The following is a 72,089-nucleotide window of genomic DNA, read 5'->3' as shown; positions in this document are numbered from 1 at the left end:
GCGAGAGATAGTGACAGTAAAAAGAGACAAAAGCAGTAGGAAGGAAGGAATGAGATACTAGCAGTAAGATAGAGCAGGAGGGAAACTGAAAGTGAGAGGAGACTGTAGTAGTAGGACAGAAGGAAGGAGACTGTGGTAGTGACACAGGAGACAGAGACATACAAAGAGAGAATGACAAAGAGTTGGGCTGAATGAGTGAATGAGAAAGGACAACTGAAAGTGGATGGTTATGAGCGACTTACTGCGATGACTAGTGGATATGGGTGAGTTACAGTTAGGGGAGTTTGTGGGAATTTGAGGTGAGTTGGACGTTAAAAAAAAGCGCGAATGTATTCGCATGGTGAAATATTTAAGAAAATTTTTAAAGATGCTGAGTAAGCATCTTTCAAATAAATAGGAAGATATTCGCACGTTTTGCGCTCAGACAGGAGCGTTTTTCCGTTGGCTATATTTGATAGCATTATATGTTTCCGCATACGTCGACACTGCTGCTAAACAGGACGCCTATTACAAGGCAATGTATTCCCGTAGTGTCGCTAGCGCTTCAGCCTGCGTCCAGTGAATTACTGGAGACGGAGCGAGCAGGAGGGCTGGCCGTGGCATCGAGTCGGAGCGGACCGTGGCGAACGCGCGCCTTTGGTCACGGGCGACCATGGCCACGGGTCGCCGCCGACGTCGCCTCCAGGGCTCCAGAGCTTCGGCGCCGTTGCGGTCGGAGTGGGCCGTGTGCACTCTGGTCGCCCGCCTGTTCAAAGGGAAAACGGGGAACGACTGTAGAAATTTCCTCACTGGCCGCGTCTCGTATCGTTGCAGCCGAGTGAAGAGAATCCTGGCTCTCGTTGCTGGAAATAGTGACAATGTGGGAGATCGATGCTCTGTCAGTATCGTATTGATAGTGGTACATGCACAAGCAGGACCGTATTGTCTCTTTGTTCTTCCGTGTGATTACTGAAATAAAAATAAGACGCATCCCGGCTCCTGCATTCGGCCCACTCCTCTCGAACATTATCAAAGGGATCCCAGAACTAGCGGTCACCAAAAGGTTCACTACAAATCCTGTATCACTCCACAAGACACTGCGGAACAGTATGGGAGTCACGACTGATTGGCGGCCACATCTCCACTCGTGAGCGTCGACAAACAGACGAAAATTCGTTAGAGCAGTAAGTTTCCAACCTGTTACCTCCGGTTTGAAAACTCCTGGACTAATATACGTTAACGACGTGAGGCAGAGTGACGGGAATTATTTCCTACGTTACTGAAATTGCTTCCCTTGCGTTAATGTTCATTTTTCATTCGGCTGTAGGATAATAACCCAATATATTACACTCCTCTACCTTCTTCCCTCCTTCTCATCTCTGTCTCTCCTTCCCCCATCCACGTCTCTCTCTCTCTCTCTCTCTCTCTCTCTCTCTCTCACTCTCACACACACACACACACACACACACACACACACACACATACACACACACACACATACCTCAAATTTTGTTTGCTTGACAGATTAAAAATGAAGTTTCTGTTAGGAGACGGTAACACCACACAGAGACTAACTTCAAACAAACAGGTATGTCTTAATACGTGCCACTCTTGTCGAATTCATCAAACCAATCGCGAGAAGTAATAGCTATGTCATTGTAATGATTTGGTTTCGTAACTTTTGATTTGATTTTCTCTGATGAACAGACTATATTGACTCGCCAGGTATCAAAAGCTCAACCTCCACTAAATATCAAGCCATATTCATTATGAATCGCCGGGCCGGAGTGGCTGTGCGGTTCTAGGCGCTACAGTCTGGAGCCGACCGACCGCTACGGTCACAGGTTCGAATCCTGCCTCGGGCATGGATGTGTGTGATGTCCTTAGGTTAGTTGGGTTTAATTAGTTCTAAGTTCTAGGGGACTGATGACCTCAGAAGTTAAGTCGCATAGTGCTCAGAGCCATTTTTTTTTTTTCATTATGAATCACACGGGTCTGCTAGGACTCACTGATGAGGCCATTATCATGTACCATTATGTAATTTATTCGGTTCAAAACCAAATAGTTGCCGCAAATTGATGTACGAACTCGGGTATTTAACCATCTCTTGACTCTATGAAACTGATTCCCGTTGAATTATATAACCCTCATATAAAGTCTTTATTGTCTTCCTGGACGTATTACTTCGAGAAACAACCAGACATTGTGCTTTTGTTTTACTGTTTGCGTACTTAATGCATTTTCACTTTTATTTTAGCGGGGAGAGATTTAGGAGTACCCTTTTAAACATATCTTATTTTAGATTGTTTCATAATGGTCTTTTTCCACATAAATTTACTATAATTCATTTTATCTGTACGATTTTTTCAGTTGATTCATATTTTAAACCCATGTCTCGCCGTCTCCTGCGTCATAACGCTTTTTAAGAGATTCTTTGTTTTAAGTCTTTTCACTAAAAGCATAACGTCTGTCTTTCTTCACATTTATTAAGACCCAACTTCTGAGTCCCATTTATCCGTTGAATAAATGGCATTTCGAAGAGCTGCGACTAAGTAACATTTGATTATGTCCTAAATGTTTTTATTTAGTTCCGTCTGTGGACGACGCCTTTCGGTAAATAATTCCAGATCTCACGTGTGCTCTGCTACGTTGTATCGTCGTGAACGCCTATACTGATTTCGTTAACGTTTCAGAATTGTATAATGTTATGGTTTGTGACTTTCTTATTATTTAGATACTAGCGGAAGTACACTGAATTTTTAGCGACTTTGTATTCAGCCTTTTGCGCATGGTTTCAGATATGCAGACGATTATCTAACTGTTCTGTTGCACAGACTTGCGACAACAACAAAACAACCAAATTATTCTAATAGCGCATAGCACTCTTTTTTTTTAATCGTTTTTTTGGTAGAATTTTTTACGCAGATTTTCATAATACTAAGGAACCATAGCTTTTAGCACTTTTTACCATATCTTACCGCAAGAACCGTGCATTTTCACCTCTCTGTTAGTTTCCGTTCACAACATATCACTTGCGCAAGACTTTTTACAGTATATGGTTTCATCAGTACTCTGATAGTTAAGCAGGAATATCGTAAGTTCTTATCGCTTTCTTGTAATGTTAGTTTCTCTGAGACAAAATCTCCGTAATCCTAAATTAATGTAGGTATTATTATTATTAATGTATATATTATACTTACCTTACTTGTAAAGCGATAACAGAAAATTGATTTGCAAAAGCTTTTGGTTCGGAAATGAGCTAGAATTATTATTACCGGTTGTATAAATAGTATAACCTCTAATTTATATGAAATACCTACAAAAATATTACTCTCTGTCACAAATTGCAAGCAAAAAGAAATAAAATAAAATGAAACTGAATTCATACGTAAAGTGCCGATGCATGTAGAGTAAAGAAGAAATCAATTGTATCGCTCATGAGCGGAGTATCCTTACCGTTTTCTCCAATGATTCAGTAAGAATAGAAGAAGCGAGAGGGAGACTAGGGTTTGGCGGCCGGTCGACATCGAGCTCGTTACAACACAATTTCAGTCTACGAAGGAACAGAGAAAGAAATCGGTCGTGCCCTTTCAAGGGAACCATCCCGGCATTTGCCTGGAGTGATAAGGGGGAATCACGGAAAACCTAAATCTGGAAGGGCGGGTGCGTCGTCCTCCCAAATGCGAATCCAGCACACCACCCAATGCGCCACCTCGCTCGCTGATGTAAGAATAGAAGCCTGGTTCGTTAGTTCTGCGTGGGGCCAGAACCTCACACGCTCAGTGCGACGTACACTCACTGAAGAGCAGCGCAGAGCGACACGCCGGCCGAGCAACGAGCCACGGCTGTTCCGCCACTCAGCCCGTGGTTCGCGCTGCGGTCGGGCGAGCGCAAAACACCCTGCACGGCGGCGCCGGCATAGTTAGTACCGGCCAGAGAGCAGTGCCAGCCAGCCAGCGTGCTCCCGCCGTCTCCCTCGCTCATTCCTACACGCTGACGACACTGACTCACGTGGCTTTCGGTGTACGAGGAATGATGATCCACAAGAAACTGGCACCTGCGTTATTCCCATCTGTATTACACAGGGTAATGCCTTGATGACGATACAGATTTACGGGGATGATGGAGAAGGGCAAATGTATCAACTTGAGATGATGAAACCTGACCAGTAAACGATCGAATCGGAAGCTATAAACGAAAATCTTCCTGTCACCTCTGACAGTGAATCTCTTCTGCTGCAAGCTCTTTGCTTTCCATATTTTCGGAAGGGTTGGTATGGACCAAAGCAAGAAAAAATTATCTAGTAAGCATGGGCCCTAAAATGCGTACCTCAAGAGCTATGAGTACTTCTTCAGTAGAAGAGATATGTTTCACAGCAATGAAGGTGAAGAGTGCTCATAGCTTTCAAGGTATGCACTTGACGGCCCATGCTTACTGCATTCTTTTCTCGTTTTGGTCGATGCTACCTCCCCCCAAAATATGGGAACCAAAGAGCTCGCAGTAGAAGAGGTGCACTGTCGGAAGTACCGGAATATTTTCCTTTATCACTTTCAGCGCAGTCGTTATGGACCAGGACCTCTTATCATAAAATGATTCATTCATCCTTCTCCACCATCTCTGGAAGCTTGTAATATCATCATGGAATTACCCTCTACAGATTTCATTCTCATCTGCTATACCTACTGACTTTTTCTTCTGCAGCCTCAAACAGAACGATCCGTGTCGTTGATAATTTAAATGAATTCTCCGTCCTTAGAATCCGGCAATATTTTTGTTACAACATATTTAACATTACATCATTAAATCATTTTCCATTACTGGGTCTGTAACTTTTTCCATATCTAAACAGCTGACGAGCCCTGTTCAGGCGGTTCAGTAAGTCCCAGGACTCAATTTCTGCACGAGAAATAATTTGCGCCATTACTCGAACAAATATGGTATTCGTGCAATGCTGTCCGAAGTTTGCTGTGCGAAAAGTATTTTTTTCTTAGTTATTAGAAGGCTAACAACCTTCGAGTTTCCCCACCATGTACATTAGATTTTAGTCAGCTTTTCGAACATCCGGATGTACATTTCGTTTCACTTCCATAAACCATTTTCGCGTCGACTCTTTCCCAAACGTATCAAGACGCAACTGTCTTTCCATTTCTTATGATTGTAGTATCAGTCAGTTCCAAACTCTATGAGGAATATCAGAGAAGGACAAAAAAGAAAATAACCGTGGCTTCTATCTTACTTCACTTCCTCAACTGAGGCGGTTTATATTGAGTTCTTACATGAAAAGTAGGATCTATCATGTCTGTAGAGCTGCTTTCAACTATGGAAAATCCATTTCCTTGTGCAACAGCTGATAATGACCAGTTTCGCAAACAATGAAGCTCTGTTTCAGCGACTACTCATTAGCCATCGCCACGTAAAATACTTTTGGATTCTAATGAAACCAGTGCGGACCTCGAGCACTTTTAATGGACTGTACTCCACCTGCTATCAAGTTGTGGAGCCACATTGAAAAGCAGATCCTTTCATTCGCAAGTTTTCCATTTCAAAATCAGTACAGGATGCGTTGCGTTATTGTGCGTGCCACCTACCTTCGTTACGGCATAACACATGATGAATACCGATACCTCTTAAGCGATCTAGACGGTATTATTCGTGCGATGAAAATAAGCCTCACAACCCGACTAAAGATTTGAGTTGCTAGTACATGCCTCTGACGTTCCGCAGCTAAACGGGACCAGGTAGAGACTTTTCACCATTACCTTCTTCTTGCTGATATTTGGCCAGCAAGGTACGTTTGAAAGCATTTCTGGAGTTTAGGTTATGGCAGATTGGAATTTTAGACTGAGCAGTGGCATGTTTTCAACAAGCATAATTGTATGGTTGTACGTTGCCTTCTCGAAGAAACCTTTCTCCACAGATGAATAATTTTCTGCGTAGCTTTTCCACGCAGTACTTGGATGATTTAGTTGTCAGACCGGGATCTGAGAAGAGCAGTCATATTTGGATTCAAGTCCTGGTCGAACAAACAGATTTACTGTCAGGAAATGTCATTACAACGTACACTCAGCTGTTGAGCGAAAATTTCCTTTGTGATATGTTTATAATTTTCCCCGGTATTATATTTTCGCTGATGTACGGAACTAAGAAGGTCCTACGTGGTAGCCAGGTGGCCTTTCCGGCAATATAAAGTACGTACTGTGCGTCAGTGTAGACGTTTTCAGCGATTGTGTGGAAGAAACATTATTTCAGATTTACGAAACACTAGCTGCACGCGTGGAAATCTATAGAGGGGGAACGTTATTTTCCGAGAATTAGAGGAAAAAAGAGTAAAGCGCATTTAAAGACGAAGGTCACGGTATAACCGCAAATCTGTATCACTGGGTATTTCTGCGTCGTCTAGAAACCGCAGCTGTCTGGATCGGTGACCTTGAAAAGTTCACCTACGACGTTGGCAGGAAATACTTGCACCTAAGGACGGCAATCTAGTACAGTTAGATAGCGTCCCGTGATTTAACGCCATCATTCCACTCTTTTTACGTGTAATGCTTCAGTCAGAGTCTCATTTGTATTTCTGCCGTTGTATTTCTTTGATTAAGTTGCCATCAGAAACATTACCAACCTAATGACTACAGCTGAACACGCTGGATCACGTTCTGTTACAATTTAGTATGTCTTTCTGGCGAAGGAGACGAATGTAAGAAATGAGTAGGGGGAAATACACTCCTGGAAATTGAAATAAGAACACCGTGAATTCATTGTCCCAGGAAGGGGAAACTTTATTGACACATTGCTGGGGTCAGATACATCACATGATCACACTGACAGAACCACAGGCACATACACACAGGCAACAGAGCATGCACAATGTCGGTACTAGTACAGTGTATATCCACCTTTCGCAGCAATGCAGGCTGCTATTCTCCCATGGAGACGATCGTAGAGATGCTGGATGTAGTCCTGTGGAACGGCTTGCCATGCCATTTCCACCTGGCGCCTCAGTTGGACCAGCGTTCGTGCTGGACGTGCAGACCGCGTGAGACGACGCTTCATCCAGTCCCAAACATGCTCAATGGGGGACAGATCCGGAGATCTTGCTGGCCAGGGTAGTTGACTTACACCTTCTAGAGCACGTTGGGTGGCACGGGATACATGCGGACGTGCATTGTCCTGTTGGAACAGCAAGTTCCCTTGCCGGTCTAGGAATGGTAGAACGATGGGTTCGATGACGGTTTGGATGTACCGTGCACTATTCAGTGTCCCCTCGACGATCACCAGTGGTGTACGGCCAGTGTAGGAGATCGCTCCCCACACCATGATGCCAGGTGTTGGCCCTGTGTGCCTCGGTCGTATGCAGTCCTGATTGTGGCGCTCACCTGCACGGCGCCAAACACGCATACGACCATCATTGGCACCAAGGCAGAAGCGACTCTCATCGCTGAAGACGACACGTCTCCATTCGTCCCTCCATTCACGCCTGTCGCGACACCACTGGAGGCGGGCTGCACGATGTTGGGGCGTGAGCGGAAGACGGCCTAACGGTGTGCGGGACCGTAGCCCAGCTTCATGGAGACGGTTGCGAATGGTCCTCGCCGATACCCCAGGAGCAACAGTGTCCCTAATTTGCTCGGAAGTGGCGGTGCGGTCCCCTACGGCACTGCGTAGGATCCTACGGTCTTGGCGTGCATCCGTGCGTCGCTGCGGTCCGGTCCCAGGTCGACGGGCACGTGCACCTTCCGCCGACCACTGGCGACAACATCGATGTACTGTGGAGACCTCACGCCCCACGTGTTGAGCAATTCGGCGGTACGTCCACCCGGCCTCCCGCATGCCCACTATACGCCCTCGCTCAAAGTCCGTCAACTGCACATACGGTTCACGTCCACGCTGTCGCGGCATGCTACCAGTGTTAAAGACTGTGATGGAGCTCCGTATGCCACGGCAAACTGGCTGACACTGACGGCGGCGGTGCACAAATGCTGCGCAGCTAGCGCCATTCGACGGCCAACACCGCGGTTCCTGCTGTGTCCACTGTGCCGTGCGTGTGATCATTGCTTGTACAGCCCTCTCGCAGTGTCCGGAGCAAGTATGGTGGGTCTGACACACCGGTGTCAATGTGTTCTTTTTTCCATTTCCAGGAGTGTATATTAAACAAGTAATGAGTAGGCCATTGAGCACAGTCATTGTGGGAAAAGGATATTTCGTGGGAATAAATGATCCTGGATCAGAGATTTTCCTGTTAGTTGGGAAGCAGTTAATCTTTAGGCCAATGCATCATACTGAATTATACGAAACTCTCGAGGGTAAAAATTTAAAGCCTTAAACATTCCTTTCGAGCCTACAAAAGGCTTCATTAACCATTTTAAAAATGGTTAATTTGATGAAGGTCCTCTTCAGAAAAATTTCGTCGCTAATGACGAATATTACAGAAACTGTCGATGTCTTAGAAGTTTTCTAGGACTGAGAGTCTTCTACGTAATATAGATTTCATGACATAATGACTATAAGACAAAAATCGATAAAAAAAAGCCGATTTTGTTTACCCTTAACCCGTTACTTTTTTAAGTCACGAAAATGTAGTATTAGATGTAACAGTTGATTACATTGCAAAATTAAGCTAGAATTTCTTGTATACACGAAACGCTGGGAAACAGATTGTAGGGCGTTAAGATAAAGTCCAGAGCTGGGCTTTCATAGATTTTATTTGTGCTTCATATTAGATCCGCCATGAATAATACTTCCATCATTGACATGTAAGAGCTATACCATTACAATGCGCTTGTGATCGAGAGTACAAGCGTGCATATATAAAAAAAAGACCTGTCTTCGTGAGTTTATACGTCTTGCGTAGCATATCAATACAGTGACACCAAAGAAGAAATGGCAGCAATTTATTTTCGTTATTGTTTTGCCGGAGTTTCGGGACTTGACCGTAACATTTTGACAGTGTGTTATTTTTAACAGTGAAACTATAATCAGAAAGTGGTGGCTACTCGTGACTCGGTTGAAAATACATACGTAAATGAACATCGGCTTTGTGCAAAGGAATCGCGCCAGCATTCTCTTTGATTGGTTTAGGACACCATAGCAAGACATAACATTTCTTGGCCATACGAGGTTAGAATAGTTGATGAGTTTGACCCCAGAGTGTAAGACTAACGCTTCGCCTCACTCTGTCCACGCGAATAGCTTTCTGGATGCGTGCAGAAAATAAATGTTCGTCCTGTAGCCGTGAAATACAGATTATTACAATAGGTACGCATTACGTTTTCACGTTGGTGTCATTCAAGTCGAGAAACAAAGATGTGGTACGGTTGAAATGTGTAACATTTTAAATGGCCCGTAATAATGCGCGTCCATCCTGTACGTTAATGAAGGTAACGTGATGGAACGTCATAGGCATTAGCAAAAACTTTCCACATATTTCGTACTGTTCGGAGTGAAGCGTGTATAGAAGGTACTACATTTTTCCTGGAGAGTGCAGCGGCCACAAATGAGTTTACCTGTCTGACCCACACTCGGCGGAAATTTATTGCCTTAGTTGACTGAGGCCGTAGCTAAATCTGGAGGTAAGACCTTTCTTTTTCAATATTTTTTCTGCGTCAGTCAGAATGAAGATAACTTTGTCACGAAGGATTTCACTTTCCCGCTTTCCGCAGTTGTGCTACACATTACTCGCGCTATAATGATTCCGGGAAGTGAGTTTGTTGCTTCTCGCGGCGAATTATGACCACTTTTTCTCCAGTCGGTTGTCCTTTGGTCGAGCGAGTCATCACGGCGGGAGGGAATGGCTGCGGCGAACCGCTCTTTCTTGGGACCAATTAGCGTTCATTTATGAGACGGCCGCCGCGGCTGCCGGGTTTCCTGCCGTAATGGCGCGCGCGGCCAGCTCTCACCGCCTCGCTGTCAGTCGAGGGCAGCGTGGAAGGAGTCCGGGCAAGCTCGATGACGAATTTCCAAACGTCTCAGATTACGCGTCGAGAAACAATATTTCTGGCCCCGTAATACACCACCAGTCAGAAGCCCGAGTGAGCCGCCTTTTGCAGCGCAGACGGTTGCGCGGCGTGCTGGAATAGAGTCAGTGAGGTTCTGGAACGTACCGACAGGGGTGTGGGGGCCAAAAGGCGACTCCAGTGCCGTGGAAGGCTGCCATGGGTTTCTCGGCTGAGGACCCAAAGATCGAACAGTCCGACAGAGGTGGTCCCACGGACTCTCGATTGGGTTTTAATCCAGGGAGTTTGGTAGCAAGGGGTGTACGGTAAACTCATTCTGGTGCTCTTCCAACCACGCACGTACACTGCGATTTATGTGACACGTTACATTGTCCTGCTGGTAGATGCCACCGTCAGAGGAAAAACAAATTGCATGTAGCGGTAGTCACGGTATCCAAGGGTAAATGCATACTTGTATTGATCCGTTGTGCCTTCCAGAATGGTGAGATGAGACAAGGAATGGCCGCCGGCCTGCACCCTTCCGACGATCGTCGCAGGGCGTCTGCTTTCAGACTCTTCAGGCCGCATACTCCAGAGGCCATCTGCCCGAAAGCCCATAAAACGTGATTTATCTGCAGAGGCCTGACAATCAGTGGCCGTTCAGTTGGTGACTGCCTCGCGAATTCCACGCCTGCTGCACAGGCCCACACGCAACAACGTTTGCTGAACGGGCCTTGAGAAGGCACTGTTGATAGCCACTCGGTTCATCTGGGCAATCGGTTGCTCTTTTTGACCGAACACGTCTCCACAGCTGTTGATCACCCCTGTCATGTATGGCTCGTGGTGCACCACAGTTGCTTCGGCACCGGTTTCCGGGAGCGCCATCTTGCCATGCACGGCGAACTCGAACTGTTTACAACCTTAGCCGCTTCAGAAAAGTTTCCGTCTTTGAGCCGAAACCCAATAATCGTGCTATCCAGCACGTCAGATAAATAGCTCCGTTTCCTCGTTACGACAACGGCTGTCCCCTGGCACGCTTTATGTAGCCTCCTCTGCAAGTGCTGTGACCTGCACGTTGATGTCGAACGTAGCAGGTGGTCACATTATTGCCTACCGTGTAGGGGGTGGTCCATGTTAACGTCGTTACCCCCACCAGTAATATTAACGCCATCACTAAACTGTCACCCATTACCGTCAGCAAGATCATTTTATTGAGCAAGATCGCGTTAGGTTAGCATTCGCCAGGCGTCCGTACACGGAGGTATTTTGATGCAGAACGGAATGGTGTGCTACCTTGGTTTCAGAATACACATCCGAATTCTGGCTCCCTACCAACGTAGGGGACTCCAATTCTCCGGATACCTCATAAGAACACACTAAATAAGATGCAGAATTAGAGGGTTGTAGATGTTCAGCGTTCATGCTGTCATGATGTAGATTTACTACAGTTTGGGCTCCTGTCATTCAGTACCACAGTCTTCCGATTTCGTAACAAACCAAACAAAGTCATTCAGATGAAAAGAGTGGAAGCTGCCTGTTTACTGCTCGCTGTATATGTCCTTCACAAGTTAAACTACTGCAGACACCTTTTCCACCACTGATGCCACCATCGGTAGCATTATTGTAACAACAACAACCATTATCGTGAGAGATGACGCACTGGTTGAAACAATGGGTTCGACTGTCACAATCTGGACTATATGAGTTTTTAGTTTGATAAATCCAGGGAAATCTCTTTCAAAAAGCCAGGGCTTTTACCTCTCGCTATGTTTGCCTCAGGTGCAGAAAGGCATTAATGGAGCAAGTTGCCAAGTTATTTCATCTATACTATGTGAAAATTTACATAGGAGTCCGGGGTATGGTTTTCTAATGTATAATAGTAGTAGCATGGTATTCTGTTTTATGGCAGGTCTTGTCACGGGCTAAACCTATTCCACTTTTGTCTGTCCGTAGCCAGTCTTCTCATAATGGACGATCAAAAAGTTTTCTTTTGAGGGCGTTACTACAACGTATATGCAACGCTGGGCGGCTCCGATGTGGGTATATAAGTACCGACTTGTAGGCAAAGGTTAGCGTGACATTCGTGTTTTTCCGGCGTGCGTGCGGTAAATGCGACGAATGTGCTGTTATTCTTTCCTTGGCTCTCGAAAGGAAACACACCGGTAGACATCCATCGGAGAATGAAGTATGTATTTGGGCAGCACGTTTGGCGAAAACCACGTTGTGAAATGGTACGCCCAGTTTGATGATGGTCGCGATTTGACACAAGACGCACGTCCCCATATCGCAAATGTGGTAACGCAGAAGTTACGTCGACTCAAGAGGGAGACAGTGGAGCACCCGTCTTCCAGTTCTGTTCACTTCCCATGCGATTATCACGTCTTCGGTCCCTTAAGAAAGGGACGGCACCCAGATGAAGAGCGTCCGGTACATTACACACTCCACCCAGGACTGTAAATCCACTGGGCCTTTTACGCTCCACCGTATCAAATGTGGACCTTAAGCACTATGATCCGGTCCACTGCTGTCAGAGCAACATAAAGTGTCAATGGCAGGGGTCCAGCCAGTGAGCACCTGTACCATCTACAATAATTTCCTCACTGTAGAATAGTCAATAGTGCTGTTCCAAATGTGTATCTCTGTTCACTGGACGTCATAAACCGTGATTATCAGCACTGCACCATCATTTGACGTTCTAAACTTGGTGCTAGGTTGTGTGAATGCATAAGTCGCGATACGTTTTGGTACTCACCGATTCCGGGAAACAAACAACGCTTAAGTGTGTGGCTGACGTATTCTGGCGTGGGAGATGACGACGGGAGGCCCTTGATACGTCCGTGTGCTCTCGTTTCTCACCGATGAACGGCAGAAGAACAAATCACCCAAACTAGGGCATCCGTTTCTTCGCTTACAGCACCTGCTGGCGACCTGAACAGAATCTACCAGCTCATCACTCACGAATTGTGCCAGAACAGTTTGAGAAACACCCGAGGGATACTTATGTATCCCTTCAGGTCACCTGACCTCCATCCTTTAGAGCTCATCTGGGACGCGTTCGATTGAGATATGCGCTCCTTGGACACAGCTTCGGCAAACTATGTCAGTTATGGGGTTATGGGCAGCGGTTCGGTGATCATGGATCAGGATGGCTTCTCAACGATTTTAGTGTTTCTTGCAGTTCGCACTACGGCACTTCACCCCTGTATGGGAGCGAGAAACGACCACGTAGATGTCTCATATTTCTGACGAATGAAAAGGCACACCATGCCCAAAACGAGATGGGAGTCGAGCCTACGTTCATCAACTTAGAGGTAATGACGCTGCCACTAGATAACCGAGGCGGATGCCATTCAAACCCATAAATTGTTTCCCTTATAAGGAGTGTGGCTCTTTCCCACATTTTTTTCAAAACTAAACTAGAATTCTGTGTACAGAAACTTCCGTCTGGTCAGGCCATTGAATCCTTCAACTGTGTTACTAGAACTCTCCAAGTAGATCAGTATAGTCCCACTATTAAAATTTCGTTGCCCCTGTCTATACGTTTTCGTAGAACTTAATATCTGTGCATTATATCAAAAGGCAATTTGATCTTGGTTCGGTGTCACGGAATGTATGTGTCTAGAAGTGATGTTGCAGCGATGACGCGCAGCTGCAGGCCGCGACTGGTTCTCCGGTGGTGGCCTTGGATGCACTTTATGAGTCCCGTCCAGAAGGCTGCACTGACTAACGGCGCAGTCTAACGGCGTAGTCTCGGATGGTCTCTTCTAAACGCCGGGATTAGAGCTTCTGTGCCGTAATCTTAGACGGTGGCCAGTAGGACGCGACGTTTAGTGCAACAGGAAATCACGTAACTCCCTTAGAAAACGGCTTTCCCAAGATTGCTACCTGAAATACGCGTCCACGATAATGACAAGGATGAGACTGAGTCAATAATTAAATCACTGAAGGCTAAGCACTCTCGTGGATACGATGAGGTATCTAGGAAACCATAAATCACTGTGGTCCATGTGTTAGCCCAGTTCTTAGCCACATTTGTAATTTTTTTCTCTAGGAAAGGTCGCTCTATAAAAAAGGAGAAAGAGATAATGTGGACAGTTTTACCAATTCCTGTGCCATCGGAGTCAGCTAAAGTTATTAAAAAATCTGTATATATAAGGGTAAGTAATCATTTCATTTTAATTATTTGCTGTCAAACGTACAGTTTGGTTTTAGAAGTGGTTTAACAATTGAAAATCACTATACTCGCTTTTTTCTGTGAGGCACAGGACGTATGAAAAAAAAAAAGACTGCAGACGCTCGGTATCTTCTTTGATTTAATTAGGGCATTTGCAGAAGTTCGGACCATTGTTGAATAAGAGAAGCAGATCACAGTTGGGCAGGAGTAGATCGTTGTCTACAGTAATGAAACCGGCTAGGACGTGGAGTCTGACTGGGGCAGTGTGAAGCAGGAGGTGTCTCAGGGGTCAGTGCTGGGACCACCATGGCAGCTGTCGACTGCCTGTACGTGAGCGTTACTAGGGACCATCTGCCACCCCTCACGCTTTATGTCCTCCTCAACAGTGATGACATGTTGCAGCGGGATAACTGTCCGTGTCACGAGGCCAGAATCGTGCTGCAGTGCTTTGAGGAGCGTTATAGTGAACTCATGCTGCTGTCTTGGCCGTCAAATTCAGCTTATCTGAATCCGATGAAACTCGTAACCACATAGGTACAAGTCTGGCTAAAGGTAGGAGCAAAAGATTAATCCTACAGGATACAAATGTAGCAATATGAGAACATTCTACGCAGTAAGGGGAGAGAGGGTGATGAAATGTAGGTTCTGTCTCAGAAAAATAGAAGTAGCTAATCCCTTGCATAATGTAAACGTCTGTGTGATTAATAGCAGTATAATAATAAAACACCAGCAGAGTGAGGAAGAGGAATAAGTGAACTTATAGTGCAGCAGTTGTTCCAGAATGAAATGAAACTATTGTTGCCACTCACATTTAAAAAAACTGAGTGATGATCAAATACGTCTCTTCACATACGATGAAATGTGGGGATATTGGTTCGATTAACTACAGACTCGTGATTTTGCAACTGCACATGAGGTCTACGAAGCCAAGAGACACGAACTTAAATTTGTTTCTCTCCATGTTTTATATTCGCCGTATTTATCAATCTATCTGCCTTTTTGCTGGTTTTTCATCGGCGTGTCGTTCTGTTACATAACACCACATCCTGTGAATCAGAAAGATACGATTCATGCTGTCCGAGATATGTGGCGTCCGCATGAAGATGTACTGTTTCTCTTCGTGAGGCTATCTGTATCCAGTATAATACTACATTTTCAAACAACTTGATAGATCTAAGGATAGAAAGTTTTCTGTGGTCAAGTTACCTTCTATTTGGAATGTGGGTGCACTCAACGACTGTGATATGGCTCTCAAATGACAGAGCACAGCAATCAGTCGTCTTTTTATTTTTTATATGTCGACTAATGCCTAGCCATTATCAGTGCACTATTTCATGGAATGAATGCATGTCCCAGTACGTCAATAGAGAAGAGTAGTCTTGAACGAACTGTGGCAGAAGCCCGAACAACAGGAGACTGACGTACTGGGACATGCATTGATTCCACGAAATAATGCATTGATAATGGCTAAGCATTAGTGGAAATCTAAAACACAAAAGGACGACTGATTGCTGTGCTCTGTCATTTGAAAGCTTTCTGTGGTGTTTGGAAACTCACAAGAGGCATTTGGAAGAGTGCGACGGAATCTGTAACTTGAGTTGATGGCCGCCATTCTGAGCAGTTACTGTCTGCTGTGAAGCTTCATATTGCTATCTGAGGTCTGCGTACGCTAAATCAGTAGAATATATAGGTCTCGCATCCAGAATATTTCACTGAAATACAGACCTATATACGACAACTTCTTAACGGTCGTTGCTGGAGGTCGCCGGAGAGTAACGACTACCGGCAACGGGACAGCGATTTACACTGATAAATAAATGCTCTCTCCAGTGTAAATATACGTGCATAAATCTGAATAATAAGTGCAAGGTAGAATATTTTAGCCTTATTGGTTCCACTCCGTTTTGGCTGTCTGATGCAGCAATCGGTTATGAATATTTTGAATGAAAACAGTCTGGGTTGCAAAACTGTTTTTTGCAGCGGAGACTGCTTTCATCTAAAATATTTTAGCCTTGATCTACTGTGAAAAAAAACAAACGAACCGAACCATTTAAAAAACATTGAATTTAAGTTCCTCATCATATCGGTGAGAAATGTCCTGCGTCTGTAGAAAACAGGACGTGACACTAAAAATATGAAAAAACCATTAATGAAATGGTGAATGTAACTTGTCGAAATCAGTAGTGGCAAGATTCACGTAGTCAGTGGCGAAAGAATTCGATCCACATTCAGGCTAGACACAGGCGAGAGAGCATTCTTCAGGAAGTCCAGATTTCAACATCTGAAACAAACGTAAAGCAATATATCGCAATTTTGCAGTATCGATGGTGTGTTGTTGACATTAGATGAAATGTTCCTAGTTGTAATACCTGTGGAGAAACAACTGCTCCCAGTATTTTTCTAGTTAAGTGCTGTTTGCTAGATCTCTGCTTTTCTTTTTATTTATTTTTTTTTTTTAGTTTTCGCCAATAGTCACTCTGATTGTTAGAGAATTGTTAAAAGTTAAACGGCAGCTGAGGGGATTTCTATAAGAGAAACACTTATTGGTCACAATTTGGTTTCTGAGGTCAGTGGATGTTGTGAAACCTAGTCTGTATTCTGGGAAAATGGTAACAACTTACTCAGGAGATCGCTTGCAAAACTTTCGTGCTGCCATCCTAGAATATCGCTCAAGTGTTGTGATACGCACCAAACACAACTAACCAGGTATATTGAACGTATACAAAGAAAGCTGACACGAACGGACACAGGGGTGTTTGCTCCTTATATGAACGTCACAGAGATGTTGAAGAATCTGAACTGCCAAAGGCTTGAATACACACGCAAACTATCGCGCGAAGGCCTCTTGCAAAGTTTCAAGAGTAATTTTTGAGGAACCTGGGCATAAGCTACAGCCCTTGTCTGTTCCGCACGAGCAGTGAAGACAAGCTTAGACTTATTACAGCGCGAACAGAGGATTTTAAGCAATGATTGAGCCTGCGCTCCTTAGGTGAGGCGAACAGAAAGAAGTCTTAATAACCGGTACAGTGAGAAGTGCCCCCTACAAATATACCCGACAGTGTTCCACGAGTTTCGAGACTGCGCCGGAAGACACCGACATCTCGCTACGATATTTCGGCTGACAGCCGTCTCCATCTGAAGATGGCTGAATGGTTGTAAGCCGAAACATCGCGCAAGATGTGACGTCATCCTGTGACACTTGGGAAATCTCACCGATTACTCACTGCCAGGGGAAAACTTCACGATTCACGCCACAGAGTACGTCTGCGGATGGAGATGTGGTCTCTCGGACTGTTTTTCTGCCGAGGAGATGTGTAGCGGCGTGGCCGGTAGCGCGGCAGGTGCCGCGATCAGGGAGTCGCTGGAGTGTGAGAGCAGGCGGTGTTCTCGCGGAGATGAGCACGTCTCGGTGTAAACGCAACAAGAGCCACTATAAAACAAGGGAACGGGACCCCGGGCCGGCGAGAGCGGCATTCCAGCGCGATCCATCAGGGGGCGACGCGGCCGCTGCCCGGGCCGGGATGCCGGACACGGGCTCGCCTCCAGTGTGCTCGGCGCGGCCGTCTGTATTCAGGACATGACAATGTAGAAGTGTTACTCGGGAAGTGCCGATGCATCCATCACAACATCTGTAATAGCGCCGGCAACAGTGAAGGATGCGCCAGAAGTCGCTAAATCGTGCGGGAGTTCTTTGTTGGACGCCGGCGGCCGAGTCAGATGGGAAAAGTCCTTCGGCTTTGTTTGGACAGACGTGGGAAGCCGATGTCGGTGTCTCCTAGGTCGAATCCCTCCTCACTTTGCACTGTCTTGAGGACTGTCGATATTAAACGCAATTTGCGATGACAGGACGCAACACATTCAAATCATTTTTTTCTACATTCCTAGTAGATCTTCTTAACATCGTTTAGTTATTAAGTATTAGTTATCACTTTGTTTTGGGGATGAGAAGGGGAGAGTACACATCTGTAGTCTTCGTAATTCCCACGCTATAGAACCGTAGCATGCATCTAGAGCAACCAAATTAAAATGCCGCAGCCCATTGGGAATATGGAGACAGACTGCACACTTTCGTTTTGGCTCCTCTACCGTCGTGATATGGTGGCGTGACGAAGGGACTTCAGTGACTAACAAAGGGTGCGGACGTGTACCTTTAAATAGACTAAAATTATTGACGTAACTTTATTTTTTCGAGGTGATAATTAAATATTTCCGACTACCCCGCTAACGTAAAACCATCAAACGCTAATAAGAAAGAAATAGGGAGGGTCAGACAAACGTGTGATACACAGCTGCATTTGCTGCGGCATCACAATCTTGTAGAACATTTTTAATGACTTCATATTCGCCATCGAGTGTACTATTTATTAACAGTGTCCACTTTGCAATTCCGACTTTAGCTCTTTTTCAGCACTACAACCACTTGATAATTACTTTAGGTCTGAATTGCAATATTGGATGCTGTAGACTAACAAATAATACAGTCGGTGGCGAATGCGAAGTCATTTACAAACGCCTGAGAGTTGGTTTGATTGTCATTATTAAGAACAGCCCAACTAGAGTTACCTGTACGCCCTTGTCTTCTTCCTTCGTCAGATCAGATACTTGCAGCCATGTACACAGTGAGCTACGGTTCAAGGTGGGATCCTGACCACGTAATTATACAGTTTTCCCATTCACAAACAGCTTCGTTGCTGAAAGTGATTCTCAGTAAAAGCCACAAACTACCCTATAACTAACTGCTGACGAAACTCCTCTACTTTCGTACTTAATGGCGACATTTATCGACCGAAAAAAGCTCTGTGCGGTAAATGACCTAAAAACTTAACAAGAGAAATGATTCTCGTATTTCACACGTCTATGCAGGTAATACTTACGATTTTCACGAGTAACATGAAGTATATATTTCAAAACTGTTACTGGTGTTACTATTTGCAACGATGGCCCTTCTTTCATATTCACATATTTCCCTCTTAGCAAAGTATTTTCTGATACTAATTTGGCTTGGTCTTCCGTTGGTCTCATCCAATTCACGTTCTCTTTCAACACTTCACCTACAGATTCACCATTTATTTTTCGTATTTTAAAAATTTTGGCGTGTGGAAGTGATAGTTCGTTAATATTCACGATCTCGGTTTTCTTTGAAGAACCCTTACCTCTGAGCAATTTACTATCTATAGAACATACTCTATTGTGTGTCTGATTTTTGACAATATTTCTTGATCCGTCAGATTTTTATGGTTCAGCTAACCTCCCAGACACTAATGTTTCAACTTCCCAAAGGCAATTCCATCGATTTGTGGTTTGCTATTATCCTTATTGCTTCTGATGACTCTGACATATTCGATATTTTTTCCTCGTCTGCCTCCGGACCATCATCTTTGGCTTTCTCTAGTTGTGCTCTCGACTTTTGCTCGAACTCTTCTGTGTTCTGCTCTTTACGTCCGCGCCATAGCCTAGGCCCGTTCAGACTCCCGTAGCCAAGTCTACCTTCACGCTCGTTGTAGGACTAGACTAATCAAGGTTGAGGGATGGAAGGAAGACTGTCAGCTTGTCAAATTACTAATTTTGCTTTGAATTCTTGACAATTCACCGTTTACTCTAATCTTGCATCTTTATTTCTCCATCTACACTTTTGACAGCCACTCGGTTACACTAGGATTTTGAGCATACACCATGTCTTGAGAAACTGCTTGTTTTATAACGCTTTTCAATACCTTTCTGAAATATTTTACTGTCTGATAATGCCCGAGAGCACTAATATTACTGAACATTTCCCTCTGACTGTGTTTAGAAGATATGAAAACCATTATAACGCAAAATTTCAGTTTGTGGTTTGAGACGAAGGCCAGGAGACATTATGGCACAAAAGTATGTCAACTACCAGTTAAGCCCAACTCTTATTGACAATTCATCGATCAACAGAAAGAAAAACAACAGCGGAAAGTACTTTATAAAGGAACTTCCCGTGGCCACGAATCGAACGCTTCCTTACTCTCCTTGACAAAATCTTCGTTCCAAGTTAACTGTTCCGTGTTCCACTGATTAAGCGCTCTTTTCATGGGTGGTTTGTTGCTTACAGACGTACTATTAAGTCTTGAAACCGTAACGCTATGCTTGGATGAGCTTTTCCTCGGGCTGTCAGATAAAAAGCCACTAAAACAAATAATTCGGCCTTCTTTCTTCGTGGTTCACGTGAAACCTCGCTGAAGCGTTCTACACGTGTTGCCTGCACGGACACGGGCGCACGTATCTCGAAATTCTGGGATATTTCTGAGCCCAAGTCGGTCCGTCCCATGTAGCGCACGATCGCCTGATCTGTAGATACTGGCGGGGCGTTTTCCCCGAAGGCCGAGTTTTATAGCTGTCGGTAAAGTTCACGAGCTCTGGCGGAGCATTGTTTTCGTGGTGTCCTTGCACGCTTCAGTGCTGTGCCGCTGTACGTCGTAGAATTCTTTGGTCTGTCCCTCTCCGAAGGAATACCAGAAACCAGTCCAGAAAAATCTGCTGGAAGAAGTTCCAGCAATGGATGTACTTCCATAGCGATCGCCAACACTGTCAAAGTTTGCCGACTTCTACATTAGTGTCACTAGGTCATGCTCATCTTGCGACAAACGTACAACGTTTCTAGTGTAATACACGTGGTCTGACTATAGTTTGCCGCATTTCAACAACGACAGAGACTTGAGATCTTCGAAGGTCTAATAAATGCGAAATATGTATAATATAGAAAGAAGGAATGTGAAATTGTGAGATTTAGGCGGCTGTATTTCGGTATTAGTTTTAAATTAAGCATATCTTCCACCGAATTCTTTCAAATTGTAGTGTAGTTAAAGAAGTGCTACACTTATTTTGTCTTACTTAGCTATGAACGTCCATTACATTTTGTTTACATTCATAGCAGTAGTGTGGACTCTACCTCAGGAAAGTAATTAATAAGATAATATAAAAAAATCATCGAAACTGACATACAGCACGAAACAGAACTAAAAATTTGCTCCATAATAACTATTATTTTCCAACTACCCTCGTCTAACACAAGTATAACGATACCTGCAACATATCCTCTCCAAAAGATTCAAATAGGGTACACTCGTGGAAGAAATTCACGTTTTTCGTATTTCCACAAAACCCGTGTAATAATGTTCACCTTACATTCCATAATTTCTTTAGAATCATTTTTGATCATTATATTATTGAGTAAGACATAAATGTATGATTAGGTAAGTACAACTTTCACCAATCGTTGTTAGAAAACCACTTCGAAAAAGTTCTAAACTCATCGGCGACGCACATCTCTCTGACCGAGATTGCGGACGCACAGTAGAGCTCTTGTTGAACCGGAAGTTGCTGGGACACATTCTGATTTATAAAATTCTCGACATCAGAGTTTTCTGTTGATCGAAAAACTATCACCTTCACCCCCAGCCGCGCAGACCGCCACACCTGCGCACTTCAGTGCACTTTCGGGTACATCGACGTTCGACTTCCCGAGTTACTGAGTCTGGAGCAGGTCTCAAAAAGTGCTTAACAACTGAATTTTCAGACAGTTATCTCCCGGGTTAAAAAGCGATTGGGATTTGACTCTGCAACGAGTACTCTCGCAGTTTCTGTCCTTTACTTTGCTAATTACGAGTCCTTATTTAGTGATGGTAATCTTTCGTTATTAGTAATTACTTTCTAAGTTTCGCAATGTTTTGTGAGTGAAAATCCCTTGAAGCATCGGATGGCATAGAATCTATAGCCTGGTTAGTCTAGGACCTATCCCAAGACCCAACGTACACGTCGGGATATCCCTCGCCTGCTAATTGTTGCAGACGAAAAGGTTGTCCCAATCTTGGTAGTGGACAGAGCGCATCGCTCGCCACTATGCCTCAACGTTTTGAGTTTTACGGCCATGTTCTAACGCGTCACGTTCTATTATCATTTACCGTCCGTAATTATATGGTGGAGAATACTTCGTGTACCAGTGTCAGTCACCCCTCCCCAAGTTATGTATTCTACTTGCGAATGCAGCACAGACAGAATGCCTGTAAAAGCTCGCATACTTTCCTCCTTTTCCTTCACGGTCGCTTCTGGAAAGGTAATACGTCGCTAGGCTTTTAGAATTTTTGTAGTGAACTCCTGCGTGATGCACATTGCCTCTCGTGTGGTGTCTGCCGCTGGAGTCGGACGAGCACCGCTGTATCGCTCTCAAGCTTGCCAGCTCATCCCTCGTCAGGAAACACGCTGCTCTTCTCTGATGTTCTGTTAGCTTCATTGATCCTACGTAATAAGCGGCCAAGGCGATTGCGCAAGACTCAATCAATACACGTGAGGGCCGGCTCAGCCACTGCACCCCACTGTCCCCGACTCCCTCCGCACAGTCTTTTTGTTACCTGGAGGTTCATTCCGCTGATTTTATGCGGTTTCGTACAACTACCTCATGCAATGATCAACCGTTTTTGTCCGTCTGTACGTTAGGTCCACGTAGTTGTTCCTTTGCGATAGCACTTCACGGGCACATAATGACATTCAACTTGAGATGATTTGGAAGGATTGAAATGTCCCAGATTTATATATACCTCAGATGACATCCAGTACTAGTCCGCCTTCACAGTGACTCACCTCTCCTGACAGACCCACACTGCTGTCACAGCTTCCATGCCGACAACACACTACTCCCTCATCCTTTGTACTAGTGCGTCCGCTTCAGGACATTTAGTTGTGAATTTCGCATCAATATATGTGTCCGGATACTTGATCAGATGGTCTATCTGCTAGGAAGTCCTCAATTCGTGGACGAAGCTGCACTGATATTCCGTTATCTCGTATTTAGTTAAGACAGTGTGGGACGCCTGGAACGCCTTCCAGAAGTCAAGGAAGACGGCATCGACCTAAGCGTCGCTGCAGTCTTCAGGATCCAACAAGCGACAGGACCGAACTGACGAGACCGCTGTTTGCGATGTCCGGGTTGCTTCCTACAGAGGTTCAGAGGATAGTTTCTATTTCTAAAAAGGCCGCAACACACGCGCAGGAAACGTGTTCCTTACTTGCACAACGTACTGATATCGTCAATAGAAGCCTGTAACTACGTTCGTCTGCCCGACGATTCAGATTGATGACGAGAATGATCTGCATTTCTTTTTAAGTTTACATACCTCTGTCGGTAAAAACTGAAGCGTTTCAGAATCACTTTTTTCCGTCCATCTGTCTAAACCGCTTTTTCTCAGGAACTCGTACAGGTATCAACTTGAAATTTGTAACATACTAAAACCTACAGACTGTCGGCGGTGTGAATTACTTAAGCTTCTAAACCAGTGCAGTCAGAAGACACGGACATTTATGTTGCATGTTTTGATACTCCTAAACTCATTCATCAGAGCCTATTGCTGTGATGTCTAACCTTTAGCGTACTTTCGCCTTATTGGAAGAGGACGAGTGTTTTTGGGTCGCACTGATGTACCTAACACTAGCAATAACCGCACAGGAAAAGAAAAGAGGGAGGGAGAGATAAGGAGACAGAACGGAATGATATGGACCAATGAGCGAAGAGAAGAATTTGGTAGATTTTTTCCTTTTTCTCCTTTTTTTTACCGATCTTGTGGTGGATGCTGAGTTCTTGAGCCACACTGATATTTGCTTTGGACATCCCTGACCTATAGAGTACTTCTCGTTGACCTAGACTCAATAAACCTAACAAGAAACGTGGTTTTTCTCAGTACAAGTTATCCGAAAATTGTTACTTTGTTATAGTATCGAATTTTTTTTTTAATTTTTACGTTTGTTTCGGTCTCTTAAGACACCTCTTTTTGTCAGGAACGGATGGAGGTATCAAGTTCAAATTTGTGTCAAATACTAAGGTCTACGGTCCCTTGGCGTGTAAATAATTTAACCTCCGAAGTAAATGCAGTCAAATGAATCGACTAAATTTGGTGTCATATTTCGATACTTGTAAAATTACTCCTCAAACTGTAGGGGAATTATTCATACAGGAGTCGGTCTTGGTGGGCTAGGTGGTCAAGGACGTGGCCACATTGTGGAATAAAGAACCCTGAGTGAAGTTTTCAAAGATAAACTTCAAGAGATGTTATCTGACATCCGGATAGACGTAAATGACAAAGAATGACGAATGAGTAGATAGATAAAAAAGTGATAAAGACGTAAATGGCAAAAAGTGACGACGAAGTAGATGGTTAGAAAAAACGTGTCAAGAGCGTCCATAGAAACGGAGAGGTCTTACGATCGAATCTCGCTCGGACCATGGATTTTTCAGTCTTCGTTTTAACCTAGCTTCACCTCTCAACGACGTGTTGAATCACCAGAAACAACACGTGTTTTGGATTCCACCTTAAGCTGTGGATCGCGTTACGCCCGTTGAATAACTAGGTTAGGTTAGGGACACGCAAGTCGCCGAAATGGCATGAAATAGAAACGTGCCCACCACACCACACTTGTGCAGATAATTGAGTTTGTACAGCGGGAGTGCTAGTTGCAGTTGTCTCCAGTGGCCCAAGATGAACTACAATTGAATGAAAGTTCCCCGTAATGTACATTATATGGGACTAAACAGTTATCGCCTTTTCAGTGGAGTGATTTCAGACTAAAATCGGTCCCCTAATGAATTTCTACGAAATCCCACCCTGCGCCTGCTCTGAAATGATTGTTATGGGCTGTCCACAGTTGTGAAACATCAGTAACTACTAATCCGGAGCTATGGACGACTCGGGAGCGTTCAGAAACGGGCAGGAGCGGGCGCGACCCGTCCTTGACAGGGTGGTGTGGGGCGGCGCGGCGCGGCACAAGGAGATCCGCCGGGCCATCTGTCGCCCCGGCGGCCGCGCCGCGCCGCCCGCCGTCTGCTCCGCCGGCAAACCCGTTCTGGCTTTTTCCCAAACCACTCCGCACCGACCCGGTCACGCTCGCTGCTTTCCGGGCTCCGGCTCACTCCGACCCGACCCGGCCCCTCGTGTGGCGACTGCAGCGCTGCCTAGCGTGAGTGGGGGACGTAAGGGGGTGTGGCTCTCCTGTTTATCCCGTCGCTGATGAGGCGACAATAATTCTCGACGTACGGCTTGATCTCAGCGTCTGGTGTGCAAATATATCGGTAAACGATACCAAGATTAACCTCACAATAGAAGTTTCAGTGGGAGGACGATCACTGGGATCGTATCCTCTGCGAGACGGAGTGCCCCGCTAAGGAACTGGAGCAGTCGAATACCATTTTTCATAAGGACATGAGACGTTTTTCTGCTCGCTATTTACTTTTTCACACAACTCCACGACACTCTGACAGTGGCTACAGAGATTCGTGTTCGGAAATACTCTTTCCTGTGCACTTAATGAGACAAAGTGCTCAATAACCCAAAACAGCTGAAAAATTATTTAATTAAGAAACTTTTTAATTTAAGACGCTTTTGAAACGGACTATAAATTATGAAATAATTTCGCCTAGCCCCTTACACATTCTTAATCCAGTACACATTGTCTTGAAAAATTGTGCTTTTAAAATTGAAAACGAAAGTTGTGTACGTGCAATTAACGTATGATACATGAGTAATTCACTTGTCACTAACAGTTCATTCTACTCGGTTGCAAATGGTACGAAGTACTGTGTGATTTTTCTCAACGACAGCTGCTCTCTAAACTCGTAATTATTATCTACTGCAGGAACCTCACATATTTCGTTTTAAATTTTACAGCTATTGTCATAGCTCTTAAGAATTCACAAGCACAGACCGTCAGAACTGTCTGTATAGGATTTGCAATCTGTATGGGGCTAGGAGAAATTATTTTGTACATTTTAGTCCTTTTTAAAAACGTGTTATTTAAATAAATTTTATTGATATAATTATTTTCTGCATTTTAGTCATGTGTGTTTGAAACTTCTCAGTTAATTTTAAGATTTTTGTCAGATTACAGCAGAGGCATTTATAAATTTCAGGATTATTTCAGTTTCTGTTCACCTGACGCAGACAATATAGACTATTGCTTCATACTGCGTATGTGTCGCGAAAAGGCCGTGAAGGTAAAAGTTAGAGATCATCGGGTTCACACAGAGGCTCACCAGTAATCGTGCTCATCGCGAGACATTCGTGACTGGAACAGGAAAAGGGGGAAATGGCAATGGTACACAATGTACCCTCTGGCGCACATGGCAGAACAAAGCCAGTTAATTCTCCATTGTCATGCAGTTCTGAACTCACGACAGAACAAAGCCAGTTACTTCTGCATTGTCATCCAGTTCTGAACTATGTTAAACGTTTCAAGTCTGTAGCTCACTGGGAAGTAACTTTAAATTGAAATGCAAAATTTACGTCGAACAGACAGAAAAACATAGTACATAGTACCATACACCAGACAAGAAAGCGTTTTAATATTGCATTGTCATCCAGTTCTGAGCTACGATGAATCTTTCGAGTCTCTGTCTCATTGGGATGTTGCTTTGAAATGAACAGACAGACAAAAAATCACCCGCGGCACATCAGACACGAAAGAGAGTTAATACTGCATTGTCATCGAGTTGTTAGCTATGTTGACAGTTTCAAGTCCGTAGCTGATCAGGAAGTTAGTTTAAAAACAACTGCAAAATTTGTACCGAACAGAAAAACAGACAAGAGAACGACCCAATAAATCCTTTTAAGATACAGAATTTCTAGCACATATCTTTATACACTGATCGCTTCCGGGACGAGAGGCTGTGATAAAAATATGAATCTATTCACTGCCGTTTTATCGCCATCTCTGGGAGACATCATATCACGATCATAAAAAGAGACGATCACGTAACATCCACATCACAGAAGGCGAATGGAAGAGACAGTTGTTGAAAGGATTTTGGGAGAACGCAGTGCATATGTAAAGAAATCGCTTACGGGATACTAGTGTGGCTAGAGACATTGACTGAATTCAGAGACGTAATCCTAACATAGTTCAGCTCATGTAAAAGTGAGACGCAAACGCTCGGGGAACTTAAATGGGAATTGTTGAAAGAAAAACCAGTTAACTGCTGCGAAATACGGTTGTGTAAATTTAGAAAACCTTTGTTCGTAGATGAATGTGGGACCACTAAGCTGCCACCGTCGTATAGCTGGCGAAGGGGTCAGGAGATGGGGCGAGAGAGATTAGAGCACCTACAGAAGCACACAGCCATTTCTGCCTCGCTCGATACACGAACGGAGCAGAAAATAAAATCGAGAGTATTGGTGCAATGTACAGTTCACCGTGCACTGTGCAGAGGAATGCGAATTATGTATGGAGAAGTGGGAGACGTCTCACGTAGACGGTATGAAACTTTAGTGAGCCGTTTAGTACTTCGACCACAGCCGCTCAGCTCGGAAATTTTAACTGAAGTACGCACCAGCACTGTACAGTTACACTGTAGCGTCGGCTACTACTCTTGCCGCTGTAGTTCTGCAGAGCAAGCGCCCCACCTCTTTCCCTGTGCTCTTGTTACCGGGCCTCTCGCATGCGTGCGAGGCGATCGGCGGCGTTCGATCTGGGGTCACCAATCAGCGCAGAAGTGGGGTAATCGGAAAACGCGCAGTTATAGGTGGGAGCGTGCGCGAGGCTGCACAGCGCGGAGCGGGCAATTTTCGAGCAGTATTTTGCCGGCGCGGCGCGGCGGTCCCGCAAGGACAGGGTTACGTGTGCGCCGTGGAACACGTTCTCCGCGGCTTGACCCCCGACCCGCGCCGGGGCCAGTCACGAGCTGCGCCGCGGGTGTGGCCGGCACTCTCGGTTTCTGCGGCCATCGCGATAGCCTGGCGGGGTTAGGCCGCGGTAGGATAGCAGAGGACAGGACGGCACGGCGCGGCGCGGCCAGGCCGTGCCGAGCGCTTCCTGGGCTACCTGCGAGAAAATACTCTCACGCAACGTACTTCAGTAAGAACAAATGTTTTAGGGACATTACTGGGTTTCTTCTCTTGCCAGTCACATTACTTATTTACGTCTCACTGTAACACGTGCCTAAACGTTTCGAGCGTGTTTTGCTCGTCATCAGGTATGGGGTCCTGCCCACTCGTCTCGTATAGGATGACTACGGGATGCTGCGTTCTCGGAATGCTATACAACAATTCGAGCAAATCACAGTCATAGTTTTTATTATAATAAAGAAGATAGACAGTACTTGACTTTGTATTACAAGAAAGTGACGGAAGCTATGGGCGACAAGCAGTTAGTCAGTGTCTTTCTCTATATACTATGTCCACACGAGCAGTAGATATGGATCACTAAGGACTGCTGTCGGAGTGCTCTCCTAGTACCGATCTAGTACTGTGCTGCCCTTGCATTACTTGTCTTCGTGCCGGCGATTGTCAGTACGACGGAACGTCAAGCAATTTTACTGTATGCATAAGAAAAGTTACTGAAGTAATCTAATATTCGCTATTTGATTTTTACCTCCCCCCACTTCCCCCAGAAATAAATTGGCGATTCCTTGATGTCTGGGAATGTGTCCAACCAACAGAGGTCTTCTTGTAGCCAGCCAGATTGCGCCACTAATTTCTTTTTCCATCTAATCGTCAGCATCCTTCTGTGGTACCAACTTTCAAAAGCTTCTATTCTCTTCTTGTCTAAACTGCTTATCGTCCGTGTTTCGCTTCCATACACGCCTACACTCCATACAAATACTTTCAGAAACGACGTCCTGACACTGAAATCTATACTCGATGTTAACAAATTTCTCTTTTTCAGAAACGCTTTCCTTGCCATAGCCAGTTTACATTTTATATCCTCTCTACTTCGACCATCATCAGTTATTTTGCTCCCCAAATAGCAAAACTCCTTTACTACTTTAAGTGTCTCATTTCCTAATCTAATTCCCTCAGCATCACCTGATTTAATTCGACTACATTCCATTATCCTCGTTTCGCTTTTGTTGGTGTTGATCTTATATCCTCCTTTCAAGACATTGTCCATTCCGTTCAACTGCTGTTCCATGTCCTTTGGTGTCTCTGACAGACTATGTTTAATATAACCTTGATGCACTCGCTTTTCGTAAGGAAATAGACTTGGTGGACGGGGAGGGGGGGGAGGGGGAGGACAGAGGGCAACAAAGTGACGTCCACTGTTGTTTCTGTACTTGTTGCGATGTTGACCGAGGTGTGCGTTGTTCTTCTTTTTGAAATGCCTCTGTTGGACACATACCGATATTTTGGTATAGAAACATGTTCGGGACGCATAGCAGTATATTATATGTTGTCGTACTCGTCATTTCATGACTTGTTCGTTGGAGGAAATACGCTTTCAGAATTTCAGCGGCAAACCTCTGGATGATGCACGGCCCGTCGTCTGATCATGTCTGCACCGCTCTGGCGTCGAGTAAGCGATTCCGTCATGACTGCGACGCCTTCATTTTATCTGTCTCTCTATCTCTCTATCCATGTCTCTCTCTCTCTCTGTCTTTCTATTTGTCTATCTACCATCCACTGATTCAGCCTTGTAAGGGTCCCACACTGATGACAAATACTCAAGAATCGGCTCAATTTTTGTTTTTTAAGTAACTTTTTTTCTTGAGCGTATTACATTTCTTGAAGATGATTCCAACGGATCTCTGCATGGTATGAGTCCTTCCTAAAAAACTGAGTGTTCATTGCCTAATCAAAATATACTTTTTTTAAGAATCAGTGTATAATTACTAAAAATGTGTGATACCGAGCGAGGTGGCGCAGTGGTTAAACACTTTTTCTGTGATTTCCCTAAATCGCCCCAGGCAAATGCCGGGATGGTTCCTTTCAAAGGGCACGGCCGAGTTCCTTCCCCGTCTTTCCCTAATCCGATGATACCGATGACCTCGCTGTCTGGTCTCCTTCCCCAAAACAACCAACCAACTAAAAATGTGTGTATTAATTTAATGTGGAAGAATTTTCAATGTCGATAATTAACTTGGAGTATTCTGTGTCGCAAAGTCGCGTGGGTCTTTAGAAATGAAGAACCTAGAAGCTATGATTTTGTTAAGCTTATGGAACAATAGGTTTTAAGCTTTTTTGGGAGGTAAATTCATATTTATTGCAGCATATGATTATGAAATGAAAGAAAAATAGGCGCTCATGAAGTATGAAACGTCCCCTTTTGAACAATTATACACGTGACTGTGCTTAAACTGACACACAATGTTTTTAGCGCCACGCAATCTGACTTTCAAAAATCCCTACAAAAAAATGGCCCTCACTAACATTAACCTATGCGTTTCACAAATCGCTTACCTCACAAAAATCTTGGTTACTCGAACTACTGCAATACAGCGAGCGCCACTACTGCCAGCTAAATAAAAGATTCAAACTACGGAAGGCACTAACTACTGATAGGCATAGTTAGCAAATGAAAGATTTTAATAGAGAACAAACAATGTATTTACCTTAACAACAATGCAAACTAGCCACAGACTGCACACAGCACAGCCAGTGATTTTTCATACAGAGCGCTACGTAACGTTGCCAATAAGAAAACATAAACAGCCTACTTACAAGTAAAACTATGAAGTTTGATAATATTCACGCTTCCTATAATAGGAAAACAATAAAACTTTTTTATTTTACTGATCGCTAATTTTTTATGAGGTGATATATTTTACAGAGTAAACATGTCGTCAAAATCAGCGAGTTCGCAAACTGCGATGACTAGGCACACGCCGTAGGCCCACGGATTGGGGTGGCCAGTTGGGAGGATGATTGGCGCTTAAGGACCCGCCGACGCCGACACCGACCTCACGTCATTCATATCACGGGCTCGGGATGTACGCTATTGTCGCCACGTGTTGCTCGTACGGTGAGACCGTCATCCCCACCACATTAAGCGATTTACGGAAACCATATAAATCCGAATAATGGACGACCGAACAGAGAGTGAAAGTCAGTTCCTTCGGAAGTGTAGCAACTTAACCACAATGATACCGCGCTATTTCAGTCCTGGCGAACACAGTACGTGAGTTTTACCTTGCTCGATGTACGTATTGGTCCACTTAAGCTTTTAGTTTTAATTTACCAATTTAGCAGCCTACGGGATAACGAATATCCTGTGTGCGCCTGTGATGATATATCTACGTCAATATTTCAGCAGAAACATTTCATACTATCCAGTAGAGTATGTTCATTGCGGCCTCCAGTGAGCACGAACTCCGTTTCTGAGAGCAATTACTTGTGCCAAATTTTTACACCGAAGTAATTTAATTTTGAGGTATGCGTACTGAATGCAGATATTACTCCACACGCCGATTTTCCACCAGCCTACTCGCGGCTGTTGCGGCTAGAAAAATAGAGTTTCCAAACACCGCAAGTAATTACGCCGGAGGTGTACACTCGAGGAAACGTGATATTCAGCTTCAATTACCGCAGGCGGTACACACGCGGGCGCATGTTAGTGCCAGGGCAGAAGTGGATCAGGGACAGGCTGGGCTGCCGGCGGGCGCCGCTTGTAGCCGTGACTCCTGCGGGCGCGCGCTCGTGTCGCTGCGGCCCGACCCCGAGTCACCGTCTCTCGGTGATGATGTACAACTAAAGTTTTCAGGTTTCGATTCACACGCATGTTTAAAAAATCAAAGTTCTTGATTTATGGTCTTTATTTTCGTGATTGCTTTCTTTTAGTAATTTCTATCTCTTGCTTGATAAAATCTGTAGACTGGTTCATTCCCACGTCTCTAGGAATCTACACTGCACTAAAAAATTAAAGGATAACGTTTTTCAAAACAGCTTAATCGTATCGCATTTGGAGGCTTAATCTTGAAATCTGTCACAAAAGTAGCCACAACCTCGTGCCAACGGACGGTGTCCGCACCGCGCTGCGCTCGCGACAGCGTGATATCGACACGTGAGGTGTGAGCTGGGTTAACGACGTCACATTCGCACAAAATTTCATCAAAATTCTACCCAACGCCGTCGTGATGTGTCACACGATGGGAAGGTCGCCACATACTCTCTTACCCACATTTCATCCCTTTTTTTATGTCTGCGATAGAGGTAAGAACCACGAAAAGAAGCACTGAAATCCCACGGTTTTCTTATAGGCGTCCGAGGATAATATTTGCGACGTATTGCCACTCAGGTTCGACACGAAAAGGCCTGAAGGGGGGGGGGGGGGGGGGGCATAAACACCGTTCATGAAACCAGCCCCATCCCTTGGGACGTTGATTCCCACACATTTCTCGCTCTAAAAGGAAACTTCGCAGTGCGCTGAGCAACAGCAACACGTCCTTGACAACACTTCACTCTGCTGGCACCCCCGGACGTTTCACCCTACTCTAGGAATATCGTGGGGCTGCAACCCCACTGAGCGTCATTCGATCCCTTCGGAGTGAATGGCTCTGAGCAGTATGGGACTCAACATCTGTGGTCATCAGTCCCCTAGAACTTAGAACTACTTAAACCTAACTAACCTAAGGACAGCACACAACACCCAGTCATCACGAGGCAGAGAAAATCCCTGACCCCGCCGGGAATCGAACCCGGGAACCCGGGCGCGGGAAGCGAGAACGCTACCTTCGGAGTGAAGAGCGACAGCAGTTTTTGTTCTGGTGTACAGGGCGGAACCACCAGAGGCCGTTCAGAACCATTCGACGAAATCTGAACGTGATCCCAAGCAGCATAGGGCGTTTATGCTTTTCAGTTCTCCTGTTTCGTGCCGTCCTGTGGCGTGATCATGGGGTGGTGCAACATTAACGTGTGGGTGAATAAAACGGCAAAACATCCCTCTGAGACCCTCTAGTTCGGCAAAACCCTCAGTGCCACCTAGGCATCTTTGTTGAGCATTTTACCAACGTATCTGTCAGTAACTTTGACACACATTGAGCTTCGCTGCTGTTCTAGCTCAACAGAGGTATGTGGGTGACACAGAGGCTGTTGCAGAACTTGGGGGAGGGGGGCTTACAGGAGCCCCCTGCCGTTTTATCCACGCACAAGTTGAAGTTGCATTCCCCCTACCCGTCTTGACCACGACACTGGATAGCTGAAAAAGGGTAAGCGAATTTTGCTGCTTCGGATCTCTTTCGAATTTCGTCGAATGGTTTTGAACAGCCGCTAATGGTTGCACCCTCTGTACCGGAACAAAAACTGCGGTCAGGTTACAGGAGTCAGAGCACGTACAATACGGCTGCAGCCCCGCGATGTGCCTAGAGTTGACAGAGGGTACTGCGTATAATGTAGTTACGCGGCGACTGTAAGACCGACCCAAGATACGAAAAGCGGAGGACGGTACAGACAGACTCGAAACAATAACGACGTTAGGAAAGGCTACATAAAACTGCACCTATCTGTGAAGTTTCTTTGAGCCACGTACTTTCTCTTTCGTTTCCATAAAGACACCATCATGTTCTATTTCTAGATGTATTTCTTGATAGGAAATTCCTTGTCACGATTTGAAGGATCTCTAAATGAGTTTTGTGTGTTCTCGTAATCAGTAAAGCTGGTTGCTGCGTCCATTACTGTTATCTACAAAACCATAACCATGTCGATATTGACACATGGAAATGAGATTTAGACAGTCACTAAAAAGCAGAAAGAACGAATACAAACATCTGAAATTGATTCCTGAGTTAAAGGTAAGAAAGCTCCACTGACAGACGGTGGCTTTGTAGAACTGGGCTTATTGACATGATAAAAAGTTGAAATAGGAATATTCGGAACAAGTGAGGCGTACGAGGAATGAAAGTTTAATGTTACAGCTACTGAATTACAGATCTAGAGAAGTCGTATCGTGTGTTACTGTCAGCAACAATACAGATAATGCACGTAAAAGAAGTGTATTCTTCAATGTAAATGAGGTCAAAAACCTTACAGTGTTTTTGTACAGGTAGTTGAGTATTAATTTGCCTTGACCGAAGTAAAATTACAGGTGAAAAGTAAGTAATAACACCATATTTCCGTAGCCAGTGAACCAAGACGGTAAATGAAGGGCCTACTCGTAACCCAGTCCTACGCGTCCTTTAACCTTTTGCCTCGCCATTCGTCGTTGATAGCCATAGAAGTAAATTGGTTCAATCACGTGAGACCTCCATTTCCAGAATGTGCCACGATTAATCATTGCTCCATTTACAGAAGTCTAATCTCACTATCCACGGCAAGCATACTGTGTGACAGGGCAAGTACAAGTTTCGAAAGTGATTTATAACGTGATACTACGTATTTGTGGTTGGCGCGGTAGGTACTGCTTAGCATTTCGGCAGAAAATTACGTGCAGCATCAGCCAGCTTCGTCACTGGGAGATTCGAGTGCTAAATTTCGAAAGCCGCGAGCTGTAATTTGCATCAAGTCTGGCCCCACACATCCATACTTACAGCGACGGCGAGGGACAGTGTTCCCAACCACGAGACTCCCAAAAAGGAGCATTACTGCATCCGTCACTACAGCTGTAATCCGCGGCAGAACCAGAGAGCAGACCTCCAATCAGTCGTTTCATATGTTTAAGCACATACAGACGGGTGCACCATCTTGCAAAGAATTTGAGCAGCTGTGGTTTTGTTTGCTAAAATTAAAAGAGAGCATTATCTTGTTGGATAGATTGTTAAATACTCTCATCTCTAATTTTCCTCACAGACTTTGCGTTTCTGTGACTTAATTGTTATTGGAAGAAACACCTTTAGGAACAAGGAACAGAATGTGGTATCAAACACGATGGGTGTCCGGCACATTTTTCGCTGTTGGCTAGAAATAAGTTGCAGAGACAATTCCCCAATCGTTGGTTCAAATGGCTCTGAGCACTATGGGGCTTAACTTCTGAGGTGATCAGTCCCCTAGAACTTAGAACTACTTAAACCTAACTAACCTAAGGACATCACACACATCCATGCCCGAGGCAGGATTCGAACCGGCGACCGTAGCGGTCACGCGGCTCAAGACTGTAGCGCCTAGAACCGTTCGGCCACTCCGGCCGGCCCCAATCGTTGGACTGGACGCGGAGGAGATATGTCGTGGTTCGCTCGTTCACCAGACTTGACGCCTCCGGATTTTTTCTTGTGGTGATTCGTAAAAGACATTGTTTATAAAGACGTTCCAACTACTCATGAAGAGAGAGAATTATCAGAGGATGTGCTTCGATAAGTGCCGATGCGATACGGAATACCACTCAATCCATGATAAGAAAATTGCAGTACTGCATTGTTAGACATAATTGGATTCGTCTCGATAGCCGCTATCAGAAATTAAGAACCAAACCATAGCATCCCACTTAAAAAAAGTGAAGCGACCCCACCCAGCAACAAAAAACCAACGTCATATTATGGCCCCCGCTGTCCCCCGCAACATTTGTCCCACCAACTTTTCAGCTACTACCATACTTCCGGAGTTATTCTAGGTGGCTATACCCTTTTAGGTAAATTCTTTTATGAGTGTAAGAGCGAAAGAGAGAAATATGTTCAGGCCACTAAAAAGAAGGGATCCTTAAATCGCCTCAAGAACGACAGCACTGCTGTCTAACTATTGCAAGAAGGCCTTAGCCAGTCAGAAAAGCGCTGTAACAATGACTCAAGATTGCGAACGACTGATGTCATTTTCACTTCCCTATTGATACTCTGAACGCCCGTGCTTTTCATACACACTCTCGCTTCTAACAGGGTTTGTCCAGTGAGAACTCGTGTATTTTCTCATCTGTCGTGGAACATAAGAAAGAAATGTCCATCCTGGACATCACGGAAGGTTAGGAGAGCTGTAGCAATTAGCAGCCTAGTCTCGGGTCGAAAGTGAAACCTGCTCAGGATGCAAGAAGGCCGAAAACAGCCTTCGGCACAAAAACAGCTGTGGTCTGGTTCACTCTGGCCACACTGCCAGCGGACTGCGTGTGCGCTCGGCGGCCGTACGTGGGTGGCTAGGTCCGTAAGACGCAGCGCTGGGCACGCACTCGAGGTGCGCACCTACCGGCACACGCACACGCACACGCATTCCCGACTGGCAGTCTTGCCGACCTTGGTCGCCCGCGGCTGTCGCCTTGTATCTGCAAGCGGACAAGGCTCGGTCGCTTATTACGGCTCTCTGCAAATTACCTGCGCGCCGCAAAACTGCGGACGGCTCGCCTGTGAGCCTGCGAGAGCAGCGGGCACGCTATATCCCTCCCCCCCCCCCCCCCCCCCCCAACACCCGGCGCCGCCCCTGCGCTTCGTTCCCGGCTGCGTCCGTAGCTTCGTCGCCAGACCTGCTCTATCTGGTCAAAAATATTCGGATATCTATTAGTGGACATTAATATGGGGTGTGTCAACCCTTTGCCTTTACGGTGGCCTCAACTCCGCTGGTGACACTTTGAATGGGGTGCTTTTGTGAAGGAATGGCATCCGATTCTCGCTCAAGACTCGAACCGAGCGAATGTAGTTACGTTGGACGTTGGGATCTGAAGCGAAGTAGACCTTCTAACTCATTCCGGAGGTAGTCCAGTGGATTGACATCGAGAGTCTGGGCAGGCTAGTGCTACTGCACGCGGATCATCGTCTCACAGGTGCTGCTTTGTGAAACGGTGCATTCTCATGCTCATAAAGTCTCGTCTCCGAACTGTTCCTCTACTGTGCGCAGGAGACAAAATGTAAAATGTGTCCGCATTCTTCCGTAATTTGCATTCACTTTAAGTACCACAACGCGACCGCTACCTAACAGGGGAAAACACCTCCATATTGTAACACGACCACCTCTGGTATTTGACGGCTGGCTCAACACATGATGGCAGGTCCTCCGTGCACTTGCGAAACGCAAACCCGTCCATCGAAGTGCGCATGGTATATCGTCACTGCGCTAGCTGGAAAGCTGAAAACTGTTTGGAACTCAGCAGTGATTCCTCCGGCTGATTTCATGCAATTTTTAACACTATCCCTCCCTTTCGGCACGAGTGGAAGATTCACTCCGGACATGTGGCTCTGCTGCACGCACGCAGTACCGATTAGTCATCCGTTACGTACGGAAATTCCTAACTTTTCTAAGCCTTTGGCTACAAGGGAAATCGTATAGTGACTCCATCAGGACTGACTTCGCCACCTGGCGCAATTGTTATGATCTTGGCAGCGTATTTCGGAGTAGGAGGCTTAGCCAGTGTTGATAATCTTGCTTAACAAATTACAGCGGTTGATGCTACAAGCAAACAATTCTGCGTCGCGTGGAGCCTTACACTCAAAACACGTGACCTCCTGCAACAAACATGTCACGTAATGATCACTATGGTGAAATTAGAGAGATTTAGGCGTACAGGGTTCAGATGGCTCTAAGCACTATGGGACTTAACATCTGAGGTCATCAGTCCCCTAGACTTAGAACTACTTAAACCTAACTAACCTAAGGACATCACACAATCCATGCCCGAGGCAGGATTCGAACCGGCGACCGTAGTAGCAACGTGGTTCCGGACAGAAGCACCTAGAACCGCTCGGCCACAGCGGCCGGCCAGGCGTAGAGGGAGGTGGGGGTTTGAGGGAGGGGCGGATGCACCGACAATTCATCTTGCTTAATATTTGTCATTAATGAAATAGAAATGAAGGAAAATTCTTCTGATAAAGCTACGTAACCTTCGCCACACATCGTACTGTAGGTTGGGCGCCATGGGTCTAGATGCAGACTTATGTAATATGGTATTCAGGTGAGCGTGTGTGGTCTTGGGAAATGTCTAGCAAAAGATGTCTATCCGTGTGTGTTGTCCCAACAATTGCACAAGATGTAATGCTCTGTATTTGATTTTTCTGAATTTTGCCTCAGCTGCGTCAGATTTGTCGATGATGAAATTACGGCAGGCGTTTAAGGAGACATTTTATACAGCAGCATTCTTCTCACATGGAACCAATCCCTTTCTGGATGATAATGATTCTGTCTACAGTCTCGGTCGGAAGAAATTCTGTAGCGTTTGATGTAGCGGCCTGCTGAAATCCCATCCTGAAATTTGTCGAACTTCCTTGAGATGACCAGAGCGTAACTTCGTCAAAACAGTTCGTCCAAAAACCTACCAATAACTGTTCATCATACTTCAAGGAGAATATAAATAAACTCCTCACTGACGCTGCCAAAACATACGGAAAAAGGTTGAACGTTGTAATAGTAGCGGGCGGAAGGCCACCTTTTTACCCGTTACATTTTTTAAAGAGCAATTGGTGACTGTACACGTTTGCTGCATGGTACAGTTCCAAAATACTCGTGTCGTTAACTAGCGGAGTTACGGATTTATACGTCTTTATTGATAGTGAATACGTGCCATTTTCTGGTCAAACTCTGCTGCATCATAGCTGCATTTCGAGGAGTTTCTACTTCCAGGTCATAACATTTTCTAGGTACCGACATCTTCGAAACACCGTTTGATTTGACAACGAAAAGTAATCGTTAATATAGCTGAGTACACAACAGGAAGTCGCAGTAGCCAGGAATGAGAACATAATAGCTGAAACAATTTTTGCCCAGTGCCCGCGGCATAAGAGGCCCAACATTCTCTCCACTCCACATTACTGTTGATTTTACATTGCCAATGGTAAGTGCAGGATAATATCCGGAGTTATTCATGAGTACGTATCTCTACAGCTGATCTACCAAACAGTTCCCTGTACGAGTCGCTATTAATCATGGCAGGAAGGACCGACGGGCATATTATTTTCTGAGCACTGCGAAGCCAACTCTGCGATCAACCCCACTCCGTATGTTAATGCTTCCTGCTGTCAATGCTTGACTAATGAACAGTATTTACGGAGTGCTGCATTTAGGAAGCGCTGTATAATGAAAGTGGAGCAGCTCTGCACCTGGGGGCTGGTACCAGACGCAATTCTGTCCTCCCGGAGGCGTTTCGCATTACTCGAAGAAAGCCTCTGGAAGGTAGCAAAGTTTAAGGTATCAGCCAGACGGTGGACAACTGAAACGTTTTTACAACTGTAAATACTCAGTTTCTTCTTATTTGTCGATAAGTACTCGAGCAAAACCATGAAAAATTATTTCAACATTTCCGCATAAAGAGGGAAACTATATTGATGTGCATTGTAGGATAAAACAGAAGTTCTCAAGAGGGTCTGACACATTTACTTGTATCTCTGTGGAATACTTAAGCCAGTTTTGGGTGAATTTTTTTACTCATTTGTTTAGCGTAGCATCCTCAAGCCATTTCCTTTTCCGAAGACACTAACGCATCTTAAAGTGATTGAACTGCATGTTTGATTTACATTGTTCCACTTGTTTGTTTTACACAACTTACACGAATTATTTGTTGTGCACTGTCTGTATTGTAATGGTCATTCCATAATAACTCTTATGCAGTTAGCCAACAAGTGTAGCACTAAATAACTAGTTCAGAAAGAAAATTTATGGTTAACGAAAGAATTGCATCATATGGCCATTCACAAAAAAATACCTTCCTGTTTCGTTCGAGAAACCTTCAATTAGAAACTGGAAACCGAAGTGAGGTACCGAACCTTTATCGCGAAAAGCTACTTGCTTTACATGATTTCAGTGAAGTATGAACAGTAACGAACTGTTCTTGATGAAATCACGTTACGTACTTTTGTTGTTTCTTTTCACAACGCCAAAAAAAGCTCTTCTTTGTCAAAAAGTTACCTAGATTTTACAGTTTTTTTTCAAAGCGATAACAGATTAGTACAACGAATTCAGAAAGCCGTTTTGCTATAGCAATGAAAACAACTGATAAAGCAGGACGTGAATAGACTTAGGAAAATCTGTTTCTGTGGAACGCCACCAAAGAACTTTTCATTTCGTCAGTCTTTTCCACGGCACCATGGCTGATGAAACAGATTTAGGCCCATACTAATGAAATGGCCACTTATCTTTGTTAATCTGAAATGGTTCAAATGGCTATGAGCACTATGGGACTTAACTTCAGAGGTCATCAGTCCCCTAGAACTTAGAACTACTTAAATCTAACTAATCTAAGGACATCACACACATCCATGCCCGAGGCAGGATTCGAACCTGCGACCGTAGCGGTCGCGCGGTTCCAGACTGAAGCGCCTAGAACCGCTCGGTCACAGCGGCCGGCAACAAGCAATGGACTCCCTGCAACATTCAATGCCATCCTGCCCCATTGGTCACGGCGTCAGCGAACATTTCACCTCTAACAGTTGACGTTCCCCATGGCGTAATCTATCACCCCTGGACATCTGATGCAATGAGTTTGAAACGCCCTCTATTTTCACCCGTGAAATATTACCATTTCCGTTCATCCAGCAACCTCTCTGAAGCTACTACACATCGTGTCGCTGTGTTTGATGCGAAGAGTTCGCACTGGAGAAGAGAGGCTTTCAAATTCCTTTCCAGTTATTCTGGTTTGCCCATTCTTTGATAACTCAACCACTTTAAGAGAAGGGCATTACGGATGCAACACTAGCTAGAACTGGACAAGAATGGATAAATAATTGGGCCGCCAAATTTTCAGAGGAACCACAACGGTATTCCGCTTGAGCGATGTAGGAAAACTGCAGAAAACCCAAATTCTGTTTTTCCGGTATAGTATTTGTACCTCGTTCCGTTCAAACGCAGGACCAGTGTCTTAGGGACTACGCCACTAAACCACATGAAACGATACTTGGATGTTTCTTTTAACAAGGCCACAGCTGAGTTTCTTCCTCATTGTCGTGCAGTCAGGCACCTTTCCGTTTCTGTCGTCCTCGACATCGACTGAACGTTCGGGGATAGCCTGCCTTTTCCTTGCATCTATGTTAAGTACTAGTATCAGCAGAGTCAGTTTTCTTCCTGTAGAGCTAAACTCTTCTTAGATTGTCCGAACTTGTCACGCAATCATTTTCCATAGGACCATTCTTATGAGCTGGTGAGGATGAAGGCAGAGTTTGCCTGTTTATGCTGCCTTTCGAAGCAGCCACGGGGAAGTGGCTAGTTTTTGCGCACGAGCCTCGGACGGGGCTGTATGATTGATGATGGCGCCAACTTCGCCCCCCTCAATCGCGTTAGCCGACCCGTGTCCGCCGGAGCCGGGCCTGACTCGGCACAAAGGGGGGCCGTTTCACTCATCTTCGCGACTGAAGAAAGTCGGCAGGCATTATAGCTCATTGTCAGTTCGTCTCGGAGATATTAACGAGTTTGTCACGCTTTCGCCTAGTTGATCGGGGCGAAGAAGTGTCGGTACGGAAAGCGATCGCACTTCTCTGGTGGTTTGCGTCCGCGACATTTGGTGGTCGCTGCTCCCTGACCGACGCTTCTCTCTCTGCGGCGTCTCACGGTTGCATTCCCTTATCTCGTACTCCAGCTGCACCACCAAAGCTGTAAAGTAAGGACTACTGAGATTTTGCGGGAGATTATCGCTCTGCTGTAACACACACGAATGAAAGCGGTCTTAGATTACATTTGTTAGTTGATGACAGCATCGAAAAAATAATAGTCTAAGAAGACTGGAATTAGTAACAAGTTCTACGAGAAATGTGAACATATTTGTCAATTTATACAGTTAACGAGATACCGTCGTAAGTACTGATCATAAGGCAGTATTGTAACGTGAGAAATATATATACCCAATGTAAACTACAAATAACTGGACTCGACTTCCGGGATTCGCACCCGAAACATTCGCCATTCGCAGGCAAATCGTCTACTGGCTGAGCTATCCGGAACACGACTCACGATCCTCCCCTCAGAGCTTCACATCTCTTCTGCCTTCCTCACTTCACAGAAATTCGACTACATAATCTGCAGGACCAGCACTCATGGAAGAAAGGATATTGCAGTAGAATGGCTTAGCCACAGGCTAAGGGATTGCTTCTAGAATGAATCTCCTAGCCGTCGATGGGATGTGCGCTGATTTGAAATTTTCTGTGAAATCAAAACTGTGTATCAGACCTCTTCGAGGAGTACTAGACACGCAAAATTTTCAGGAGAACTTCCTTGAAGATTTCAAAGTAGGACAGGAGTGGCGGAAGTAAAGTAGTTCTACATCCTTCATTTTAACAAAACTTTTGCCTGCGTCACCAGGAATCTGCGTTTATATACACGTATCTGGAGTAATCTGCTTCCTCCAGCCTTTGCATTACAGTCGTGTAGTAACATACAACAAACATTCTGTTTTTTTCGGTTCATTACATTCTTTATTGAGAATTTTTTCTCACCGGCGCGCGAGATCTCCATTCCTTACTCAATCGATCCGTCTGGTTTGTGCCCCGTACCGCCCCATTGCAAAGTCTTCCAATCATTTCATTGCAATTTTCTCCATTGTCCATACGTACCCTTCACACAGATTTAGGTTGTTTACTTAGCTTTCTCAGAATCTTTATCCGATTTAAGGCAGCGTGGACTGCCTCACAAAGAAAATTAAGCACCTAACACATGATCTTTATGTAACTTCGTACGCGTACGCGCCATCAGCAGGTAGGTAAATGATTAGATCTTCAATTTTCTGAGACAGGTAAACCGACCATTAGAGTGCAATCAGCCACGTGACGTCAGCTCAGGAGATACCAGACTGAGTAGCAGCGGCTCCGCGGTTCGGATCTGTCGGCAGATGAAGATTGAAGTGATCGCTATAGCAAGCAGAAATCTACGAATACCAGTATTGCTGGCCCCTATTTTGACGATAACCGAGGTGGAATCTCCCTAAATGTCGGTCTGGGGCCTGAAGATGGCATAGTAAATTGCCGAAACTGGTTGCTAAGTAAAATAAGTTTGGAAACCAGACAGCTGAAAGCTGTTTCATTTGACATACTTGTTGAAATATAGTTGATAACTTGATGTCTGTACTCTTTTCAACATCGCTCTATTTCTTTTTCTCACATAAACTTCGACAGTCTTCGATTGTTCGCAGTGGCTCCTGTTGCCTTCACCCCGAATTATCGAGACTCTTCCGTACAATGTCATCTGTGTACAACTCTAAAACTTTGTTCAGACAGTTGGGCCAGATAAATCGATAGCGTACAATACGGCTCCTCCTGATTCTCCAGCTTCCGGGATGAATACTGCAGATTGTTTGTCACCTACTGTGACGGTTGTGGGTCTCTTATCTAGGATTCAGCTGAGTAGTTGCACTGTACAGGCGGGAATGCCAAAAGTGACTGCGTTCTAATCGGACGAGCAGTAATTCACTGGCACGTGGAGGCAGCTCACCTGCAGGCGCGCACGGGCTAGACTGTGTTGGCTAGATGCGCCGCGCGAGGCGGTCTTTCGCAAGCGGCCTGAGTCAGCGGCAGGCACCGCCACGCCCTCGCGCTGCGCGGGCTGCCTACCCGCGCCCCTGCCCCTGCACATAGCGCACGCTGGCCGCCCACTGGACCACGAGCCTGCCCGTGCTCCGTTACCTCCCCACAGCACACTGCCGCAGGTGCTGCTGCGCCGAGGCTGAGTGGGGCTGTTCGCGGGTAGCTGGCGCAGTAAGTGTGTGGTGCGACGGTTCTCGTGCCTAGTTAATTCGTATATTGTTCTTCCACAATTCGCAGGTTGTGGTTCTGCATTTTCATAGATACGAGTTAAACGCTGAAATATGAGGCACGCAACTCATAACATAAGAGCACTGTAACTACACTACAGCGTTACGTAGGCTAAATTTAAGTGCAGTGCTTGTTAACGGTATAGGGCAAATGTTGGCAACGTGTGTCCGTATCAAGTTGAAAATAACCTAAACGATGGTACGTGCTTGTCGGGGAATAGATACCGAACGAGATGGCACAGTGGTTAAGCTAGCACAAACGATTCGCATTCTGGAGAACGACGGTTCATGTCCCCGTCCATCCAGATTTAGATTTTCCGTGATTTCCCTAAATCTCTTAAGGCAAATGCCGGGAAAGGTCCAATGAAAAGGGCAAGGTCCATTTCCTTCCCCATCCTTTCCTAACGAGAACTTTTGCTACGTCTCTAAAACCTCGTTGTCAACGGAAGGTTAAACTCTAGTATATTTACCAACCATTGAACAGCTGTAAGCTAGATACATCTTCATGCTGGTAACATCTGAATGAACTATATTTTGTGAACAGCCTTTCTTTCACGCATTCTTTTTTCCGCAAATGGTTGTTTTCGTTTATTAGTATGCCTGGTGATCCCTTGACGATGTTATAAACTTTCCGGACTGATGAGGAAGGGTAAATGTATCGATCTGAGGTGAGAACCCTGGTCCTGAAACTATCGAGACGAAAGTTGGAAGTCAACGTCTTTTTCTTAAACATATATTCCTCTGACAATGGAATAAATACACTACTACTGCTGCTGCTACAGTTGTAGAACAGGACAAAACTAAGAAAAATGTCAAATAAAACTCCATGCCTTAAGAGATACGAGCACTTACTCACCTTCGATATTGTGAAACAAACTTCCCTACTGCGAGCTCTTTTGTCTGCATATTTTGAGAGGTAGTAGTATGGACCAAAACAACAAAACGTTGTCCAGTAAATAAGGGCTCTAACATTCTTACCTTAAGAGCAGTGGGCACGTGTTCAGGAGAAGAAATGTGTTTCACAGTAGTGAAGATGAACAAGTGGTCATAGCTCATAAGTATGCATTTAAAAGCCCATATTTACTGTTATTTCCTGTTTTCCTACCTCCTCCAAAAGTATGGAAATCTAAGAGCTTTCAGTAGATATGTCTCAGTATCGGAGATGAACAAGTGCTCACAGCTCGTAAGGTGTGCATTTTAGGGTCCATGTTTACTGGACATTTTTTTCTTGCTTTTTGGTCAGTACTATCTACTTTGAAAGTTGCCTACCCTGCAATATTAGCAACAAAAGTACCGGTACATGTATTCCACTCTCAGATGTATCAGAACGGTTTTCTCTTATAATTTTCGAGTCGTTTCCGGTCCGGGATCCTTTAACTCAAATTGATGCATTTTCCCTTGTCCATCATCCCCGAAAGTTTGTAACATCATCACGGAATCATCCTTCATACCAAGTAATCCAGTTAAGCTGTTTAGCTCGGATATTTCCTGAATTCAAATGAACTGTGGAAAAGTCGTCGCAAAATAAGATACATTCTCTTTTCATAGCTATACTAATTACAGAGATATCGGTATCGACTTTGCTTTTTGAATTGGAATTTTAATAATTTAAGGCCTTGGTAGCGAATTTCAGAAAGAGACAAATTCAACAGTGTTTCAATCTTCAAAACCCAGTTAGTAGTTTCAAAGTAAATGCAATATTTAGAACTTGAGAGTTATCTGTTTTGACTTAGAAACTGATTAATGTCTTACTCAATAATAAATACGTCACGCCGAATAAGGAGGAAACAGAGTGCTGCACCGCTGTGATACCGGTATAAAAGGGGTGCCAAAGAAATTTAGCTTTCATTCTGTCGTTTTCATTCACTTGCACCAAATGCTGGGTAGTTTCAAAAATGAATGTCTTTCAGAATCACAGAAAATAGACGTGTTACTTTCTTACGGAGAATGCAGAAAGAATGCCAAGGGAACAGTTTTGTACGCACAAAGGTGGCCTGACAGACGGTGCCAAACAAGAATGACACGTCAGTGAGTGCAAAAAATTCTTATTCTTCTGGCTGAATACAGAATTACGGTACCTTAAACGGGTCCGGAAATATTTTTGGTGAACAACGTAGCTAAATCCTCCCGGCTACTGAGTCGAGTCATAAAATCATATTTTGGTCATACGCCCGTCAGTAATTTTAGTGCAAAACCATTACTTATCGACAGTGGAAAGCCTGGAAACATATTCACTGACTTAGCTTTAAAGCAACCAGTAACATTCCATCGCTTTTTGTTTCTGACCATATACTACCGAAACAATTTTCATTACATCTGTCGAATTTCTCGGTGACTGGCCTGTAGTTTAATAGGACACTGTACATAAGAACTGTGAATTCGTACAATGATAAAGGAAATGGCTCAAATGGCTCTGAGCACTATGCGACTTAACTTCTGAGGTGATCAGTCGCCTAGAACTTAGAACTAATTAAACCTAACTAACCTAAGGATATCACACACATCCATGCCCGAGGCAGGATTCGAACCTGCGACCGTAGCGGTCACGCGGTTCCAGACTTAAGCGCCTTTAACCGCATGGCTGATAAAGGAAGAGAAAACGTTATTTAACAGAATCTGTTTATAGGTATCTCTCAGGAGTCTGAAAATGACAAGTGGTAAGTGTGATTTTCGCAAGAGTAACGCTAAGCGCTCTGGTTGCAACACCAGACCGCGTCGACATCGAGACCACTATTCGACTTAGTACACACAAAGAAAATTACTGTTATAATGTCGGTTACTGCGGTCTCCCAACCGCGTCAGATATTCGAAAACGTAATTGCAGACTCACGTGTGGCTACCTTATATTTATGGGAACAGAACGTTTGCGAGACTTTCCGCGTACCTCTTTTTCTTTTGTTTGCATTGACAAGCGCGCGGCATTCCTACGTGTACAACCTGCGGTAAATGTAGACGATCCGAACCAAATTCTGGTGCGAATAAAACAAGCTAAAGAGCAATTGTCTGTGAAACCGCTTCTCTGCCAGTAACGATCACCTTGGCTGTGTGGCAAACGGACGAGAACAAAACCGTTCTGTACCGCTGCGCCTGACATCTTACTTGCCATAGAAGTCGCTCTTCAAGTTCAAACATACCACAAGCTGTCAGTGTAAGGACGCGAACTTGAAAATTCTTGTACGTAGCTCATTTATTCAAGTATATTCATACAGCTGGAAAGGAACATTTCATATTGATTTATTATTTTCCTGTGGTTTTGTTGCCTTAGTATCTATCAATTGACCCATAAGTTCGCGCAAATAACCTTTCACTATGGCCTGCCAGTTTCATCTATCTACAACTTGCTTGGGAAAAGATGCACAATTAATTTCCATACAAAGGTTGAAAAACTGATGCGCAAAAATAAGTAAACACATGGAACTGCAGCAGTAAATATTCTTTTCCGTTGCTAAGAACATGCTTTGTAGCATATTCTCCAGTTTCTGAGAGACACACGAGGATGTAAGGCGAGATGACTGATATTGTATTTCTAGCCTGTGTCCTTAATTTAACAATTAAATTATTATTTAAAGCTTAAGAAACGTGTTATTACAACGAACACTGCCTCAGACTTCCGGAACGATCCATAACAGAAAAGAAAATCAAATATCCAGAATGAGATTTTCACTCTGCAGCGGAGTGTGCACTGATATGAAACTTCCTGGCAGATTAAAACTGTGTGCCCGACCGAGACTCGAACTCGGGACCTTTGCCTTTCGCGGGCAAGTGCTCTACCAACTGAGCTACCGAAGCACGACTCACGCCCGGTCTCACAGCTTTACTTCTGCCAGTATCTCGTCTCCTACCTTCCAAACTTTATAGAAGCTCTCCTGCGAAACTTGCAGAACTAGCACTCCTGAAAGAAAGGATATTGCGGAGACATGGCTTAGCCACAGCCTGGGGGATGTTTCCAGAATGAGATTGTGGCTAAGCCATGTCTCCGCAATATCCTTTCTTTCAGGAGTGCTAGTTCTGCAAGGTTCGCAGGAGAGCTTCTATAAAGTTTGGAAGGTAGGAGACGAGATACTGGCAGAAGTAAAGCTGTGAGACCGGACGTGAGTCGTGCTTCGGTAGCTCAGTTGGTAGAGCACTTGCCCGCAAAAGGCAAAGTTCCCGAGTTCGAGTCTCGGTCGGACACACAGTTTTAATCTGCCAGGAACTTTCAAAATCAAATATGTTCATTTCTTTAGAGTACCAGCAATGAGTTCAGTAGAATGGTAGTTTCATCGACAGAATAACTGAAAGGAACGAAATAAATTTCTGAAAAGTCTACCTAAATAGTCCCATTCGGCTGCTTTCTTCAGCGTTGTAAGAAAACTACCGTAATAGGTCCTGATTTCGTGCTCGTGCATTAACAAAAAAAAGGAATTAAGGTATTAAGGAAGTACAATTTCTCATGCAATACTCTTATGAGTAGACATGTGTTAAGATTAGAGAACTACTTGAACAAAGGTAAAACGAACTTAAGCAATACTGATGATATTCAATATTGCTTGAATAACAGTTGTACGATGGCTTCACATCAGTTATCCTAAAACGAACCTTTTATTCGGATGAGTATTTGTTGACATTCTTTACTCTCGTAATGTAATGTGAGATATGAAAGAGGTAGTTGGCATAATTAAAGGTGATGGAAGCAAGATAAGAAAGAACTACCAATCGAGAATGTTATTCTAACTGGAGGGAGACGTAAGTAATCAAATATCGGACATGAGATCAGCGATGAAATTAGGACCGGAATTGTTAAATAATTCTGCTGCCTCGGAAGAAGAGTAACGTATGGCGTAAAACGCAAAGGGGACATGAAAAGCACAGACAAAGAGGGTAATCCTAGTCAAAAGAAATTTACTAGTATCAGAAAGTTCGATATGCGGCAAAATCACGGGGAGCAAAATTCTCCGAACTAGTAGCCAATGAACGTAACGCAGAGTGAAAACGAACAATGTTAACAGTAAGCCACGCTTGACCAGCTTGAACTTCAATGTCAGTCAACGCAAAATCAACACGACCACCACGAAACACAGAAGTGCAATGTGGAAAATCAGTAATCTTGGCAGTATTAACATTCGTATAATAGTCAGTCTCCACATCTAAAAGAGTCACGTAAGTTCAAAATGGTTCAAATGGCTCTGAGCACTATGGGACTTAACATCTGAGGTCATCAGTCCCATAGAACTTAGAACTACTTAAACCTAACTAACCTAAGGACATCACACACATCCATGCACGAGGCAGGATTCGAACCTGCGACCGTAGCAATGGCTAACTCTGAAGTATATTGTGTTGCCCTCAGGAAAAAATGCAAACGAACGTCTTCTCCATGACAACGCAAGGCCTCACACAAGTCTGCCCACCAGAGAGAAGCTCACGAAACTTGATTGGACTGTTCTCCCTCGTCCACCCTACAGCCTGGATCTCGCAGCTTCCGACTTCCATCTGTCTGGCCCAATGAAAGACGCACTCCGCTGGAAGCAGGACGTGGATGGTGGGCAGGCTACTAAGGCCTGGGCTCTGACGTCGACCGTGCGGGCATACAGGGACTGGTGAGGTCGCGTAAGGGTGTCGCACTTGACGCAGATTATGTGGGAAAGTAGAGCTTCTTAACCAAAGGAATGGGGAATAATATGCTGCATTGGAATGCTGAATAAAACCGACCTGCTTTCACAAAAAAAAACATGTTGCATTACTTACTAAACGTCCTTCATATATAGAAAAGCACAAACTCCATTATGTAAGTCACATATAAGAGCCTCGGAATAATTTAAGACGCCGCAAGATGCGTTATCGCGTATCCGTGGTGAGGGAATGAACGTGTGCGGCACAATATTGTATGGAAGTGAATCATATGCTGTGGGAAAACCGGAGAAGAAGAGGATCGAAGCAGTTGAGCTGTGGTGCTAGAGAAGGATGTTGTAACTCAGACGGACTGATAAGAAATGTAAAGTTTCTCAACAGAATCGGCACGAAAAGGAATACGCGGGAACACTGACGAGAAGAAGGGCCAAGACCACAGGACGTCTATAACTTCCGTGGTACAAAATGCAGCAGTAAGTGGTAATAACTACAGGGCAAGACAGGGACTGGAGAACATTCAACAAATACTAAGAACGTGGGATGCGAGTACCACTGTGAGACGAAAAGGTTGAGAAAGGAGAGGAAGTCGAGGCGGACCGCATCGTATCAGTCACGAGACTGGTTACCAAAAATACAACAAGCAGACAAACAGCTTCCTCTCCTGAGAGACCGTCTAGTGCTCAGTGTCGACATCCTGATTGGACTGTTGTTACCCTGCTGTTTTGTTGAGATTTATCTCAGAGCCGTAGCGTCTTAAATCGCGATATATCCCCCTGTGTGCTTCAACCACCGCTGTTTCTCTCTCGGCAATTAGTAAAGTATAGGCGTAAGCTCAGTGCCGAGATGCGGCTAAAAGCTTTCTCTTAGAGCAGGCGTCGAGCATTTCTTGCCCAGTATCCATTGCCTCGGATAGCAACAGTGTCAGAGGCAGAAGGTAATTACTCGCTGTTCCCCAGATGCCACTTCCCAGAAGACGGGCGTGCGGCGGTGTCGCGGGGCCGTTTGAAGGTGTTACAAACGACACCGACGCCGCACGTCGCGTGCGAGTACCAGCCCGGCAGGCAGGCGTTCTCTCCGCCAAAACGGGAGGCGTCCGGGAGCGCGCGGCCCGCCGCTGCAGCAAGTGTCGCGCCAGGTGAGGTGAGAACCGCGCCGGCTGCGCTCACGTCGCGGCCCGGCCAGCCTTGTACGGCAAGAAGAGCGCTCTCGGCCGGCAAGAAGCGCCGCCGGCGTCCACTTTTGTCCCCGGCCCCGGCAGACGGCGCGCCGTGACGGAAACGCGTTCAGCTCTCTGCATTTTCGCGCCGTGTAGGATTTCGGAGCAACCGTTAGACGGCGGGGAAGCTTCCCACGCTCTCGCTGACTGATGAAGGCGATAGTACCCCACTCTCACAACACACACACACACACACACACACACACACACACACACACACACACACAGCTGGCACGTCGTAAAATAATAAAGCCGAATGTGTAGTAGCGCGCTTGAGGGTTCACTTGCCTCTCGTAAACACTCGATGTCGAAGATTATCTCTTCTTCTTCTGTGGCTCTGTAGTTAATTGTGAACCTTGGCCGCTTAAACTGTTCTACACCTTTTATCACGATCCATTGGTCGAGCTTTACATCCACAGGTCGCCACCATACCTGCTGATGACGATCACCTGGGGTAATTGAGAAACGTGATTCATCACCGATGACGACGCAGCGGCATTCGTCAGCCGTTCGGGTGTCGCCGCCGTGGCACCACTCCAGACACAGCTGTAGCTGTCTGTGTCCTCATGGGACTACTGTAACTCGCCAGGCTGGACGCTGCTAGTCTCTGGCCGTTGGCGCCGGACGACACACAATGCCGCAGGGATTCCGTAGCTTGTTCTCGGATGTCAGGTGCAGATTTCAAAAGGGCTACAATGTGCCTGGTGTAGAGTAGCCAAATTACCGTAGACTATCCGACGTAAGCGGAGGCTACGGTAGTTTTCCTAGTAGCTTTGGTCAGTTAACGGAATCGCGTAATCTGTACTTTACGTGTGTTGCACACCTATTGGTCGTTACCCCAATTCGATTGCTCTGTTTGTATAGGCTATCGGTGTCTTACTAGCTTCACCTAGAGACCGGAAGCAGTTAAACTGAATACGGATATATAAAGGGACACGTAACCTACGGAACATTTTTGTTCTACGTAGTTATTCTCCAGTCTATTCGCTAGAAATATAAAATATTCACAGCGAAATTGAAATTGTCATTGTTTAACTCAGATTCTACTTGAAAACTGTTTATTTGTAACATCAAACAGAGCGATGTTGTAGAAAAAATACAAAAACAAAGATTTATCATATAGCGATAGAACGCAATTTCCTGGAAGAAATGTATAATTTAAAAAATCTAAAACTAAAACATATCAAATATTACTTCAATATTTCGTCGAGCTTATACGAAGATGTTTCTGTTGTTGCTAAACAACTTCAGCAGTTGTCAGTTATAAAAGGAAACTCTTGTCTTTTTGAAAATGTGAAGAACATGATATTGAAGAAAATAAAACAATAATTACATGCAATTTTTGTGTTTGTGCACGTAAACTGTACTTTCGCAAAAGTACTGTTTTGCGTACATAAAATCACAGAGGTTGTGCGAGCAGCTAACTTTGTTTTTTGCTTATAAAATGCAATTTACATTTTGTAAGGATATAAAATACACAATGGAGTAACACTGAGCGATGCGCGGTTGCAATTACGTGCAAAGCAAACAATCACTTCCTCTCTCACGTTTTTTTCGCTACCAATGCTGCCAGTACTACCGGTAACCCCACGGTTTAGTACGCCATCTATGTATCGTGCCAAAACATCGAACCGCAGTTTTAGTAAAGAGCGACTGTAACTTGGAACAAGGTATGGCGATCCTCCCTTGCTGTGGTCAGATGTGGTCGACCGCAGGCTTTGACGACGAGTACAAGGCCTCACGTTCCCACGGTGTGCGACATGAGGGTGCCCCACGTATGTGGATACGGGACGATTCGATTAGCCAGGCAAAGGGAGACCCACGATGATACCGCTTTCAAGCTGTGTCACGTGCCGATGACTGTCCCACGCGTTCACGTGACGTCTGTGTGTCCTTTACAGTGATGTTTCCAGATCTGTAGCGGTTCACGCACACTGTATTGGTGGTAACAACACTGAACACGAACAACACTAATGCCGTTGTACTTGTCACAGAGTACTGGAGCTCTAATTATTTCCATACCCACTGATGTTGTGTACGGTACGAAGTTACACTCACATCCGACCGTGTCTTCTGCGTGCTTCACTTCTGTGTTGTCAGGCAGTATAACGCCACATTCTGTGTAAATTCCGCTTCATCCATGGATCAGATGCAAGCTCTGAACTGCGGATCTGCTGCGCTCCGGTTTAGAATCCTCTGGCAACTTAGAATCATCTGACAACCGTGCAACCGTGGTTTTGTGCCCTAAGAGCTGTAAGTAATGTTGTTAGAGTAACTGCTCGTGTAGAACAGGCATTGCAGGGAAGTAGTTTATAGCTTTAACATCTCTAATTCTTCGTACACTTATTTCAGGATCGTCTTTCATTCGCTTTTGCGTAACCGGTGTGCAAACTGTGTGAGATCTAGAACGATTTCTTGTCCGTGTAAGTAAGCAACTGAACAGTTTTTTTTTCATTTTTTTAGGTGGAATGAGATGTTTAGAATGTCGTCCAACGTACATGATAATGACAAGTGCCTGGCAGTTAATTCCGTTGCCTAAGTTATAGGAGGTCATAGCAGAACACCATTATCCACAGAATCACTAATCCTCTTCTAATGCCAACACAACATGAATATAATCTGTAGAGAATGGCTAATGAAGGAGAAGGTTGAATGTGCTATGTCTGTCGGCACTCCGAGAGTCAGAGAACTAAGTACAGTGACAAACACAACTAATAAGAGAAACCGTAAAAAAGTCGAAAGGTGTACACCACACGGTACCGTTGTCAACACAAACAAAACTGTCCATATCTCAGCAAGTATTTATAAGATTTGTTTTTACCAGTGTTATCTCTGTAAGGATATGGGAAAGATGTGGAAAAAAAAGAATAGAATCTGGATTATTGTAGTAAGAATTTTTCGAACATCTAGCTTGTTTGTAACATACTGTGACTGACTTTTGGCAACCAGTAGACAGTATGTTATGGCATGGAAACCTTTTTCGAAAATATAGAAAAATGTACACTCCTGGAAATGGAAAAAAGAACACATTGACACCGGTGTGTCAGACCCACCATACTTGGTCCGGACACTGCGAGAGGGCTGTACAAGCAATGATCACACGCACGGCACAGCGGACACACCAGGAACCGCGGTGTTGGCCGTCCAATGGCGCTAGCTGCGCAGCATTTGTGCACCGCCGCCGTCAGTGTCAGCCAGTTTGCCGTGGCATACGGAGTTCCATCGCAGTCTTTAACACTGGTAGCATGCCGCGACAGCGTGGACGTGAACCGTATGTGCAGTTGCCGGACTTTGAGCGAGGGCGTATAGTGGGCATGCGGGAGGCCGGGTGGACGTACCGCCGAATTGCTCAACACGTGGGGCGTGAGGTCTCCACAGTACATCGATGTTGTCGCCAGTGGTCGGCGGAAGGTGCACGTGCCCGTCGACCTGGGACCGGACCGCAGCGACGCACGGATGCACGCCAAGACCGTAGGATCCTACGCAGTGCCGTAGGGGACCGCACCGCCACTTCCCAGCAAATTAGGGACACTGTTGCTCCTGGGGTATCGGCGAGGACCATTCGCAACCGTCTCCATGAAGCTGGGCTACGGTCCCGCACACCGTTAGGCCGTCTTCTGCTCACGCCCCAACATTGTGCAGCCCGCCTCCAGTGGTGTCGCGACAGGCGTGAATGGAGGGACGAATGGAGACGTGTCGTCTTCAGCGATGAGAGTCGCTTCTGCCTTGGTGCCAGTGATGGTCGTATGCGTGTTTGGCGCCGTCAGGTGAGCGCCACAATCAGGACTGCATACGACCGAGGCACACAGGGCCAACACCCGGCATCATGGTGTGGGGAGCGATCTCCTACACTGGCCGTACACCACTGGTGATCGTCGAGGGGACAGTGAATAGTGCACGGTACATCCAAACCGTCATCGAACCCATCGTTCTACCACTCCTAGACCGGCAAGGGAACTTGCTGTTCCAACAGGACAATGCACGTCCGCATGTATCCCGTGCCACCCAACGTGCTCTAGAAAGTGTAAGTCAACTACCCTGGCCAGCAAGATCTCCGGATCTGTCCCCCATTGAGCATGTTTGGGACTGGATGAAGCGTCGTCTCACGCGGTCTGCACGTACAGCACGAACGTTGGTCCAACTGAGGCGCCAGGTGGAAATGGCATGGCAAGCCGTTCCACAGGACTACATCCAGCATCTGTACGATCGTCTCCATGGGAGAATAGCAGCCTGCATTGCTGCGAAAGGTGGATATACACTGTACTAGTGCCGACATTGTGCATGCTCTGTTGCCTGTGTCTATGTGCCTGTGGTTCTGTCAGTGTGATCATGTGATGTACCTGACCCCAGGAATGTGTCAATAAAGTTTCCCCTTCCTGGGACAATGAATTCACGGTGTTCTTATTTCAATTTCCAGGAGTGTATTTGTGTACTTCCTTGAGCCTGCCATTTGCATATACGTGTGTGTGTGTGTGTGTGTGTGTGTGTGTGTGTGTGTGTGTGTGTGTGTGTGTGTGTGTCTGTGTGTGTGTGTGTGTTTGTCTTTCATAGGAACACAGTGACAAAATATGTACTTACGGAACATCGGACCAGGTTTGTCATTAGATCAAGGAATTCCTAGAAAATATAATCCAATACGTCGTTCTTAACGAGCCGAAACTGTCAGATGTAAAATTAACTTCGGGAATATCCAAAAGGGGTTAGTGATCCGCCCACTATGCTGGGTGTAAAAAATCGATAGTAATAAACTTGGTGTAGAACGTGTCAGAAGCGTCTGTTGCTAAAGCATGTATGCAGGGAAGTAAGACTTCGGGAATGCAGAGAGTGAAGCTGTGTCTGGGAAAATAGAAATGGGTCGATTAAGGTTTTTGTAAGGAACAATCATTCTCTCCCTCGAAGGGCACAGCGAAATGTTTGAGACCATGCCCCTATTAGAGCATCTTTTGAGCCAAATGCGAGGCGAGCCGGTAGTGGGACGTCAGTGGTCATATTCGGGAATATTTAACAGGGGATTTCCAGTTCCTGAAAGGGGTCTACAAAGAAGAGAAACTTCCGAAAACCATGTTTGGAACCGCGATATTAGAGCTAATTTTTTTCTTTCCGGAAAAATTCGTCTCAGATAAAAGTGTGAAAACCTAGTGAGTGTTTGACTATCTGTTCATGTGATTACGATGAAATTTCCTAGTCTGGTGATTAGATTGTGAACTAATACCAGCCCACGATCAACTTATACTTCTAGAGGAAGTGGACTCAACTCTTCCTACTTAATGAAATCGAATCGTGGTAATACAAGACGAGCAAGTGCAATGTTCGTTACTTTCACAAAATAATAAGCAAACTGTCTTTGTATTTGGCCACTGTGCACAAGGACAATTGGGACACTACGAACGTAACCAACTGAGTGTACAACAGGTTCCTTTTATCTTTAATGGTGCATCTAACCAGAAAAAGTTAAAGTATCTTGAAATTTAAGTGAAGTATGCATGTAACAGGAGTTAATTTGGCCCGTATGCTTCAATAAATTAACAACAAATTGGCAGAGACCAAAGTTAACTGTATGTTGTATTAACCAAACAAAGAAAAGCTAACACATTGGGGGACACCAAAATTTAGCTAGACGACTGCATGGAGATTAAAGCACCAAGTTCCTTATCTGTGCAGTTCACGAATTTAAAGCTAAAGAATCAAAAATTACAGTCTACAATAAATCAAATCGACAACACAAGTTGCGTGTTAGAAACAAAACAGAAAGCGAGCAGCTCAGAATATGGATCGTGCTAATACAGATTGCGAACTTAAATTTTCTGAAGAATAGCAAAGTGCGACGAACAACTCCAGACAGCAGCTAGGACGCGATCCTTTCAGAATTACTTCTCCAGACAGTAGCCGGCCATCAATTTCCCTGACTTCCTTGCTTCTTCCCAACTCCCCCTATTTCAAGAAACTCGACACGGAGGGGACGACTCCTTGCTGTTGCCAGTATGATGGGCTAAACTCACGAAAAAACAAAGGAAATCACACGTAAATTCCCTTCTTTTATGTACAAGACTTACTTTTTAACCGCAAATTGATACTGGGTCGAAGCACTGTCTTCACGATTGGTTACCCTTACACGACAAGAATATTGTCTAGAGCGAAACAATTCTATTGGCTGAAGCAGATTTTTAGAGCGAATGCAACTTACTCACCAGCGCTGGTCGGATGGTGGTGCTGTGTCTTGCTCTTTGATGTTCGCACAGAAATGAAAAAAAAATGTCGTGTCCATTTACTGTCTGGGACATTCTGGGCGGCCGTAGCGTTCACTGACCACTCTGGCTGTAGGCACTGGTCGGGCTTTCAAAAGCCGAAGGAGCTGGTCGCTACCCGACTTCCACAAAAACTGCCCGTATCCCCAAAGGATACCTTCAGAGATCCACAGACTGCTTTCTGCCGGCTAAAGAGGCCGTGTAGACGTTTCTAGCAGCTCACCGTCCCCACGTGGAGGGCACAAGGCTACCTTTCCAAACACAAAATAACCGCGGAGTAGGGACAGAAAATTAATTAATATCGCATGGCGATATGTGACAGTAACGTCACAACGAAGTTAAAAGCTGATGAAGCTTACCAATATAGTGCTTTCTCGTCTTTTACAAACAACCGTACATTGATGCAAAGCTCATCTTTAGAGCAGGAAGGAAGAATGTGGTCTGGAATCCTGAGCTAAGTCGTATATTTATCCCGCAGTAATTGAAGTTAAGTACACTTCTCGTTCATTAATATGCACGTCTGCAAAATATGTGGCTCCTGTGTTTAAAGTGTTGCCTCGCCTTCGAGGTGAGCACTGTTACTCACGCATATGGCCCTCTGCGTTCACCTTGCAGTGCAGTTTGCCTTCCCGTGTTCCCCTCGTCCCGGTGAACCGGTTGTGTTTCCTCCTGGGCGGACCACCTGGCAGTCCTGCGGCCTCGGCCCCTAATAGGATGCTCCAGTACCCCGCATACAATTACCGCCTCCAATTGCGAAAAGGCGTCCTTTCACTGTCTCTGCTGGTAAATGGCTGTTTCCTGCAATTAAGTGGCCTCTTCCCCGATGTAGCGTAATCGTAATTTAGTTGGTTCTTTTTTCTTCTGTTTTCATTCTAATGATCTTTTTACGTTATATACATAATTTTGTATAAATATTTGCTATATTTTAATTTTATTTTTGCGAATAATATTATCTAGATCGCTGTAAGGAACATTTTTATGTATCACGTTAGTGACCTGTTTTGCCTAGTGCTATCATCAGATACAAAACTTAGAGCTCGTGAAAGAGAGTTCTGTGTCATTTGCAGTAAAACATAAGGGAAGATTGATCAAGGGTGGCCGGCCGAAGTGGCCGTGCGGTTAAAGGCGCTGCAGTCTGGAACCGCAAGACCGCTACGGTCGCAGGTTCGAATCCTGCCTCGGGCATGGATGTTTGTGATGTCCTTAGGTTACTTAGGTTTAACTAGTTCCAAGTTCTAGGGGACTAATGACCTCAGCAGTTGAGTCCCATAGTGCTCAGAGCCATTTTGAACCATTTGAACCATCAAGGGTGCACATCGTCCAATCTTTCCTTCGTTGGCTGCACTTAGCGGAAAAATGGCATTGGCAAGCCATTGTAACTGTGCGTTGTGGTGTAAAGAGCAGACACTTGCTAGTGCTGCTGTATTCTTTCTTGGTGTTCACATAAAAAAAGGGACATACGTACCTCGTAATTTAAGCAGTTTCATGCGAACACTCACTGCCGTTTATTTTTTTGCATTATGGGAATTGGGGGTCCACCTTGATGAAGACACTTTTGTTTTTCACTTATTTATTCCCAAACTAGTTTCAGCTACAAATATTGCCATCATTAGTGGATTCTTTAATTCTCAAACATTCAGAGGTAGCATAGTTACAAAATATTGTAAAACAGTTAAAGAACCGAATGATGATACCCATATTTGTCGCTGAAAGTAGTTTGGAAATAAATAAACAACAAAAATCTTTTGCATCAGGACGGACCCACAGCTCCCATACGGTTGTTTTTGTGTGCAAACATGGAGCAATGGATGAGTTCCAAGATAAAATTCTTGTTTTTTGCATTACGTGTTAGGTGAACATTGTAGTGCTCCTGTAGCCATGGGGTAGCAGCTCTCTGCCATGCGATGGGATCTGATGATGCGCTTGTCAACTGCAGTGCTCACCACACCGGAACTTCAACAAATGCTCCTTCTGTCGTGCAGCAACAGTAGAGCAGGAGCGGTTTGGAGTGGCGCGTCCTGGCGTTTATTTGGCGAAAGATTTTGCACCTTCTTGTGCAACAGCTGCAGGTCATACGGGTATAATTACGCGAGTGATGGTAGTAGTCCTACGAAGGAACTTCTTTGGGAGTGCTAGAATTCATTGCCACAAGTGTGCAAAGAGACACGTCCGTTTCTGACATGTGACTTCTGCCAAAGCGGGTGGTCCAGAGATCTGAAACCCTCTTCTCAACACCGGTAAAGAACGCTCTCGAACAGATACTGAAGGAGGAGAAGAAGAACCGAACGGAAGAGAGAGAAAGAAAACAGATCTTCTAGAACAGAAAAATACACCGTCCTGTAAAAAGGAAATTGATCGTAGCTCCTTACAAGATGGATTCAGTAAAAAACTATATTTCCCGAGGATTTTGATTATGACTGTATACGGTGTGATAACTGTAAAAAATGGTGGTAAGATAATTTAGTGGTTTCTCAAGATATGAGACATCTCTCTGAATACTGCAGAAGAACTTCACGTGCGAAAGCTTGCCCGACCGAATGCGTGCTTTTACCCGCGTGTGCGATTTTGCTCTCTCACTCTTACTGCCCGACGCTCCCCTATAACGAAAGGGCATCAGTTCAGACGAGTAGATGTTATTCCACCAAAAACTGAACTTCCTTTCACTAGTTCTAAGTTTTGAATGTATCGATGGCAGTTGCCGAAATGTGTCACTAATGTAATAATTAAAAAATACATCAAACGATTCGTTTAAGGAGTTTATTACCTGCATTAATAAAATATTTTATAATCATCATTCATTTGATTCGACGCTGTCCTCCATTTTTTACGTCCATCACCAGGTCTTTCCTCTTTGCGTAACTGTTACACCCAATTTTATGATTATACTACCCTACATATTTCCGTGACGATAAAGTAACTGCTTCCCAGTTTTCTAAAGGGATTTCCTCTGGCGGATTTTATCCGATGGTTGCTACTTGACAATGTTCCAATGAAAGCACCGAGAGAAGCTCAGAAAATATTTTCGAGCTTTTACAATAATCATATATTTGATACATAATGTTTTATTCAGGACCGTATCTCAATACGCATCGCGAGCTTTCCGTCAAAAAAGTCGCTCCTCCAGCATCAGTCTGCATAATACATTTCCAGGTTAAGTGCATTCATTCCAAAATTCTGTTTCAAAGAAACTATCGACTTACGCGAATTGTTAATTGATATTGACTTTCAGGGTCTCTGTTAAATTCTCATTTTGTTTCCATTTCTATTTATTTTACAACTAGGAAGGCATTATGCTAAATTTTGAACGCTCTAGACATTATACCATTCCCTGTCCTCCATCACTTACAGCGGAAATGTTAAATGTGAGAAATGTCTAAAGCTTTCAGATGACGGAGAAACGTCGACCGTCGAAAACTAGAAATCGCTCTTCTGTTTGAATTGCCGTCTCTAAGACAGATCGTGAAATGAGACAGTGTACGTTGCTTTTTTTCAGTAATCAAGTGAGAACCGTTGTGGCGAAAATAAGCAAGAAATTTGTTTCTGTCGTGAACAGCTAAGGTGACAGCAGTAACGTTTCATTAAAGCCTCACATTCATCAACTATTAGAGGTGGACAGGCGGAGATCGTATTTCATGGCAGTCTCAACGTTTTTGCCAGGCGCACGTATGCGTCAATGACAAAAGTCGATCCTTTCAAAGTTGATGTCTATAATCCTTTTTCCTTTCATTTACAGGTGAGTGCCGCACATCCAGTCGAGTAGCTTTTGCAGCTGCTATGGAATCGCCCTTGCACTAGCGAAGTATCGACTGTAGTCGGGCGTAGAACGTGTTGCTGTTCGTACGCCTGGAAGGCGGAAACCTGGAGTTCCATCGCGCACTCTCTCTTGCTCTCTTGCGGACGGTAAGTTTACTGACGTAATTAACCTGCTCGGAAGTAACATACCGTTTCGGATTACTTATGCATGAGAAGTGTCTGGAGTCGTTTGTTTTTGTTTCGTTTACGCTCATTATTGTTCTGATCCTTTAAACTGAAACGTGCCTACAACAGCAGACTTTGTCTCTCCGAGAAATATTTTGTTCTGACTAAAGTAATGAAATGTTGGGAAGTGATATTTGAGGAACTATTTCTAATTCATGAAAGGTGTTTTAGTTGTGAATCCGTTATATCCATTAATTTCTTGATCTCGAAAAGGTGAGAAACGTCAAGCCAGAGACTATTCCTAAAATGAACAAAACCTCATATTTGACAATGAGCGTGCAGGAATGCTGCCTGTCCTGTTGAAAAGAATTTGCCTTCATTCAGCGTAAGCAGTTTAGGGAAACTACGGAAAGCCTACATCTTAATGTCCAGATAAGAAATTGAATGTAACTAGAACGCGTTCTGTACATGCCTGTCAAAGTGTAATAACCGTTTCATCTCGAAATGGTTTACCACAGCAGGGAACACGACTGGAACAAGACGGGAGATCAGATCGAATCTCATCAACCTGAAAGGCTTTTCTCTGATACAGTGTGCTCATATGAAACGTGTAATACAGTAAGGGAATACTCTTTTATGGCTATCTGGCCTTCATGCAAAACAAAAGAAACACTGGTTTTGTACTAAAGGGTTTAACCATCAATAAATACTAGTATACTTATAAAATTATTTTTAGTCTGCACCCCAGCAAATCTAAAATATAAAGTGTCCACTATGAAATATAAAGTATTTTCGATTTTATGTCATTTCCGATTAATCAACGACACACGTACTACACTTCCAATGCGCTAAAATACAATAGAAGATGGTGAATTGTTTATTCATAAGAAAATGAATTTAAGTAGATAAACAATGAAAGTAGATGAGAAAATTTCACCATATTTGGATTTTATTGGCATATTTTCCGATAGAAATTCGCCATGTGTATCTGTCAAATCTCATCTGCCTCTGCGTTGTAACACTGATCCTGTGGACACCTAGGGTCTCATTGTTGACAACAATTTAGTTTACTAGGTTTTCTTCTTTCGTTACAGTTTCTTACCTTTAATTTTGGAAAACCAATCTAATTCTCTTATTTACGTATAATCTCGATTAACATGAAACATTACAAAAAGAGTGAAATAGCTATTACTACTATACATATTTACTACCAAATGCTAGAAATATATCTGTGTCTACAATGCACTGTAGGTGCCAAATTGTGTACTTCGTGCCATGAAAGCAAGTCACTCATCTAAACAAATCTAACGTTGAAGGTAAGTGGTCGAACAAAATTTCACTACTTAGGGTAGAGTGGAGAAATGAAAGATTGCCAGCTTGTCCAGACACCTATATGATGCATCCTGATGGAATGTATCCTATCTGAGGTTTACTACTTGCAAACTGAGGTTACTGACGGATTTCATTCTTTTTGTCTGACTGCAAAAAGAGGTGGACAGAAAACATTGTATAAAAGCGTGTAAAAGTTTTAGACGTACCTGTCTCCTTTTCCTTGGATTTACCTCCGCCGTACTAAGTCCGCTGTTTTATATTCGTTAATTTGTTTTTGTGGCGGGATGCCCTGCACTCTCGCCAGCCACAGGGACGGATGACGTGAGTGCAGACTGTGACTTCGTTCTTTGTGGTACCGTATTTCACTGTTTGCTTATCTTATTTTGTGAGGCGGAGATGGGAACCAGGTCATCATTTGCATAAGCGAATTTCTTAGCATGTGCCTAATCGGATTTCTTAAAGTATTTGTCGTACTTTCTAGAACCAGTTAAACACTTTCCGTAGAGCAGTACATGCGGTGCCCATTGCGTACAGTTGTGCATATGATATTAAACGATGATCCGAACCCAATTCAAAACATACAAGACAAGTCAACGAGGAACGCTGAGAAGCTAGAAGCAAGCAATCAGACAGGATATTTTTCTCGTTAGAATTCTCGATACGAAGCACATGAAGAACAGTTTCTTTTGCTCTCGTACAAGTCAGATGACTCCAACTCTAGCAAGATATTCAAGAAGGAAACAACACAGAATCGGAATATGTAAAACTAATCAAGACTTTTACGAAAGCACTTTGAGTACATGTTGGAGCAACAACCAGCTAATGTTCCAGTCGTTTTTCTAGCTAAGTCCTAATTGTCAGAGAATTCCTGTGCAGGTCCTAAACTGATAACCACTTAGCAATCTCAGTTCTGATGTTAACCGTGACAAATGAATAGTAGAAAAGACGATTGCGTCTCCCGGTGGTCAGGGAGGAGCGGACCATCTGTGCGTGCGTTACGTAACGCGGCAGCTCTTGAGGCGGCGTGTCAACATAAAGGCGGCCGTCGGCACACATGGCGCTTTCTAAGGGCGCTAATGAGCCGCCCAAACAGCTGCCGTCGCGGGATTTCCGCCCGTCCGCGCACCCCGCTTGCCTCCGTAGCCGTGAAGGGACGGCCGAATAATTAACTTGTGACGCAGCACGCTTTCAGCCTGGCCAATAGCCCGGCGCGACCACCCAAGAGACTCGAGGGCTGTCTTCCGGTACCGTGAGTAATGACATTTGCGCCGGAATATGTTGATTATGCGGCCGACAAACTCTATGTACGGGCACAATTATCGACACGTGGTTCAAATTTATGCTACGCCACTTGCTCGAAAGTTACTGTAAAGGAAAATGAAAGTCAGGGAAACGCTGATTCTCGGGACTGAATGTCCAAATATTTCACTTTACTTCCCTTATCGAGCCCGCACTCACCTTTCTCTATCTCTCTTTCCTGATACTGACTCCTCCGACATAAAACCGTGTGCTGAATTTAATTACTTACCTGTCGATAAACTAAACTCAGTATCATAATTATGATCTGTAGCTGTGACGAGAAATAAGTCTGTTTCACAATTACAATGTACTTTCTCGGTGAAAAATACGTCAACATGATCATTTTAGTTCGTGGTCCTCTTTACTTACAGTGATTTATACACACACCAAAAAAAGTTTTACATCACCCCTGTTCCGAGAGTTCCAGAACCTGTACAGAAAATTGGAATAGAGATCGACATAAACATCATTTCCGCCTTTTTTTGGTGCTCATGAAAACCACACATTGCATTTTGTACCACCATACAGCGAGAACTTCAGAAATGGTGCTCCTGATTCCTGTACACACGTCCTCTTGCATTGATGCATGTCTTCATTCGTCGTGGCATACTATCCACGAGTTCATGAAGGCACTGTTGGTCCAGATTGTGCCACTCCTCAAAGGCGATTCAGCGTAGATCCCTCAAAGTGGATGGTGGATCATGTTGCCCATCAACAGCACTTTTCAATCTAACCGAGACATATTCGATAAGGTTCATGTCTGGAGAACGTGCTGGCCACTCTAGTCGAGCGATATCGTTATCCTGAAGGAAGTCATTCACAAGATGTGCACGATGGAGGCGCGAATTATCGTCCATGAAGACGAATGCGTCGCCAATATACTGCCGATGTGGTTGCACTATCAGTCGGAGGATGGCATTCACTTATCGTACAGCCGTTACGGCGCCTTCTATGATCACCAGCGGCTTACGTCGGCCCCACATAATGCCACCACAAAACAGCAGGGAATCTCCACCTAGCTGCACTCGCTGGGCAGTGTGTCTAAGGCGTTCAGCCTGGCTGAGTTGCTTCCAAACACTTCTCCGACGATTGTCTGGTTGAAGGCATATGCGACACTCATCGGTGAACAGAACGTGATGCAAATCCTGAGTGGCCCATTCGGCACGTTGTTGGGCCCATCTGTACCGCCCTGCATGGTGCCTTGGTTGCAAAGATGGACCTCGCCATGGACGCTTGGAGTGAAACTGCGCTTCATGCAGCCTATTGCGCGCAGTTTGAGTCGTAACACGACGTCCTGTGGCTGCACGAAAAGCGTTATTCAACATGGTGGCGTTGCTGTCGGGGTTCCTTCGAGCCATAATCCGTAGTTAGCGGTCATCCATCGCAGTAGTAGCCCTAGGGTGGCCTCAGCGAGGCGTTTCATCGACAGTTCCTGTCTCTCTGTATCTCCTCCGTGTCCGAACAACATCGCTTTGGTTCACTCCGAGACGCCTGGACTCTTCCCTTGTTGAGAGTCCTTTCTGGGTCAAAGCAACAATGCGGAGGCGATCGAACCGCGGTATTGACCGTCTAGGCATGGTTGAACTACAGACAACACGAGCCATGTACCACCTTCGTGGTGCAATGACCGGAACTGATCGGCTGTCGGACCCTCTCCGTCTAATAGGCGCTGCATATGCATGGTTGTTTACATCTTTGGGCGGCTTTAGTGATCCTTGAACAGTCAAAGGGACTGTGTCTGTGATACAATATCCACAGTCAACGTATATCTTCAGGAGTTCTGGGAACTGGGGTGATGCAAAACTTTTTTTATGTGTGTACAAATACACAGAAAATTAAGAGTAGAAAAGAAAACAATATCTTTTTACAACATAACACAATGTTGGTGGGGGAATAGAGACGATTTCCGAAATTGAATGTCCCAGGCGTCTAGCTCCAACTACCATTCCGCTTTCGAAATTTGTTACTTCCCGTAGATCGGCCGTAATCAAACGGTTCAAATGGCACTACGGGACTTAACTAATGGCTCAAATGGCTCTGAGCACTATGCGACTTAACTTCTGAGGTCATCAGTCGCCTAGAACTTAGAACTAATTAAACCTAACTAACCTAAGGACATCACACACATCCATGCCCGAGGCAGGATTCGAACCTGCGACCGTAGCGGTCGCTCGGCTCCAGACTGTGGCGCCTAGAACCGCACGGCGACTGCGTCCGGTGTTTGCGTTACAGGTCATAAACGTTGCTCAGTGGGGAATAATCTGTATCCATGTCAGCCTGAAACCGCATTAGAGATACTGTTTCATCAGTTGTTCGCAGCTCTTTTCGAAGGGTGGACCGTGGAACGTTGAGCTACAGTGACGCAGCTCGTGCTCTGCTCGACGAACGCACATTGCGTCCCGCATTCTCAGCCGTGTTGCCAGTAACTACTTTCAACAGTTGTGGCGCAGGTGGCCGTCGGCCTTTCCTAGGAGCAGTTCACGAATCACCAGTTAATTCGAACTTCCGAATCGTGTTCTTCAAGGCTGGTGTGAAAAGACGACACGACCTCTCCGTATTCCTCTAACGCGTCTTTACTCGCGAAGACCTGCGGCAGTATTGGTGTTGCTTTGAGAAAACAGCTTTGTGGGGAAAGACGTGCTCACCCTGTGCGTACCCGTGAAGCAGCACACCGGTGCTCGTCCTGCGTCCCCTAACGGCAAATCGTGACACAGACACTGCTAATAACGGAAATCCTGCAGCTACATGTCGGAACATCGTTCCCATAAAGATCGGTACACATAGGGTAAATAGTTTTCCGCCTTCTCTAGTTCAAGTAACGGAAGCTTAGTTATTACTACCCTGTAATTCAGTTTATCCATTTCAACGAAACGTACACAATGCGTCCACCTTAAATAGCCGTATAATTAAAACAATTCCACAGATGAAGCTGACACTTGATTTGTATAATCGCGCCATAAAAAGGTCAGAAAAGAATAGAAGCATCTTACAGCTTCGTACAGTATCTGTACAGAGATGAAGAGGCTTGCACAGGACAGACCTGCAGGGACAGCTGCAACAAATCAGACGTGCGGCTGGAGACCACAGCAACAAGCTCTGGAGCGATCTGCGCGGCGGATTGCTCAGTGAAGGGGCCCGTGTTCGATTCCCCTCCGGCTCCGAGGTTTTTGCGCTCGGGGACTGTGTGTTGTGTTGGCCGTAAGTTCGTATCGTCGTCATTGACACTGCACTGTTGAGCTGTCTGAATGCGCACCTCCCTAAAGTCAAAAAACTGGAAAAAGAACTCTAAAGCAAATATAAACCTATTATTATACGGATCAGCTTGTATCAGGCCGACAATTTGCATATTGACTTTTTTGGTTGGGCTACCAGAACTACAGAATACGCTCGTTTAAATACAATGGAAAATAAAAGACACCAATACTCAAAATAAGTTAACTCGGTTTCCAAGGACGCGTAATCGTTGCAGAATGTAGCTGAACAGTGGACAAACTACGGCAAGTTTCACACATGGAAAAAAATGTGTAATGTTACCACTCTCATTATCGAAAGCTTTCTCTCTCTGCTAATGGTCTAGAGGTATTCAAGTTTTTCTTGAAGGCTTTCATGTGAGAGGCGCTAAATCAAGACCGCTAATGTGGTTTTGTGGTGCCAGCAGTACGTGGTGTGAGCAAACACTGGGACCGTTAGAAGGTGCTAAAGCCGCGGCCTTAAATGTCGCCTGCCCGCCGCGCCGAACGATGTACTACAGTCATGCCTCGGGCAAGCAGCAATTACCCAGCAAATAAACGAAATTTGCTTTCAGTGATGCGGTGTCCCTTGACTGTTTCAGCGTCAAAATATAGTGATAAAGCACAAATTACGCATTTACCTACTCGTAAAGCTTCCTTAAAGAGGCACGGTGAAAATTCAAATGTGGTGCAATACAACACCGTAATCAGCTGGAATATTTGTTCGCCAGTCGAGCGTTAATACTAACATTTGCCATCCGTTCAACTTTTCTCTATCTTTCTTTACTAATCCATTTCCGCAGCATTCAGTTCGACGAAATCTGTGCCCAAGTGATTGGAGACGGCGCGTGCGAAACGGGCCAGCGTGGTGTGCTAAACAGTCGCCCACTTATGTAGTTAGACGTTTATTTGTTTCACCTTTTTGGACGTTAACACTAATTTAATTCTTGTTCTTTTTTATGTATAGATTTCTTAGTATTTCAAACTGTACTTCACAGTATAAATACACATTTTTACACATAAACAGTTAATAGAAATTATAACCTTCGCACGTGTCTTCAGATGTGACTTCCTCAGAGGGAATCTAATAACACGACGTCTAAGCGTAGATGTTGTCAACAAGAAATGTAATTACAAGGAGAAATGCTCCCCTCGATCGAATTTCTAATAGTAAAATACCTACAACTCTAAAAAATTACTATTCCTGCATGGCATGGTAGTTTCGAAAGCATTGAGGTAGACGTCACGTCAGTTAGGACTGCCCGCCTTGCCACGTCGTTTCGCTCCGTACTTTGGATTCTGCGCTTGCAGTCGGTGTTTCGCCTAGCGACGGTTTTCGATGCTTTTCGTAGTCCAGCAGTTGCACATTTTTTACCACTACCTTTTGCTATATTTACTGGGTAATCAAGAAGTGTTTTGTTTCTCCGACTGTATATTGTTTTTTGAATAACGTAAGCCGGCCGAAGTGGCCGTGCGGTTAAAAGCGCTGCAGTCTGGAACCGCAAGACCGCTACGGTCGCAGGTTCGAATCCTGCCTCGGGCATGGATGTTTGTGATGTCCTTAGGTTAATTAGGTTTAACTAGTTCTAAGTTCTAGGGGACTAATGACCTCAGCAGTTGAGTCCCATAGTGCTCAGAGCCATTTGAACCATTTTTGAATAACGTAAATACTGAAAAATGTCATATCCTACATATAAAAAATGCTTTAGCCCGACTTTCGTTCCCGTGAGTGTGACTCGTGATTGGCTCTGAGCACTATGGGACTTAACATCTGTGGTCATCAGTCCCCTAGAACTTAGAACTACTTAAACCCAACTAATCTAAGGACATCACATACATCCATGCCGATGCAGGATTGGAACCTGCGACCGTAGCGACTAGTGATTTTTATGGTTGGTCCGCATTTGCTTCCAGGAGATGGATTCGTCAATGTACGGCAAGGGCGTAATCTGAATACTGCATCGCTGCGACAATTACATCATCGGTAATGGCATGGATGATCGGGTATTTCTAGAATGAGACATTGCGATTGTCCTTTTAGGGATTTATACTGTACGGATGTGAATCGTGGAGAGGAAGAGAAATGGAAGGGAAGAAACTGGAAGTAATTCGGCTGTAGTGTTTCTTGTGAGTAACAATAACTGATTATTTGGTAAAGAGGTACTAAAAAGGACATAGATGAGGAGAGACATCCGCGGAAAATTACCGTAGAAGAAGACCTACTTGATAAAACATGTCACCAATGAGAATATCGTGAAGAGAATTAAAAACAAAACTCATCCGATTATCAATGCACAAGTTTACTGTTATTTATCAGATGAGTTTACAATTGTGATGCTTTACTTAGCCGGTCAAGTTAGAAATGCAGGTCACGTAATTTTTTGGTTCTTCAGTGCACTCTTTTTAAACTTATTGTATCTTATCTATAAGAATAATTTATTTATGAGTGAAGTCAGAAACGACCGAAAGAAACATTTAAAATATTATTATCATATTTATTTAAAAGTAATTGTGTCAACCGGGCGACCCACCATCAGCTGTAAAAGAAACAAATCGAATTTCAAGGTCTTACATAGCACTGTCAAATACTGCACTCTGACAACGTCGGAACAGAATTTTGGCAGAACTACAGACTAATCGTGATCCAGTCATCGTTTTGAAAAATCAACTGAAACATCGCAGCTGATCGTCGCACGTGTCATAACAGACAGCGCAGAGAGTCGTTTTGAGAGAGAAGCGACGAATCGGGGAGCGCTCGTCCGTCGGTCAAGGAGAGCCGAGGCGCGCACGTCGCCGGAGTCTGGCTCCAGGCGGCCTGCGAAATGTCAGGGGCTTCCGCCGGACACCAATTTCTCGTCCACCGACGTCAGTGGTCCGTCAGCTGTGGCCGAGAGAGCGGCGGCGCCCGCGACATCACTCGAGAAGCACGGCGCTCCGCAAGGGGAAACGTCACGGGTCACTCCGCGGCTTTCGTTAGCGAATACACGTTCCAGGTAGTCTGGATCGTGGCTGTGACGGGATAACGGATGCAGATATCTTGGGGTGTCAACTGCATGCAAACTAACAAATTGATTTCATAGAGCAGCTGTCCTCCGCCTAAAATGTATTTATTTTAAAAACAATTATTAAAATTTTAAGTAATTGTAACCTAATCGTATAAAGTACTAGAAAATTCCTACATCAGAGGTCTTCAGAAGAGATGAAGAAATTTTCACACCTCGTACAATCAGTAATTCGCTTTCAACTGAAGATAACCCATGTTATTATTGCGTTAAGATTTTGAGAACAATTCACGTTCAGCATAATTTATGACTATGTCCTCACCTAGTCATCGGCAACTCTAGCTCAGTATCTTTTTTACTTTTCCAAGCGTTGCTAAAACTGTCATACCAATGACTAAAAAGACAAATCATTTTCTTGAATTACCTATAGGCTTACCTTTCCGCGGTTAACTGTAACGGATTCAGGCGAGTATTTGGTTTCATACGCTGAGATGCGGAATGGTGATCTTCCGGCGCACAATAAAGAGTAGGGCAGCAGCTCACTAGGCTGAAATAACGATGAAACCGCATCGAATGAGTGAGCAGCAGTGCCAACGATCTGCCTATTTTCAACGGCCGTACCACATTGAAAACGATGGTTCTCGTCCATGACAACAGCTGAGCGTAGTCGGTTTGTTACACGGCTCAAGATGGATGTTGCCTCCCCATTCATTTGCGCGAGCGCAGAGCTGCTTCCACTCCAGAATCTCAGAGACACAACACGCAACTGATATTCTACATGTACATCTACGTCTACATATGCAAGTTTGTTTGCGTGGCCGTCATCAGCAGCAAGCATAGATTTTTTTTTTAAATAAAAGCTGCAAGGCGGTTTTTATTTACAAAACAAATGTATGTATGTTTGCATCTGTACTCCTCAAGCCATCTTACGTTACGTGTCGGATAACAGTTTCTGTACCACTGTCACTTTCCCCTTTTCCTATTCCAGTTATGGAGTGTTCGCGGGAAGAATGATTGTGGGTAAGCCTACATGTAAGCTTGAATCTCTGTTATTTAAACTTCGTGGATTTGTCGCGAGATATATATGTGAGAGGAAGTAATAACTTATGTTTGTTGACTCTGCTTAGGAATGTACGCTCTCGAAACTTCAACAGTAAACCACGCCGTGATGCAGAGCTAAATGAACCTGGGACGAAACGTGCTGCTCTTCTTTGGATCTCCTCTATTTAATCTATTAATCCTATCTGAGACGGATCGCAGACTGACGAGCAGTCTTCGAGCAGTGGTGGAACGAAGGTTTTGTAGGCTGCCTCCCTCGTGGGTAAACTACGCGTCCTGAGCATTCTTCCAAAGAATCTGTCCGGCATCTGCCTCAACTATGATTACTTTTATGTGGCCGTTCCACGTAAAGCAGCTCCGTACGCAAACTCCTAGACATTTTCTGGATTTGACCACTTTCAATGACTGTATTTCAGCAATATAATCAAACAATAATGGGTCTTTATGCCTGTTTATGCACAGTTTCCTTACGTTGAGGATCAACTACACATCCCTGCAACAAGCGCCGAACCTCTCCTGGCCTTCCTGCATTTCGCAGTAGTTTTGTAGCCCTGCGACTTCTCCGTATACAACGTCACCTGTAAGAAGCCTCGTGGAACTTGCTACATGATCTTCTACGTCGTTTATACACCTTGTGAAAAGTAGTGGTCCTATATTATTTCTTTGGAGTATCCTCGAAGTTTCCTTTACATTTATCTTTGTCTAGAATGACATGCTGCGTGCTTTTTAGAAACTCTTGAGTCCAATCATGCAGCTAGTCTGATATTTCGTATGACCGTTTTATGTTTATTTCCGGCAATGCGGAAGTGTATCGAACGTCTTCCCCAAGCATAACAACACGGTATCAACCTGGGCGTCGATGTATGTTGATTTTTCTGTCTCATATGATTCTTCTTTCGGAATCCAAGTCGATTCCTACAGAGGAATGCTATAATACGCGAGCATGAAATATGTTCCAAAGTTCTACAACGGACCGGCGTCACAGATATTAGCCTGCAGTTCTGTGCGTCTGTTGGAGGACCTTTCTTTAAAAAGCGAATGAGCTGCCCTTTTTTTCCAGTCATTAGGAACCCTCCGCTCCGCCACCGACCTATGCTACACTGCTGCTAGATGTGGAGGCAGTTCTTTTACATACTCTGTGTATAATTGTGTTGGTATCCTCCTTTCCTCTGTTCAGCGTTTTCGGTTGCTTTACTATCCCATGATCACTTGTTTCGATATGTGTCGTTTTATCGTTAATGAGGCCATTTAAAGGAGAAACACCAGTTCGATCTTCCTCAGTGGAACAGTTGTGTCTTCCACCGTTTCTATATCATCATCACCGCATAGTATCTGGACAGATTATTTAAATCGGTTTACTGATTTAATGTAAGAGCAAAGTTTCGCAGGCTTTTCTGTCAAGTCGGCAGGTAGAATTTTACTCTCGATTTCGGTGAACGCATCAGGCATCGCTCTTATTACACCAATTTTGACTTTATTCAGTTTTTATTTGTCTGTGAGGCTGTGACTAAGTTTAAATTTGCAGTGAAGCTCTCTTTCGTAGCAGTTTTGTAGCACAGCTGTTGAACTAAGGTGAGATATCTGTGCAAGGCGTATTGTACAGTTCTCTTGAACTTTGTACACTGATGCTCGAAATTGTCAGTGCCGAAGATGAAGATTACGTATCGACCGCTCAAGTAATCTGAAATCTGTTTCTTGTCTCTGTTACTAAGCAGAAATATCTTCCTATCTTTCTTTTCGTTCCCATTTACAGCCGTATTTAGTGATACTGTGACGGCTTTATGGATACTTTTTCCCTGTTGCACGCAAC

The 72,089-nt window shown here is 44.7% G+C and overlaps 1 protein-coding gene across 1 annotated transcript; it reads left to right on the top strand.

Annotated features, from left to right (window-relative positions):
* The first annotated feature begins 17,477 nt into the window (after positions 1–17,477).
* On the top strand, positions 17,478–50,250 carry LOC124777968 (translation initiation factor IF-2-like). The gene is made up of 5 exons (XM_047253530.1): positions 17,478–17,644; positions 24,742–25,053; positions 31,418–31,536; positions 43,085–43,263; positions 49,846–50,250. Exons 1-5 carry the CDS (start codon positions 17,478–17,480, stop codon positions 50,248–50,250), a joined length of 1,182 nt encoding a protein of 393 aa, XP_047109486.1.
* The last annotated feature ends 21,839 nt before the right edge of the window (positions 50,251–72,089 follow it).

Source organism: Schistocerca piceifrons, chromosome 2, assembly GCF_021461385.2.
Source record: "Schistocerca piceifrons isolate TAMUIC-IGC-003096 chromosome 2, iqSchPice1.1, whole genome shotgun sequence".
Lineage (NCBI taxonomy): Eukaryota > Metazoa > Arthropoda > Insecta > Orthoptera > Acrididae > Schistocerca > Schistocerca piceifrons.
The sequence above is the reverse complement of the archived record's forward strand: the minus strand, read 5'-3'. Positions and strand labels throughout refer to the sequence as shown.

What these genes read in the sequence shown, in the direction of transcription:
- LOC124777968 (XM_047253530.1), top strand. Translation starts at nt 17,478, where the DNA reads ATGAGCACGTCTCGGTGTAAACGCAACAAGAGCCACTATAAAACAAGG. An exon ending in CCAGTGTGCTCGGCGCGGCC is followed by an intron (nt 17,645 to 24,741) that starts GTCTGTATTCAG and finishes GGCTGTCCACAG; the next exon opens with TTGTGAAACATCAGTAACTA. An exon ending in CCCACAGCACACTGCCGCAG is followed by an intron (nt 43,264 to 49,845) that starts GTGCTGCTGCGC and finishes GCTTTCTCTTAG; the next exon opens with AGCAGGCGTCGAGCATTTCT.